The sequence below is a fragment of the Megascapheus bottae genome, chromosome 18 (genome assembly GCF_031878675.1).
Source record: "Megascapheus bottae isolate mThoBot1 chromosome 18, mThoBot2.hap1, whole genome shotgun sequence".
In the NCBI taxonomy this organism is placed as follows: domain Eukaryota; kingdom Metazoa; phylum Chordata; class Mammalia; order Rodentia; family Geomyidae; genus Megascapheus; species Megascapheus bottae.
In genome coordinates this window covers 7,997,971-8,070,059 of record NC_143526.1, presented here as the reverse complement: position 1 = coordinate 8,070,059, position 72,089 = coordinate 7,997,971, and positions in this window count along the sequence as shown.

Genomic DNA, 72,089 nt, shown 5'->3' with positions numbered 1-72,089 from the left:
TCACTCTCAGAATGTTACCAAAAGAGAGAAAGATACCATCAGCTTACCTATTCCCTAACCTGCGATTCCGCTGTACTTCCTTGGCTTTCAAAGCCTGTCCATCTCCCCCCATTTCTGATTAGCTCCCTCTACAAGAAGATGGGAGCAACTAGGCCCACTCCAGAGTCAGCACAACGTATGATGTTCTATAGCTTTGTGCCACTTCCCACAGCATCAAAATGAAGTCACAAGCCAGTTGCTCACACCTGTAATCCTAGCTATTCAGGAAGTTTAGATCTGAAGATCACAGAAGCCAACCCAAGAAGAAAAGTCCATGAGACTCTTTGACTAACCACAAAGGAAAACAATTAGAGTTGTGTCTCTAATTATGTAGCAAAAAGACTAAGGAAGAGTGCCAAGGCCCTGAGATCAAGCTCTAGTATTGGCACACAAAAAATAATCATGTTCATTGCAGCATTATTTTCCATAACTAAAGTATGGAACAAACCCTGATGCCCCTCAGTATATGAATGGATCAAAATGTATTCATACACAATGATATCCTATGCTGCCATCAGAAAGAATGACATAGCCACATTCTTAAGGAAATGGCAAGACTTGGAAAAAAATCATATTAAGTGAAGTAAACAAGACTCAAAGGAACATAGGTTCCATGTTTCCTTCATTTCTAATATAATGTCCAAGATAGTCTTATCAGAAGATCACAATAATGTGCATATGAGCATATAGGATTGATGCTAAGCTGAATGAACTCCAGGATATGGAAACAAGAGGCTTATCTTTGTGAGAAAAAAACACCACTGCTAGATATCATACAGAAGAATACTGGAGAAAGCATTAATAGAGTACCTATTTCTATGTTACTTAACAATTTCTGAATATTTTCTAAATGCGGGTATTGTTCTAGACATACCGAAAAGGAATCTCTGCCTCAGGGAGCTTACAATGGGACAAAAAGAACTAGACAAATAAATAGGCATAAAATGTCAGATGATGATAAGTATTGTAAAGAAAATAAAGAAGGTTAAAGGAAGCAGAGTCGGGGCCGGGAGTTTGGATAAGTGGTAGAGTGCTTGCCAAGCATGCTTTAAAACCCAGGTCCGATTTCTTGGTACCACATACATAGAAAAAAGCTGGAAGCGGTGCTGAGGCTTAAGTGGTAGAGCTCTGGCCTTGAGAAAGTCCAAGGACAGTGCTCAGGCCCTAAGCTCAAAACCAAGACTGGCAAAAAAAAAAAAAAGGAAGCAGAGTCAGGAAGATGGGAAATAGAGATACTATTTTATATGAAAGACTCAAAGATAATCTCTCTACAGAGGTGATATTTGAATAGACAAAAATAGAATTGGGGAGATGTAGGCTCATTTGTGCAAACAAAGCAGTCTAGGAATAAAGAATGGGGTAGGGATGGGGTTTTGATTATGGAGAAAGGGGAGGAGGCATGTGTGGGCTGTTAGACAGAGCTAGTGAAGGATCTACTCAGGATTAGGCCAGTGTCAGAAGGGTCTGACTTCCATTTTGTCATTTAAAAGCATGTGGAGAAGTATTCTATTACTATTTTCATTCTGTCTGTGTTTTTTCTATTCTGCTCTACTCTACTATCTATTTGTCTTTCCTGTATCTTATCTATTCTACTATCTATTTTGTTTATTCTGTATCTGTCAATTCTACTGTCTATTTTCTCTTCTGGGTCTGTCTCCTCTATTGTCTATTTTGTTTATTCTACATTTTCAGAATTTGGGTTTCTACTCAGAGCCTTCACTTTCTAGACAAATGCTTCTACCATTTAAGCCAGGCCCCCAGTCACCTTTGAAGAATTTTGAACTAGGAAACCACATGATTTGGTCAAGGGTTTTGAAGGGTCACAAGGCCAGCTGTTAGAAATAAACTGTTCCATGAAAATCGAGTGAGGCTGCCATAGAGATAATCTGTTCACTAAGCAGTGGTGGAGACTGAATCTTGTTGGGAGCAGTGGAAGTGAAAAAAAAGTGGTCAGACTCATTTTAGGGTAAAACTGGAAGAATTTCTTAATGGACTGGGTACTTGAACTGAAGGAAGAAAACAGGAATCAGCACTGACTCTGTGACTTTTGACCCAAGAAGCTGACATTTTCAGAAGACTGCAACAAACCTAAGTAAAGGATGAGTATGACTAGAATTAAGACTTTCACATGGTTACCAGTGGCTCACCCCTGAAATCCTAGCTAGTCAGGTGTCTGAGATATAGCAAATAAATCATGGTTCAAAGGCCATTTGGCCAGAAAAGTTCACTAGATTCCATCTCCAAAATAACCAGCAAATAAACAGGATTTGAAGCATGGTTGCAGAGCTGTAGCACCAGCCAAGTAAGCACAAATGCTGTTAATAATAATAATAATAATAATGTCATCAGGGAAGAATTTAGAGGTGTACGTTACAGGGCCCAGTCGGGCATTGCCACATCTAGGCATGTGGGCTCACAAACTCGGTTTCCTAACATAGCTCATGCTGGAGACATACATTTGGAAGTTATTGGTCTTATTGCTGGGATGGAAGCCGCAGCCTATGGGATTTTGGTAAATGACTGGATTTATGCAGTAATAGATGGAGTAAAAAACAGAATAATAGAAAGCTGCCCTTGGAGCCTAGATAGCCAAAGCCTGGAAATTTTCTAGACCTATAAGAATGCAAGCTGTACTCAAGGAATCTGGTGAGCATAACACATATGTGACCATAAACTGTAAGGATGAGCAAAGAAGGAAAGTTAGCAAAATCACCAAAGTGTGTTCATAGGATACATCAAAAGGATAGCTCATACTCAGAGAGACATGTGTGAAAGATAAGATGAAAGATGATAAATAAAAGATGATCAATAGATCAATACACAGATAGATAGATAGATAACAGATTTGCAGTGTGTATCTATATTTAATTATTCATAGAGAAGATAATTAAATTCCATTATTTTTTCAGTTGTTTCTTTCTACCCACTTCTTATCTAACTCAAGGCTTTCAGTCCACTCTCTTTTTATGTCCCTTTCCTGATCATCTCAAATTGAAAGTCCTATTTATAAAAATCACTTTTACCAGACCAAACCAACTGGGGGAGGACAATATGTTTTATCAGCTAACTCAGGATCTGTTATCATTTTTAAAAGATAACACTTGATTTCTCACCTGATGCACTGAAGAATGGCAGAAAGGAAGCCTCGAGGGAGGGAATGAGATTTTTATAGCTTAAACACTAAAAATAACAGCTCCATAACACTGCATCTCATTATCAAGCAGCGAACACGCTTGCCTCTCTCCTCAACTGTGATGTTCATGAGACGCCTTTCGGAAGCCCACACATTCATTTGCACTCATCTTCCCTCACCCCTCCCCATCCACCACACATACACATGTGCACACACACACACACACACACACACACACACACACACACACACACACACACACATACATGCACGCACGCATACCCATACGCTACCAGCAGCCACAGCTATGCTGTTAACTCTGGTAAACTTCGGGGGTGGGGGGGTATGTGTCAGGGCTGGAACCTTATCTTGTCACGTTATTTTAATTCACTGCCCTGAAAATGAGTCTGCAGTGGCAGACCATTTTGTTCCGTGTGGGGCAGATTTGGGCAGAGCTGGTGAGGATAATAAATGCAGCCTCACGTCTCTAGCCTGCGAGGTGGATGGAGAATCAGATGCAGGGTAAATGAGAGAAAGAGCAAACCTGTGCACCAAGCACGACCCAGCTCACTCAGGCGCCCTCAGTTCACTGTTTACACCAGCCTCGTCCATAAAATAGATAATGACAATATTTCCACATGTGTTTCTCAGCAGCTCCTCTCCAGGGAAGTCTAAAAGTTCATAGTTGCCTTGTAAATATCTACCAAATCTTTAGCCGACAATGAAAGAGACATGAAATCAGCACTTCACCAGTCCCTCGCCTGCCTTCCCTGTGCCTCAGGTGAGGGGCCATGGCTAAGGCCAGGCAACCCAACGGGCCAGGAAGAGCTGCCAGCCGCTACACACAGCCTGCTCCTGTCCTGCTCTGCTCTCTTGTCCTTAAATCCTCACTGCCCGTCACTCAAGAAAAGCTCTACTTCTAGAATCTTGTCCAGAAGGAAAGGCATCAACAGGGCACAACAAACATCAAGATAAGCTTCTCCCTTCCTCCCACTTCACCGAACCCCTTCTTATGTGCAATCTGGGGAGCCTCTACCCAGGCCTGGAATTAGCAGAACACAGGACTAAGTTATTCCGTTTCAATAATGTTTGATGTGTGAGGATACGTTAAAATAAGTCAGCGTCCCCGGGGCACCTTAGCATTTATGAGTGCCTTCTCAAATACCTTCATGGAAGCTTTGGAGAAGTCCCACGGGTATTATCTGCCCTCTGTAGAATTGAGAAGGGAAGAAACAATGTGACAGGCTTGAAGTCCACCTGAATGAAGTATATTAACTGGTCTGCTCCAGGCACAAAAGAAATTGGGGACTTACACAGACCTGATTGTCACTCATTCAAATGCACGAATTCTTCCAAACCAATTCATGCATCTCTGCAACTCATCTATTGTGCTTATCAAGGCTTCTGTGATTTAGGAGGATGGAGCCTGGAAAGCACTAGGTCCATCTTTGCCAACCATTCTGGGAACATTTGCTCTCTGTGCCTCCTCCATCCTCCTGCACAAGCTTTGATAGCCTCACATTATCATCATCATGGTCTTCGAGGTCCTGAGAGTGATTACATCTAACCTGCATCTAACCAGTTCTCTGCACTTACTGTGTATCAGGCAAAATGACAACCAAGTGCATTCCAGAGACCTCTACATTCACTCTCACTGCACTGTGGTTGCAGTGAGATTTACTAGTATCCACCTTATGTGAAAGCTAAAAATATAAATAAGCAACTAATGCTGAATAGTGAAGCTGAACTGAGAATTTCTCTCTCTGGCCCAACTCTATCTCAGTCACTCTGTCTACTGCCTGTTGCTCAGACCTCCTCCTAACCCCACTCGTTCTAGCTCCCGTTGGCCCTCTGCCCTCCTCCTCTTCTTCATTCTCCTTCTCTGGTCCCACTTTGACTGGGTTCACCTTGTAACTAGACTACTTAGAAGCTTCCAGGGACCTAGTCCCTGGTTCCATTAACATGGTGTGGGCAGATGTAAGCAAATAAAAAATATCAAATGTCCAATTCAACTTGAATATTAATTTTAGTATAGATAAACTCTGAATATTGCATGCTATGCTGACTTACATGGGACATATTTATGAAATTTTATTTTATGCACATCTAAGACTCAAATTTTTTGAGTGCTCTGTATTTTATTTTAGTAACTCTGGGCACTCCTCAGCAAGTTTTGCTGGTTTAATATATTTGATATATCCCAGGCTTATATGCTCCGTTCTTCCAACTCTACTATGGTAGTCTATTACATCAGCAGAGTTCAGAGGACCACACTTCCCCTCCTCATACTTTTGTAGAGCCCCTTCCCCTTGAGTCTGGATTGATCTCTAGTTTTCTTCAGCAAGGAAGCAGGGGAATTAATTCTATGCCTGTTCTCAGTCCATGCCTTAACAAAGCCAGGGACTTTTGCACTTCTGATATCTATGAACTCTCTTATAAGGAATCTCACTACCCTGCTGAATAGGAAAAGGGATAGGTCCTGAAACAATGTGAAGTGACAAGAAACCTAGGTCCAGACCCAACAGCCCAGCCATACCTATAATCGCAGCTCATTCACTCCAGCCACCTTGCATCAAGTATTCAACGTGAATAAGGAAGCTATAGGAGATGTTCCAGCCCCAACAGATACCCAAGTAAAACAGAGATATACTATCCTTCAGGGGCTCAAACCAAATTCTAAACCCTGCAGCTCAGGAGAAATGAGTGAGACTTTCTGATACCAAATCTGGGGAAGTTTGCTAGAAAGCAATAGAAAGCTAACACACATTGGTCTCTAAGAATTATTTCCATAAAGTTTAGGGGTCAGAGTCATAAATATCCAGTTAAATCTGGTTCCAAGTTTGGATTCATCCCAAATTTACCTTGCGATTTCTGACTATACACCGCTTAGCTTATAGTCAGTATGGGCTGCCACAGCCCATGTGTCAATCCCAGCCTCTCAGTTACAGCTAGGAACTAGGATGGTGTAGGGGACAGTGAGCAGTTATCTTGTGCTGCTGTATAACAGAAGCAGCATGGAATCCAGCCCACACCTAAAGAGACAGCAGGCAAGCAAGGCAGAGGGAAGAGGGCCCAGCACCAGCCTGTTCTCAGCTGGGGCTTCTGCCAATCCTATTTGCTTTGTGCTTACATAATCACAAAGTCCACGTACATATCTTTCAAAAGAAAAAAACTCCAGGAACTGAGGGCCATAATATCCATCTGAATTATTATCTGGGTTCAGACACTCCAGGGAGGGTTGCTAAAAGCACAGCATGAAAAATATGCAAGCAGCATTGACAGAAAAAATACAAAAGGTTATGATATCGATTCACAATTTAAAAAAATAATAATGCCATCATTTGCTCATTTGACACCCCCTCCAGAGTGGTTAAATCCTATCCCACCATTACTCATGTTTGATGTCTGATATAATGATTAGGCTTAATTTTAGTGGAAGATTTCTGCATAGGAAATTAAGAAGAGAAAGTCATAATTCTTCAGAATTAGAGTTGATGTCACTGGACTCTTAAAATATGCATATCATCTGAAAATGCATCAAGAGCAGAAAACTTCTGACAGAATTAGCTAATGCTGCTGGAAAGCATACCCCAAGGGAGAGATACTAAATAAAGAGCATTGGCTCACGTCTTTGCTGTAAGCCATGACATAGGTGCCAAAGAAAGGAATGTGATTCAAGGTATAGAAACCCCTTTGTAAGAGCTCAGAAAAATCTCTTCATTGAGACTTAATTGCTTTCTCCAGAGTAGACTTTTCCTGAAGGGACTTACTCGGTGAAGGTTATTTTGTTTGAGTATCTGTTATATGACAAGCACTATGACTCATCTTAGGGATTTCGCATTAAGTAATACACAGCTCTCTTCCTCAAAAGCCTTACTGGTTTGTACAGCAAATCATAGGAAAGCAGACTCTTGAAAGAGTTTAATAGGTTTAGAGTATGACACAGAGAATGATCAGCAAAAAGCAGCAATGAACTGTGGATCCAATCTAACTCAGCCTGAGACCCCAAACTTACTTGATTCCTGTGATACTAATCCAGAAGACAACTTTCTGTATGTGTCTGGGATGGCACTTGAGTTTCATCTGGATGTTGATTGATTTTTTACAGTATTCAGTACAAAGAGGTCAAACAGAACTAGACTGGAATCACAAGTGGTAGATACATTGCTATTCAATGAGCCTCTATTTGCTTGTCTGTAAAATGGAGAACAATAACATTTATTTTTACCAGGTTTTTGTGAAATTAAGTGAGGGAGGAGAATTCAGATCAAGTTCAGACCAAGATTTATGATTCACACCACTGATTAAGTAAGAGCCAGCTAAGCTTCCATCTCAGAGAGGCTCCCACAGAGAGTGACTCTGGACTGACCTTGAGGGAGATGGAAATGCAAGTTATGCCCCAGAGTTTAGTGGGGTTTTTTTTTTGCCAGTCCTGGGCTTGAGCTCAGGGCCTGAGCACTGTCCTAGGACTTTCTCAAGGCTAGAGCTCTACCACTTGAACCTCAGCACCACTTCCGGCTTTTTTTTTTTCCTATGTATGTGGTACCGAGGAATTGAATCCAGGTCTTTGTGCATGCTAGGCAAGCACTCTACCACTAGGCCAAACTCCTGGACCCAGAGTTTAGTTTAATGAGAGCAAGGGAGCTGAATGTCCATACTCCTCTTTCTTAGGCACCAGCTAGGGGCTTCCATGGGGCTCTAAAAGAATCCTAAATTCATAAGCACTTGCAACTCTGTGTAGGCAAAAGAACTCCAACAACCAAAGTACAAACCTCCAAAGCAGAGTTTCAGGCACCCAGCCATTTCAGAAGAAATTCCCCTTGAAGATGAACAGGCTTGGAGAGCTGGAAGAGATCCAAAGGGGAGCTGGATGGGTAGAAATACAGCTGCATGCCTTTTGGCCTGTGGTACTAGGCAGAGTAGTGAGTAGATGGGCTTTTCCTTGAAGTGTGAAACATCTCAGCCTTCCCCACATTGCAGTATAAACAAACTTTCTCTAACTCAGGTTTTGTAGCAATAAAAGAATGAGCTCTGGTTTGTCATTAAGTAACTCCACTGTGCCTGCAGCTTAAGATTCAGGCTGAGGTGGAACTCAGTCTTGGCCACCTAGCAGGCTCTCAATACTTCCTTCTTTGGTGAGAAAGACTGAATTTGAAGCCAGTGCTCTGTAGTATTGTCCACCACGTGGACAGTGGCTTCTAGAAGAGCCTTTTACATCTAGATCATAAGACAGTGGCCAGGTTCACACATTTCCATGGGAGACAATCTCACTTTTAGAAGCTCCGGTCTCTTGGAGGGAGGTAAGCAAAGGCTTCCTTTAACAGCCACCTAGCCCAAGATATCAAAGGAATCCTACATCTTTAGCAGAGAGGGAAGAGGGATCAGCCAACATTTTTGGTTTCAAGCAAGGGGCCAGTGAACATCTATAGAGAATCTGATATGGACCATGATCTCAACACTCAGAAATGTAAAAGGGAAAACACTGTAGTAGCTAGGATAATACATCATCTTAGGATTCATTACAGGAGACTGTCAGGGGAGTTGAAATCTCAAAAGCTTACTGCATAGGAAGAAGACAACATCACTAACAGATAACTTAATTATCTACTAAACAAGTTAAAATTTGGGGGTATTGATGTCAGGGGATCAATCTGAAAAGGGAAGAAAAAGGTAAGACAGATACAATTTTGTGTTTACTTCCCTATAGGATTGAGGCTAGATTAGATCCTTTATCTTGAATGTCTTCTCCCTGATGGCTTGTGCTTATAAGCACACATGATCTCCCAAGACCATCCTCCCTGACCTGTTTCTACTTCCAGATATAGCCATTGTTTCCTGTTTACTAATGCTGAAATGTCTGGAGCCCTCCTCAATGCATCTCAAGTTCTAGTGGTAGAATGTTTGCCTAGCATGCATGAAGACCCGGGTTTGATTCTTCCGTGCCACATACATAGAAAAAAGCCGGAAGTGGTGCTGAGGTGCAAGTGATAGAGCGCTAGCCTTGAGAAAGGCCAAGGACAGTACTCGGTCCTGAGCTCAAGCAAAAAAAAAAAAAATCAGAGTAGTTAGTTCCTGCATGGGCCTTTTCCCTTTACTACTACGGAATATGATTCTTAGCTGAAAATAAAAATGGAAAAACCTCACGGTCTAAGGCAGTTCCAGGTCAAATGGCCTCTCAATTATCTGAGTCGTCACCTGTCACTCTTGACACTTAATGAACTTCCAACAATGTCCTAATCATCACTGATCAGACCAAGTGCCTCTCACCTTTAATAGCACACTGGGCAAACATGTGGAAAGGCTTATCTTGTCTTCTTTCTGGCACCATCTTGAGAAATGACCTATGTCCAAACCCTTCTACAGAGGAGCAGTCTGTGCCTGTCACCTTGTTGGCTCAGTAGTGTTGGCATTTTAATCCTGCTGCGTTTGAAAATTAGGCCTTAATAAAATATTCCAAATAGAAAGACGCCTAAGTTACTTGAGAGCGTCAAGTATACAGTTTTCATCTCTGCTCCTGCCACAATTCATGCTGTCAGAGTGACACTGCTCCCAGGACAAGCCAGAGTCTTTGCCCGACGGAGAGCTCAGAGTCACTAATCAAACTGACATTATAATTGTGTCTGATAGTGAGAATGTGGGAGGATGAATATGGTCATGACATGGCTGGTGTCAAGTAAATGGATTCATTCCCTCAAGAGGTGATGATGATAATTATCAAGAGCCCTGGGAGGAAAAGGGGGACAGTCAAAACATGAGAAGTGGTATCAATGTGTGAAAAGTAATGTAGCCACTACCTGACAAATGTAACTATAACCCCTCTGTACACTACCCGGACAATAAAATAAAATAAGTAAAAAGAAAGTACTCTGGTATCCAGATTTTTGAGTACATAATCCTCCTAGGACAATTCTCTGTCTCTGTCTTTTACTTTCACACATGTGCACACACACACACACACATACACACACACGCACACATATCTATATTATCTTTCATTGATTCAGTTTCATTCATTCTTAGGGAAAGGTCTCAACAATTCCCTACTGGCCTTGAACTTAAGGTGATCTTACCTCAGCCTCCCACATTCTGGAACTACAGATATGTGCCACCATGCCCAAGTATAATGAATTTCTCATAGAAAATATTTAGAATAGTGAAATCTGGAAATGGCTTATATGTCTAATAAATTAGTATGCTCAAGTATTTTTGCAAAGATTGAAAAACAGTATTTGAAGATTGATCATTTATATTTGGAAATGTTTGTTGTGTATAGAAATATGTCTGCTATAATTTTATTCCTCCAAAGGAGATTTCTTACAACATAAACAAATTTTATTAATTTTTTGTGGATGTAAAACATTTAATTTAAAAATGTTGACACCACAATATATAAAATAGCTATTATAAATGCACATAGTGTATTCTATAGCTTCCAGTTTTTACTTTTTTTTTTTTTAAGAAAACTGTAAGTTACACTGTGGTTAAGACTTGTATCTTCACCCTTGGAAAAGCCCACATTCTATCACAGTGATGTATAGTTAGACTTAACAGCCCCAATTGTTAAACACTTGGATCAAGTCATAACCAGTTTTATTGCAAAAGGACCCTGTACACATTTATCAGTTCTAGTACCTTAATAGCTACCCAACAAGTCATTAACATACAGAAACATGCATTATGAGAAGCAAGAAGTATCACCCATCCCTTCTGCATATTAGCAACTTGTCCCTCCTGAGCCCAGTGCACACTGAGATCTGTGAACAGTCTTAACAAAGTAAGCAGCCTTGAGTTGGGTCCAGGACACCAAAAGACAAAGATAACATTATTCAATAGTCAACTAGCAAGTAGCTGTTACCAGATCAGGAACTCTGCATGAAATTTCAGGTTGATAGACCTCAACTTTCTATTTACAGAAATGGGATTGATCTGTCATCTCTCAATGGGCCTTAAAATATGATTTCTGCAGTGGGAGCATAAAGCAGAAACTCACTGTGAAGAAAGGATAAATAAACTTCAAAAGGGAGGTGGTATCCTTCAAGAATTCTCATTGGTTCATGCATTCGCTCATTCTACCAACTATGTCAAATGCTAGAAATATCCCCGACACTCTGCTACCTAGCATCTTCTGGATGAATAACCACCCTATCATACCTCCCCTCAAGGACGTCCCTATCTGATGGTGTTCAAGTAAATACCTTGAAGGGTGAATGGACATGTGACAAATCACAATCCCAGCTGTTAACTACCAGTGCCCTTGGCCTTCCAAGCATAATGGTACAAAACCTCCTTTCAGTGACAGCTCTGTTCTTTCTGGGCCCATTTGAAATTGCTAGTCCCTAGCTGCAATGATGGAGCCATGCCTTCCATAAAACCACACACCCCTTCTGAAGTAATTACCTCCCACAATCCCACTGATCAGACAGGAGGCAGGAGACCCTGGTTATATCTGATTGGGTGGAAATGGGACCTAGAGATGAGTTGAGCCAATCAGGTTGTCTTTTTCTAGGAGTTAGGAATGGAATACATAGGCTGCAAGTAGTTGCCTTTGAGTTTAAACCCTTGAGCTATCCAGCCAGGTCAGAAAAGGCCTTTTTTGGGCAGATCCACTAAATGTTGGAGAAAACAGATCCAAGGAAAAAGAAAAGACTGAAGGAGATACCCAGAGGCTGCAGCATCTGCAAGAGAAACTATTTCTTGATGCCTTTACATCCTGGAAAGTTCCTCCTGTTTCTTCTCTCCTTAAAGAATCCTGTTTTACATATATGTAAACATATACAGGGTCACATGCATACAAAGGTCATATGATTCAACTAAGCCACGACGATTGCAGGGGAGGGTTCCAATGGTGCAGCTCTTTTGAACAACTTACAGTTTAATAAAATGAAAGCAAGTATGATGCAATAGGTGGGAGGGAGCAGGAATCAAGGGAAAAAGACAAAAGGACTACAAATGCAGTCATAATATCCAATGACATATGTGAAAATGGACCCAGGTGACTTGAGGAGATAGGTAGAATTGGAGAGCTGGAGGAGAATGACAAAAGAGGTGACATAGATAATGAAGAATTTTACTCAGAAAAATGGATATGTTGAGTTGAAACCCCATTGTGCAATTACTTAAAGATAATGTTGAAAAAATTAGTCTTTGAAAGAATCTTGTTTGAATGAGTTCCTTTTTCTAAGAAAAGGCCTTCTGAAACCCTTGAAGAATCACACAAATTTACTGATCATATCCTCCGGTTGGATCACTGGCTCATTCTCTACGTCTCATACAAAGCAGACACCCAGTAAATAACAATGGATTAAGTAAAATCATAAATGAGAAGATACTTCACAAGATCTCTGATTTCCTGAGAGACCTGTCTGATAGACAGATTCCCAGCAAATTTTTTTAATTTTTTTTATTGTAATTAGTAAAAGGGTTACATGATATTTGCCAGATAGAAGGTGCATTAATTCACATACATTGATACCCTTTCACATGTCTTGGTACCCGTTTCCCTCCCCCCCCACACCCCCCACCCGTCTTGGTTTTCCCCCCTTCCCTATCAAATTTCAAATATCCAAATACAAATAAATTCAATATATCAGATAACAAAGTGAGATACTATACCAATCCCATTAAAAAATGGGCCAGCAAATTTTTTTTTAAAAAAATGGTCACATGTATCCCTGCACAGCTTGGAATCTCTGCTTCAACTGGTTCAGTAGTCATCGAACACCTGCTTTCTTTGGCAGTGCCACTTCCACTGGATAGTAGAGTTCTCTTCTGCACCCACCTCTAATGAGTGATAGCTTTTTGTGATATGGAAAATGCTCAGTGTTCTCTCGAGCCCCATCAGTAGCCAGAATTATAAGAATAGGAGCATAGCATCAAGCATAGACAGGCTATAGTGAAGATTTAGTTCCTGGTTAGCAGGAACAGACTTCACAAGTAGTTGGAGAAATGAGGTCAAACCCATTTGTTTCCAGATGGTCCTGGATAGCCCACCCCCCAAAAAAATCCTGTAAAGGGTAATGGAAAAATTTTCAGACATCAGATGGTCATTTCTCACTTCTAACCAGCAACTTGATTCCTGAAATGCTGGATAAATCTGCCTTGAAAGCAAAGCCACATAGCTGCCCAATGTATATAAAGTTTATTTCTCTAAATAATAACAACTTTTTTTACTCTGAAATTTATTTTGATTGTCAAAGTGAATCGAGGACTACAGTTACATATGCAATGAGTATGTTTCTTGTTGAACACTGTTACCCCCTCCCTTGTTTTTCTCACTTTTCCCTCCCCTCTAACTGCTCCCTCCCCATGTTGTAAAGTTCCTTCTTAACAGTGTCTTGTGAGTATCCATGATGCATTGGTTCATCTTTTGTCCTTTGTCTCACCAATTTGTTCCTCTTCCCTTCCCTATATCACATAAATAAATATACAAGACATAGGATACCAAAATCAAAAACAGTTACAACAGAGGATAAACCAAAGGGGGGGGGAAGAAGTAACTTCACACTGTACATTATAAATAACAACAACAAAGAAAAACCTCTTGTTTCCATACCTTGGAGTTTATTTCACTTAGCACCATCTTGTATGGTCATATGTACATTGCTATTGAGGTATTGTGATCCTCTGTTTATACTGTCCTAGACATATACTAATTATTACAAATGAGGGAAACCCCAGAGCCTATCTTTCTGTGAGTCTGGCTTACTTAATATGGTATTTTCTGAGTCTTTCCATTTCCTTATTAATAGGGCAATATCATTCTTCCTGGTGGAAGCATAGAATTCCATTGTGTATATATACCACATTTGCTTGATCTGTTCATCTACTGAGGGGCATCTGGGTTGGTTCCATATGTTAGCTATGATAAACAATGCTGCAATATAGATGTTTGTGCAGGTAGCTTTAGTATGGTCTTATTTGTGGTCATTTGGATAAATCACGAGGCTTGGGATTCCTAGAACAACAACTTCTCATTTAGTAATTCATAATTCATAACATCCTCTATCCAAATCAACTAATCTTGCTTCACTGCTGTCCATTACTTGTCTTGCTATTATTTTTAGTTCTTTGTATAATTTCTTAATTTATTGAGCACTGATTGTTTGCCAAGCTCTTTTCTTGAGATAGGGATAATGCAGTAAGCAAAATAGAGTTTTCTAGCTAATAAAAAAAACAGGTGAATCAACAAAATAGGCTAATGTGTGGTAGATATTATCATTGGAAGAAAATTGAAAATGATGGTGATTCAGAATTCCAGTGGTGAAATGAGGTTGCTAAGTTATATAGACTCCTCAAGAAAGACATCACTGAGCTGAGACCTGAGAAAAGTATGGAAATCATCCCAGGGCAAGCACATTCCATGCAGAAGAACCTACATATGCAACAGCTAGGGGCAAGATATGCTTAGTGTGTTCTAGGAAATGAAAGGAGAGTGATGTCTCTAGAGTGGACTGAGTAATGGTCATGAGGTTATAGAGATGTATATAAATGTTTCCCATTGGCTCTTGATGCTAATACTCAAGGATGATATTTTATTCATCCCTTCCCTAGATGTTGGCACTTAAAGTAAACGTCTTTATCAGCATCTTTAGTTCATTGGCCTTGAACAATTTACCATTCTCCCTCAATGATGCTTGTCTGGTCTCTGATTGTATCCATAGCCTTTCTTTACCTTTCTGAATGATTCTCAATTAGCTTTACTGAGTCTATTCCAGCACAACACTAACAGGTGGGGCAGTGTTGATGTACTCAGTGGTAAAGTCCTCTTGACCATGGTTTCTTCCCTAATTCCTTAGGCTGGGTCCTGCCTAATATGAGGCCATTTTAACTAATATAGGATCAAATCAAATGAGAAATAAATAAATGAATGAGGACACCTCAGACCTCACCCAGACCTTGCAAAGGGAAGATAAAAGACTACCCATTTAAAGCTACAGGATATAAGACAGGTCACAAATATCAGTAATGTTACTATACAACCATAGTGAATCATCTAAAATATAAATCATACAATAAACTCTAATACAACAGCTATACCACAATAAAAAAGATATACAGGGATAAATCTAACCACAGAAGTGAAAGATCTCTTCAATGAAAACTATATAATATTAATGAAATAAAAATGACATTTTTTAAAAATGGAAGGACATATGTCCTTCCTTTAGAAGAGTGAAAGAATTGGAAGAATCAATACAATTGGAAGATCCACAGAGATCTATAGATTCAATGCAGTCCTTAACAAAATATAATGAGATTCTTTGTGAAGTGAGAAAAAAGGAATCCTAATAGTTTTTGGAACCACAAAAATCTCCAAATAGCTAAAGCATTCTAGAGCAAAAAAAAAAAAAAGAAGCATAAAGCAATATGCCATCAGACTTCAAAATACATTATAAAGATATGGGAATCACAGCAGCATGCTTTTGACATTAAAAACAGCCACAGAGACAAATGGAACAGAATAGTCAGCCTGGAAGTAAAGCCACACATCTATAGACAATGTGCTAAGAGAATACACTAGAGAAAGGATAGCCTTTAAAACAGTGTTGGAAAAATTAAATATCAACATGCGGAAGAATGAAACTAGACCCATGTATCTTACTAGCATAAAAAATCAGCTCAAAATAGATAACACGCTCATACGTAAGGCCTGAAACTAGGAAGTTTCTAGGAGAAAGCACTTCAAGACATTGGTATGAGAAGGGATATTTGGACTGGACCCCAAAGCAGAGGAAACAAAAGCAAAACTAGAAAAAAAAAAAGGATGATAACATCAAACTAAATTGCATCTATACAGTAATGAGACAATGTCAGAGTGAAGAAACAATCTTCAGAATAGGGGAAAACATGTACAAGGAGTTAGTATCCAAACTTATATAATCAATTCAAGGAACCAAATAGTGCCCCCCTCAAAAAATCCCTCAAGCAGTAACCCAAGTAACAATTTGTAATAAGTCCAAATAGATATCTAAATTGCAAAGATCTATGATCTCAGAAAGAATTCATAATTATCACTTTATCATCGTGGAAATGTTCATCAAAACTATAATGAGGTTCCCTCTCACCCCAGGAAGAATGGATATTTAAAGAAAGCTAACCCATACTGGTGAGAATGGGAGAAAGACCTTTTGCCCCATGTTGGTGAGAAAGAATTAGAAAAATAATGGTATAGAAGTACCACAAAAATTAACATAGAGCCAGCAAGCTCTCTACTGAGGAGTATACATCCAGAGCAAATGAAAATCTGTACACGGAAGAGACAGCACTCCTATGCTTTCTGCAGTTCTATTCACAATCGATGAAAAGTAGAGGAAAACTGTGACTATAAACTGATTTATGGATAAAGAAAATGTCACCCATACACAGAGGAATACTATCCATCCAAAAAATAATGAAACCTGTCATTTATGACGACTAGGTACAAAGAGACATGATGTTACACTTGACAACATCTATACAACAAAAAAAGGAATGTTTGGGCAGATAGGCATCTCTTTCACCCCCACAGAGGCAAGCTCCAATAAACTCGAGTAGCCCAAAGCCATTGTTGATTCTTTGAACGTGTATTCCATCTTTTTTTTCTTTGCACTATGGTTTCCTCTTCATTTGCTAGTTCTTTAGATCCTCCGAGTGAGCCAAGTAAGAGAAAAGAACAGAATTATTATCAATAACAAATTGAAAACATTAAATGAGATGAGTACCAGCTCTATCCAGCTAGAAAGTGCCTGAGATTCATTCAAATCCAGCCATGCCTTTCCTTACACTGCAAAGTCAAACTTCCACTTTGGAGCTGTTTTACTGCTTTAAACACAACCTTTTGTGAAGGGTTGGCAATGTGGCTTAGGGGTGGAGTGCTTGCCTAGCATGCATGAAGCCTTGTGTTTGATTCCTCAGTATCACAAAACTGAAAAGGCAGGAGGGAAGTAGTGCTGTAGCTCAAGTGGCAGAGTGCTAGCCTTGAGTAAAAGAAGGTCAGGGACAGGGCCTAGCCCCTGAGTTCAAGCTCCAGAACTGGAAAAAAAAATCTTTTTTCTTTTTTTTTTTTTAAAGGAGTATGAGGGGTATGGAAGAGAATGAAGAAAAGGGTGATACTGACAGAAAAGCATTGTAATCATAATTTGACGGAGAAAATTATAACCCCTTTTTACAAGAAGAAAGAAAAAAAGGAGGAGGAGGTGGAGGAGGAGGAGGAGGAGGAGAAGGGGGGGGAAAGAATCCTTAATAAAACAAAACAAAACCTAATTTCTGTCCCTCTCATTTTCTACTACTACCTTAACCCTGTTACATTAAAATGAATTCTTGCTAAAACTTGCAAAAGATTCTTCTACAGTGACTACTTGATCAGCAAGAGAAATAGCCCTCAGTATTTCAGCAACCCCAGAGGGCGCCTCCCCCTAAATCTCACAGGGGAAGAGAGATTTGGAAAGGCAGGTTCTTCTTTCCTTTTCGCCCTGAGTATTGTATTTCACACACAGCCCTGTCATCCCCAAGCTGTCTGCTAAGCCTGCTGCCAGAACTAAAGGAGGGACCCCCTAATCTCTGGTGCTTAAAATGGAAATGGAAGTGCATAATCACAGGATTAAGAGCAGCTGAACCTCGGATGCTAAAATAACCTTTACCACAACTTGCCAGATCGTTCCCCCACCCCCTCCCTGTGCCAAAACAATCTTTCCTCTTCATTTAAACCTTTCTGAGTTATAAGAGAAATGTAACTAAAACCATGATTTTTCTCTACTCAAATGAACAGCTTCTGCTCTCTAAGGAAAAAAAAAAAAGGAAGAAAAAAAGAAAGGAACTAAGGAAGAAAGACATGGTAAAGATACTCCAACCCTTAAGGGAGGACTGAGCTCTGGAGCCATCCAGATTCAGACTATTTGGAAATGGACCAAACATGAAGTTTGGGGCTGGTTATGAAGTTATTGTCTCACAGTACCGCCCACCCTTCTGCTAGGCCTGGACTCCCTAGATAAAAATGTCTCCTTAGCCATCTGGCTTCCTGTTAGGATCTTCCAGTAAAGGGTGCCAGAGGGAGGCTGCAGGGTGAGAGGAAGAAGGGATTTGCCACTTGCTGTTCACTTCCTGGTTCATGATGGTCCACTTCTGAACCAGCTTCAAAAAACTTTGGCTGCATCTGTTTCTAAGTTCGTTTTTTTCCCCAAAAATTCCTAATATTAAATCATCTCTATTAAAATAACTGGTGTGGTTCCTATCTCTCTGATGAGACCCTTATATTTGTGTTTTGGAAATAGATTTAGAATGGTCTACTTCAATTTCTTCAAAATGTATTAATTGATTAATTGAGGAGTACATAATATGTGTTTAGTGTTATGCTAAGGATAGGGAAAGAAATATAAATGAGATATCCTTTACTAATTTAGTCTAATAAATTATTGAAATACACAAGTACATACAATGTGATACAATACACTTTACAAGTGAAATACAGGAATTACCACAAATTATTTTTATTCCAAATATATATAAAATAAAGGAGTAATTGCATTTCAAAGGGACCAGAGTGAAAAGAAAAATTTAAATGGAGATTTTGAAGGGTCAAGAGACCTTATAGTAACAAAAATAGTTTTCTGGTGGTTAATTGAAGATAAGGGCTCATAGACTTTCATGCCTGGACTGGCTTTGAACCGTGATCTTCAGATCTCAGCCACCTGAGTAGCTAGGATTACAGGTATGAACCAACAGCTTCTGGCTTCTCCATTCTTGATGATATATATTTTCCATTTATGAATATAGGCTACAAACTCACAAAGTGGCTCTATTAACTGTAGAGACCACATATATTTTCCTATGCTAGTTTGGTAACAAATCCAAATCATATTAGGTACTTCCCTAAGTAAAATTATAGAAATTATCAAGCCCTTGTCTGGATTTTAGTTATAAATAGATGAACAACCACATCTTATTCTCTAGTGCAAATTGTACTTACAGAAAATATTTTGATACTTGTATTAATAATATAGTTCTTGTATAATTTTACATACTTTGGGTTGGGGGGATTTAAAATAATCGTTCGGAGGAGTTCAAGATTTCCCTAAACTGTCAAAAGAATGCATGGATTATGAGAATTGGAGATGCCCCCTTTAAAAGCCTTTTAAATCTAGTATTTCATCTAACCCTCACAATGATGCTACTGAAAATCAATTTTTATGTTCTCCTTTTACTGATGAAAAAACAAAACTGTAACAAAGCTAAAGGATGACCCCAAGCTTCTACCAAGCATCACAGTAGAGATGATAACTGAATCTCAAATACCACATTTCTCTGTTGCTCTTCAGGCCTTTTTGTATTACTGTTTGCTTTGATGGTAGGGGGAAGGCATCTTCATCAGACTCCATTTCTTGGGTAGGGTCTCTGCTAGCAAGTTTAGGGGTCTGGAAAGACAGACCAGCAGGACATTCTAGAATTGACTCAAGGAAGGAGTCCCTCACAATCACCATAAGTCTTCCTGGAGTGGTTTAGCCTGGCCTTGGTGATGCCAATCCTCCAGGAAAGAAGACTGGCTGACAGCAGAGAGCCAAGCTGTATGCAGAGGTCTATGCATCTCCACAGTCAAGTCCAAAACAAAGTTACAGGTTCTATCCACCAGAATTCATAGTCCAGGAGTAACAACCTTTCCTTCTGGCTTTGTTTAGTGCCTTTTGGTGATAATTCAGAGATCCTCCACGGATTACAGGTAGAAACAAAATTGAAGAAAACATTAAGACCATGAGTCAAGGGGGATAAACAGGGATATGCCCTGATTGCTTAGGCAAGCAGCCAGCTCTTCACTGGGACTGAAAACATCAGTAAAACAGGATGGATGGTAGAAACAGTGAGCAAAATGAGACACCACAGGCAAAAGCACAGCTCAGTTTCGACAACAGTGCTTGGGTCAGATTTCCCCAGAGGCAGAGTGGAAGCAAGGACTTCGTTGCTGCTGGACTATTAGAGAGGATATGAAGTGCAGAGATGGAAGTGAGAGGGAGAAGGAAGTAAAGTAAGTGGACCAATAAATAATCCCTGAGAGGGTTAGGAACAGGTTCTGCCAAGGAACATTTGGATATTTATAACCTCTTTCTCAAGCCATACAAAATTATCAATACAGCCAGATGAGCCAGAGCCAGCTTCTCTAAAAGGAGAAGCATATATGCTTCTCTTGTCGATTTTGTAAGCTTTATATAATCTACCTGTTGGCCATTTCCCATACCTGGTAAAGCTACTTCACATGGTCCTGTCTTAGGAACTCAAGAGAATTGTGTTAGACACGAGGATAGGCACATTGGAATCTTTGTGGTTAGACTGACATTCGCTTTCTTTAAAAAAAAAAAAAGTGAATTTTAACATTACTAAAGAAAACCTCGCTTAGTCAAGGACTATCTGCAGGCTATACTTAACTATGAACACAATCTGTTCTTCACTTATATTAGACTTCAACATGACCTGAACTTTAATAAAGAAAATGCACAGGAAAATGACTTAGCTGCATATATTTTTTAGTGTATGCTGAAAATAGAGTTTTTAGAATTAATGTGCTGAATGATAAAAAGGTAAGAGTTTGCCAAGGGTAGGGTGGCTAGAAAGGTATGTTTTTTGGGGGGAGGTTTTTTTTTTTTGTCAATTCTGGGGCTTGAACTCAAGGCCTAGGCACTGTCCTTGAGCTGTCCCTTGTGCCCACAATGACATTTCAGGTTTTTGAATGGTTGATTGGAGATAAGAGTCTCATGAGGACTTTCAACTCTAGCTGGCTTCCAGCCACAGTCCTCAAATCTCAACATGCTGAGTAGCAAGGATTGTAGGCCCCAGCCACCATGCCCAGCTAGAAAGGTTTGTGTTTAGAAAATACAGTGGCCGAAATTATTATTGAAAACCATTATGAGGTGCCATGTGCTCACCCCTGTTATGCTGTCCAGGAGGCTTGAAATATGAGGATTATGGTTTGAAACCAGCCTGGGCAGGAAAGTCCCTGAAACTCTCATTTCCCATTAACCACCAAAAAGCCAGAAGTGTAACTGTGGTTCAAAGGACAGTACTAGCCTTGAGCGCAAAAAGCTCAGGAACAGTGCCTAAGCACCAAGTTCAGTCCCCAGAACTGGCAGAAAGAAAGAGGAAGGAAGGAAGGAAGGAAGGAAGGAAGGAAGGAAGGAAGGAAGGAAGGAAGGAAGGAAGGAAGGAAGGAAGGAAGGAAGGAAGGAAGGGTGGGAAGTGGGGGAGGAAAAGAGGGAGGGCGGAGGGGAGTGGGAGAGAGAGAATCCCAAAACCTAGAAGATAAGTTGTTTAATTATTTGTGCAGGTACTAGTATTGTCCATACTTTGTTGAGTTGGGATAACTGATTCTACCTCCATTTCTGTCTTATGCAGGCTGAATGATCACATTCTCAGCTCTGATCTAAAGTGACAACAGTAATGGTCGTGATGATGGTGGTGCTATCAGATGACGATGCTATTGGTGATGGTGAACAAAATTGATGGTAAATTGTCTTGCATGTCTCTGTAGCCTTAGGATTTGGTAAAGGTAATTATGACAATACTTTGTAAAATATACATTGTGATCCAAGGCTTTGTAAAGTCAAGGCTTCAAAGTTAGAGAAGTTGCTTAATCATTGAATTAGAATTCAACCAGAAAAAAAAAACAGTAGAACACATATATTAAAGTTTCATTGTAGAGAACTTGCTTGTGCAGTTTAGGGCACTGACTAGACAGATTCCAGTTGCATAAATCAGGCCATGGGCTGGCATGCTGTACCCTCAAGCAAAGGCAGCTGAACCCATGCAAAGACAGAATGTCTGTCACAGAGCAGTCATGAGAACCCAGCCAATATTGCATTTAAAGGAATGTTAATAATAAACCACAGTTGCCAATACTGAGGGACCAAGTGTAGGTAGCAAACCCATTTAGAAATCTAGTCGCTGAGATCTCCCTAGCACTATTTCTCAATGGAGAAAAAAATTACCATCTACTCTTGGATCTCACTGATAACGTATACAAATTTGTCAGCTCACAAGAGACTGAGTATGAGTGAGTGAAAGCAGTGTGGTTCATACCACAGTTCTTTACAGAAGGAGGAGGAGGAGGAAGAGGAGGAGGAGGAGGAGAAGGAGGAGGAGGAGTGTCACTTGAACGATGTTTCGAAATGTTTCACCATCATGATCACCAGCGTGCCATCCACTCTGACAACTTCTTAGAGTTCTGAAGAAGGCTCAGTTTCTTTTCCTTGTTCTTGGAGATGTGAGCAGAAGAGCTGTGAGTCTCAGAATCTTCTGAATTTATGCACCTTCCTAATAATGATGTTTAAACTAAAGTCACTTTGTGCAGAGTTCTTAGTCACATCCCTCATGAAGAAGAACTCGTGGAACCGCATATAAACCAAGGAATTTCAAAGGCACCTATCAGGTAAATAATCTGTAAAATAGTTTTCTTCTTTGTGTGTAGTAATTATGCTTCCATCTTTTTTCCAAGCTCTTCCTTAAAAGTATATTCTTTGTACCAAAATACAATTGTGCATCCATCCCTGCGGATTGAGAGAAAGTCAAGGATTGGTTTGTAGAGATTGTTGGGCTTAGAAGTAGCGGGGATCCTATGACCCAGCAATTCCACTCCTTGGCATTTACCCAATCATCTAGAAACAGGACATACTAAATCCACTAGCACAACGATGTTCATTGCAGCACTATTTACCATAACAAAGATATGGAACCAACCCAGATGCCCCTCAGTTGATGACTGGATCAACAAGATGTGGTATTTGTACACAATGGAATTCTATGCTGCTGTCAGAAAGAACGACATCGCCCCACTTGTAAGGAAATGAAAAGACTTAGAAAAAATCATATTCATTGACTTAAGCCAGACTCAGAGGAACATAGGCTCAATGGTTTCCCTCATTTGTCATAATCAGTAGAAACCTTGGGCTCTCATAGCAGAGATTTGCAATAGAGCAAAACCTAGATACATAAGGCCATATAGTATGATGCTAAATGAAAGGACCTCCAGGATATAGAAACGAAAGCCATATAATGAGTGATTGTTGTCCTTAATGTACTATGTTATCTCTCATCTCTTTTGCTGTCCCTTGGTTATCTCATATTGTTACAGTATTTCACCTGGTTATCTGATATATTGTATATATGCGTATTTGGTTATTTGAAGTAGGATAGGGAAGGGGGGAAAACAAGATGAGAGGTTGGGGTTGGACGAGGGAAATGGGGACCAAGGCATGAGAAAAGGTATCAATGTATGTAACATAATACACCTTCTATCTGGTGAATATAATTTAACCCTTCCATTAATTACAATAAAAAATATATGAAAAAAGTAGTGGGGATCATATGTGACTAAACACTTGTAAACACAATCAAAGTAAGAAACAGTCCTTTACAAGTTCTCAAGGAAATGATAAAATAAAAAATGAGGAAAACGTTTTTCTCCTCAGTTATGGTAAAATTTTCCCTTTTAATAATGAAATTCAACTCATACTAAAAATAAAAAATAAAAAGTGTGATACATGTATTTTAGGCAGGAGTTTAGAGGATAGTAGAGAAGCACAATGGTGGATATACATTATAATTATTCTTACTCTTAAGATGACATTTGTAAGATAATTGAATAATAAGACTAAGTAGAAATGAAATAAAACTACTTTCTCACAGGAAAAAAAGAAGAGTATCAGTATTGCCACAATGGAATTTCATTCACCTTCCCAATTTTTACTGGGTCAACTCACACCAGGATTTTATTTTGTTTTGCTTTGTCTTATGGCTGGTCCTGGGGCTTGAGCTTTGTTGCTCAAGGCTACCACTTGAGCCGTAGTTCCTGCATGGTAGTTAATTGGAGATGAAAGTCTCATGGACCTTCCTGCTAGAGCTGGCTTCCAATAGCAATCCTCAAATCTCAGCCTCTTGTGAAGCTTGGATTTCAGGTGGGAGCCACTTACATCTGACTTTACACCAGGTGTTCTATAACTATCAATTCTTGGCCTTACATGTAGATGATATCATGGGATTCTCTTATCTGCCTCACCCTATGTTCTTTAGTTTCATTCCATTTCCTCTTCACCTTTTTCCTGTATGCCATTCTTCCAATCAAAGAAAAATTTGTCTGAAGTATTCAATTGGCAGCAATCTTCGAATGCCTGCTATATGCCAAGGACATAGATACCAAGTTTGGATCACAATAAAAATGCAACTATGGGATTCTCAAACCATCAGACAATAAGTCTTGTGGTTCAAGGAACTTAAGACAGAGAGGGATCTTTTGAAAAGGTCTTTATATACATGAGATGTATATGCAAGGACTCTAGAATTCCAGAGGAAGAAAGGCTTAAGCTAGGGAGTAGAAAACTTGAATAACTCCATGAAAGTGAGGAGGTATTTTACAGGCACACCTGATACTTAATACATATTTAAACTACATACCTTGGCTGCTGAAGATGAAATATAATCCTTACTTAGAGATAGGAAAGAGGTGCAACATCAACATCACATCGTGACATACAATCCCTAGTGTCTACTCAGGGAGGAAGCAGTTCATTGAGGATGTCAGGAGAAATATCCAAGTCCAGCAAACAGCAAGAAGAAATAGGGCACGAACGATCAGGGGCCACTGTGATGCAAGACCCAACACCTTGAGGAGCCTGTGTTCTCCTGAAAATAGGAAGCAAATGTTCTATTTCAGTGTTTCAGAAAGAATTAAACCGTTTTTTTTTTGTCATGGTGCTTAACTATCATGCAGTGTTTTTCTCAGCCATCATTGGATTGGATCTGTCCACTGTGTTCTTCTGTGTGAGTGAGAATACTCATGTCATTGAGTGAAGAACAGCCCACAGATGGAAGTATTCAAGGGCACAGATCCCCTGTCCTAGGCTTCTGCATCCTCTAAACGCCAAGCCCAGAAATGGAAGTGACATAGCACTCCATGCATAGTTTCTCTTTGTGAAGTTTGGTGCGTGGCCAACATAAAGATAATTAAAACACATTTGACAAATTACTTAATCTTGGACCTTTTCAAAGGTCAAAAATAATTGGGAAATTGCATTTGGTTAAAATAGACTTGAAACAGTGTGTCACACACAAAAAAATCTTTCCCTGAAAAATTTTTTTGCTATATTAGTTTGGCAAGAAGTAGTACACACATACACACACACACACACACACACACACACACACACACACACACACACTACCACAGAGTTGGTAGTTTAAGAAACCAAAAATTTATTTTCTCTCTTTTCTGGAAGCTAGAATTCCAAGATGAAGGTGTTGGTAGGTTGGTTTCTCTTCTTCTTATGTTTTCACATGGTTTTTCCTCTCCTAGGACACTAAGACTAACAGATTAAAATCCATCTTTATGATATTATTTAATCTTAATTACCTCTGTAAAGCTACATATGGTCTCTAAATATAGCCTGTGTTTCATCATATGAGTTCTAGGAGGACACAAGTCCACTCTCTAGTGCATTGTGAAAGAATGGGAGAAGCCATTGTTTTAGAAGGATTTTGAGAATGGTGCCAGAAATAATGTTTGTCTGTTGGCGCGACTTTCTTGAAAAATTGTGCATAAAACATATTCCATTGCCTATATAGGATTGTCTCTATCAAAAGAGTTAGATATGGGGAAGAAAATATTTAAGTTATCCCATTGAACTTTGACTTGCCCTTCAGGACAGCTGAGCATTTTTCAAGATAATTATAAACCTCTAATAATAACCAACTCAGCAAAATATACTCTAAACAGTATTGGTACCTTGGGATGTGTGACTTTTGACTCCATAATCATGAATAATACCCAAAACATGCATGCCAGATTACTATATACTCTAAGGAAGAACAGTGTATTTGCTACAAGTATAGTTTCAGAATACATTCCTTCTTGCTTCCTTTTGAGCAGAATGTAAGCAGTAGAAGTGTGGCTCAAATAAGAAGGATGTTGGCCTTGAGTGAAAAATCCAAAGGACAACACCCAAACCTTGAGTTCCATCCCGAGTACTGGCATGCAAAGTTCAAAGCTAGCCCAAGCAGGGAAGTCAATAAGACTCTTATCTCCAATTAACCACCACAAAGGGCAGCAGTGGAGCTGTAACTCAAGTAGTACTTTGCCTTGAGCAAAGAGACAGCACCCAGGTCCTGAGTTCAAGCCTCAGTACCAGCACAAAATAATAATAACTAACAAGCACAAAAAAACAAAGGCAAGACTCAGTGGTAAAATGCCTTCCTTTCAAGCTTAAGGGTTTAAATGTCAATACCTAAAAGAAATTAAAATATCACACAATCCATGTTATCATTGAAGACAAGAGGATCAGGAGAAGGAGCATTCCATGATAAGAAATTGTAACAAAGTTCTAAGCAGAGGAAACCTATTGAATCACTTTGGAAGACAAACAGGATAAGGATGCTGCCTTGGGAGAGGAACCTCATCTGTCCACCATTCACTGCCAGAGATCTTAAAGTGAGCCCATTAATTGTCAGAACATATAGCCAGCAGGAATAAAAGAGAAAATTCCCCAGAACTAATGTAAGTGCCAAGCACCTTCTTGTGGATGTGAGGAAACCATGTGTGGTCATATCTCTGGATGCTCAAGAAGGGCTCTGCAGAACAGCACCCAGCCAGGACATGGAGTAGAAGTTAAATCCAGTCCCTGCTCACTCATCAAGTCAGGCTCTGCCATAGAACTACAGGGGACTGCACTCACCCAGAGCAGGGTACTGTCCATATGCCATGTCACTCTGCATGAGAACAACCCTAATGCCAAGGAAAAAAGAAGTGTCCTAAGCTGGTAAAAGAGTGACTCAGAGAGACTCTTCAAGAATAACATGGATCACTACTGAGGTTGACAGACATGTTTTACACTGATCCCTCTTCAAAGAGGACTTGATCCCGCTTCAAAGGAGACTTGTCAGATGCAAGGACTGCAGTTGGCACAGAATCTTTAGCTGTCATCTGCTACAGGACTAAGCTCCGCTAAAGATAGAGTCTCACTCAAGACCCTGTCCTTCCTAAAACAAACTATATCTGGAGACTGAAAGAAAAAAAAGGCATAAAATCCATTCTTTGGTGCCTAATATGATACATACATACATGGCTTATCTTATTGCAGAGTACTGATCTAACCGCTGAGGCTTTGTGAGGCCTGCTTTTCAGTCCATCTTCTCCATCAGCCTAATTTTGCAAGTCTCCTTTATTTCCTAGGAATCCATCTTGACAAACATCTTTCCCTCACATTCAGTCTCTGTCTCTGAAGAATTCAACTTGCCCCAAATGACTTTCAATCTGTACAAAAACAATAAGGTTGACTCCAGTTTTATACCAACAGAACAGCCAAATGTGAAGGATAAATATTAAATCACTTAAGAACTAGTAGAGTTACCTCATTGTGAGTACTTTGAGGGGAAAGGGGAAGATTACTTGGTTATACTCAAGGAAATCAAATAAAAATAAAATCTCAAGAAAATATAAGCCATGAAAAAAGTAGACTTAAGCCATTAATGCATGAAAACGAAAGCCAGAACAATTAGGCAACTGACCATGAACTAAGACAACCAATAAATAATTAATTAAATAACTGCCCCAGTGAAAATTTTAAGAAAGAGCCTCAGGACAAAGTTGTCAAAAGGTATAAGGAAATTCTTTATCAAATAGAGAAAAAGTTGTATTTTCAGTAAGAAAATCTAAAACCAGGCAAGACAAAATTTCTGCCAAAAGAAAGAATGCCTAAAGACATGAAACATTAAAATGTCGTGATTTTAAGAAGTTGAAGCAAATTCAGAGAGGTCTGGGTGTTAAATGATGGCATCTTCATTCTAGGCATGTCTTATACTGATGCCTACACTCAGTAAAAGCCAAGAAATTTATGTGATCTGAAATGAAACCATAGTATAGATTACTGTCTACACAGTAGACTACTATCTTCATTCAGAAGAGCCATCTTTTTATATTAGACAAATAATTTAGAATCATTATATTATTCTGTTGATGCTTGATTTTTTAATTAAAGCTACAGGTAAAGCAAAGAAAGCTGATGCATACTCATAAAAACACAAGGAAAGTGAATAACCCTTGGTAATGTTTATTGATGTAGTTGAAAGATCATGAGAACTGGAAGAAAGGAAAAGTGAAATTTTAAGATTTTTAATTTCATCTTATATCTCTTATAAAAGCAAGTAAAATTTGTCTAAATCTAATGGAGCACATGCTTTTTAAAATTATGAATATGCCCATCAAAGAACCCAAACAAATAAACTAATAATTTAACCATGGAAATAGGTAGTCGAGAAGGAATAGCTTTTTATTTATTACTCACAACAGGGAAGCAATGACTAACATTAAAATTAACAATTGAAGCCTGGAGCAGGTGACTCACTCATGGAATTGTAACCACCCAGGAGGTTAATAAGCCGAGGATCATAATTCGAAGCCATCCCAGGCAGAAAAATCCCAGGACACTCTTATCCCCAACTAACCAGCAAAAAGCCAGAACTAGAGATGTGACTCAAATAGTACAGCTCCAGTCATGAACAAAACAGTTATGCAAGAGGGCGAGGCCCTGAATTAAAGTCTCCTTATTGGCTTGAATAACTAAATAAGTAAATGACACTTGAAGAAATAAATCATTCACATACTAATTATGAGTCTGGAGATAATCAATGGGAGAAGCAAAAGCAGAAAGGACTTACCTTCAAAGAGAGCTCAAGGGAAGACAACATTGACAAGTTGAGACACTGACAGTTGATTCTCAAAACATGCCTTCCTGCACTATTTCAATTTGACTTATCATAACTATCTCACCTACTGTCTACTCTCCTTTGACCCTTAGATAAGCCTGCAATTATCATTGACCCTAACATGTTTCCACCCTGGGACCCAAGAGACGAGTGTCCAGCTTTTTATCACCCAAATCCTTAGGCTTCAGCTTCTGTTTACTAGGATATGGCAAACAGGAAACTCTGACCCTCCTGTCTTGCCTACAAGTGTCTTAGTTGACTCCCATGGATTCAGAAAGACAAGTACAATCATACATGCACAGAATACTTTGTAGTTATTGGTTGCCCTAACCCTGTTACTAGTCTTGTGACCTTAAGTTGGCCATATCACCTCCTGAGATCTCAGTTGCCTCATAGGTAAAATGGACCGGTATAAGGATCAAACTTATATAAATCAATGACCACTTGGACACACAAAACATTCAAAATGCATCCCTTGGGCAGAAACAATGAAAACATAATTACAGGTCAGGGTAGGATTGGTGGGAAAGCCATAAGAAAACAAAAAAAGAATTTAATACTTAGATACCTGGACATTTCTCTGTGTCACCTGGAGAATGTAACAGTAAATTTTGCCTGGCGTGAATACTCTTGAGTTACATAGTCTAAGACAGGCCACTTCAGTAATACACATTTTGGATTCGTCATCTATAAAATGATAGGAATGAAACAGAGGTTCTGTGGAATCCTTGAGCAAGGTTAGAATTGTGGACGGCTGCTTGGCCTAGTTCAGCATCTTAGTAGCTTCCAGATTCAGAGCCCAGCAGAGTATCCCTAGCCTTCCAAAAAGGGAGAGACACACAACTTTCTCCACTCTCCCCATGTCCAGGACCCTACTGAATTGAGCCTGGAAACACAAAGTGATACTTCTGGCACTTGTGATGCTTCTAGCTAGGCCTTTCCCCAGTCACTCACCCCACATCCTGGGTTTTCTTCTTCCCTGCTTCCTTGAACTCCATTTCTCCTTTTCTGGCCCCTTGGCCCAGAACTGAAGTGCCACTTCCTCTCCCCATACTCCACTGCCTCAGGCCAGCCCCACAGGTGACCCTGCAAGGAAAGTAATGTCCTTGATAAGCATGAGAATGAAATTGGAATTCTTTTTTAAACAATGAGATTTGTAGGAGGAAAAACATCCAAAGAACCATGCACATATTTATTACATAATGGACACTATCATTAAAAGCCAAAAATCAGTCATCACTGGAAAAATGGAAATATTATGTGGAATTATTGCCAGACAATAAGGACCAGGAGATGGAGTCTGGCACACCGTCGGGGATTCATTTGGCCTAAAGAGATCATTGCCCTGGCAAATGAGAATTAGATTCTAATTATCCCATTGGCAGATTTCACAAAATTTTTAAAATATACTCTCTGCAACTGTCACAATGTCAAAACAATTATTTGCCTGCTTGAGCAGGTGTCAAGTGTTGCAAAAAATGTATGTTCTGGTACAATTAAACAGGAAACTTTTTGAAATTGGAGATGTAATCTAGGGCCCTAATTATAGCATATACAGACAAGTACAGTCACAAGGAAAAGAGAAGAGAATGCTCATTTCCCCTTTTCTCCCTTATGTCCAGAAGCACTGAATTCTAAGCACCCACAGGTGTTCAGGTAGCATTTGCCACCTGAATATCAGGAGAGATGCTAAGCAAGTCTGCCCCCCTATCCTTGCCTCTGAGCCAGCATTGGCCCAAGGATTGGACCCTCAAGATATATTTGTTTACTCTGCAAAGTCTATAGGCTTCACAGGTATTATCCTCTTCAATCTTCAACAACAGCCCTGCTGCCAGAATTATCTTGGACTCACTTGACAGAGCACAAATAGACTAATGAGTGACATTCAGACTTCCTGATTCTAAGAATCTGTCTTTATTCATAGTGGCTTTTAGATAGCTGCCCTGCTTCTAGTACTGCAGGAAAGTCCTGTAGAGATACCTGGGTGCTCTCCTGCCTGTTGCTGTTTTGTGGACTCTTGAGATCACAGACAGAGAGTGAATCAGGCAAGCTACTGTTAGGGTATCCCTTCCCACTACCACACCTGCCCACAGCTATACACAGATCACAGACACTGAATTCATGTTGGCTTGACTTGGGGTGGTGACATCAAGAAGAACTCACCAAATTCAAGGAGTACTCACAGAGGTCCTGCAGACAAGGCGTCACGTGCAGTGTGGGATGTCATGTGTAAAATGAGTATTTTCCCCTCAAGAAACTCATGCCTAGCTCAGGGCAGGTGGCTTAAACTGTGGCTCCAGGGCAACACAGAATGGTATAGGTGAGCAAAAGAAAAGCTAAAAACCAGCAGCCAAGCCCTGAATTTTAGCCCTAGTTTCAGCTCAAGAAAGAAAAAGGGAAGAGGGAAGAAGGGAAGAAGGGAAAGAAGGAAGGAAGGAAGGAAGGAAGGAAGGAAGGAAGGAAGGAAGGAAGGAAGGAAGGAAGGAAGGAAGGAAGGAGACATCATAGCTTTTCTGTGGGCCAGTTCAATGTCACATCCTTGCTCGTCCTTTCCCATTTCTCTCCTACCCCTCTGCCTCCCTTCAAGTTTCCCCTCAGACACTATCTCAATAAGCCCCATATTCCTCCTTCACACTTGGCTACTGGATCTGGGACAGTTACCTGCTCTAGAGGCTCCATTTCCTCACCTATAAAACCCTGGTCATAAATCATAAGTAGATGTAAAAACCAGGTGAGATGATGTCGCTCAAGATCCTTGAAAAATATCTCAGCCCAATAAATCATGGCAGAGAATTATTCCTCTTTTTACATTTTGAGAGACTTTCTGTTCTCCAGGATGTAGAGCAGAGACCTTTCGTAGCCAACAGTGACTAAAGGAGGTTGTAAGGAGTTGCATCATTCAAACCACGCCAACTGGGGGTCTGGTCAGGATTGCTGCCCCTCGACTGCATTCATACCCAATTAACACAGTGGAGGGAACAGGAGTTGGAAAAGGAGCTTGGAGGTGGGGGGTGGAGACAAATACAGAACAAAGGGGTCCTGTTGGAGGAGCTTCAATTCATTACATTTGTAGGTTGGCTTCTCTGCTCACCTTTTAAGCAGATAGGCAAATAGATGGATGAGTGGATAAAAACAGCTTTCTCTGAAATACTGCTTCCGGACTCTGCCATTTCATCTCCATGGGATTTCACCTCTCTCTACCCTGTCTTTCGGGTGGTTTTCCACAATCACTGCAGGGTGAGCCGAAGCGGATGAGGGCATCTGGCTTGGACTACAGCTCTTCAAAGCTAGAGGTCAGGTGTGCTTCTAAGACTTAATTAAGCTGGAAATGAAATCCCACCCTGGAGTGGCCCTCGCCTTTATTATCACATTTCTTACTGCTTGTCAAGCCACAGTGCCTTCCATGTCTTGAAAAGGAAGATACTGCATGATTCCCGGGCAGGGTGCAGTTAATCTATTGCACGTGGTATTTCAGATGCCTTCCTGCATTTTAGGATGGAAAGAAAGAGAACATTCTCCTGGTGGGGGGGGGAGCTTTCTGAGGGGGTGAGGGAGGGATTAAAAAGCATTGCCTGAAAATGAACAAAGGAAAACACATGTCAAAATAACACATTGTTTCCAATACATTCTCTTTCCAGAAACTATGTCCGCTTTAAAAAGGTACTGGATTTTTTTAAAAAAATCTTTACCATGTTAACGTGATAGAGATAATTCATGTGAATTATCACTTTCCAGCCAAGTACAGCTTTGGAAATGTAAATTGGGGAGAGGAAAGAGAGAGAGAGAGAGAGAGAGAGAGAGAGAGAGAGAGAGAGAGAGAGAGAGAGAGAGAGAGAGAGAGAGAGAGAGAGAGAGAGAGAGAGGTGTCTGATCTTACTGCAGTGCTGCTTTATGGTATAAATAAACCATATTTTTACTTACATATATATGTGCTAACCTAACTTCACATGACACCTTCATTCATTCACTGAGTTCAATAGGAGATTTCACCCTTTCAAGCAATATGGAAGCAGGAAAAGAAAAAAAAAACAGGACTTAAAAGAATTGCTATGCTCAGTAATACTACTGATTATCACACTGCATTCGTGTTTTCTGGGTCTAATAATGAATTCTATAGTCTCTCAGATTAATCAAATGAGATGGGGGATTTATATACTGCTGTGTGTTGAGAAGAGAGCTTACCAACCTCCCAAAGTAATATCGTTTGACATTCCAAGCTATTAGGCTGTGACTGCAAAGGGTATTCATTTTTCAGCCTGCTTTGTGTTCAGCGGGTGGCAGTCCCCTTCATGTCCCCTCAGTATGGTGAAGCTTGGTGGCTACAGGGCACTGACCTTTCTCACTCTGGAGATGTGATTGCATTCATACTGATCGCATGGAAACACTTAGCAAATCTCACACTGTTCTCTCCAACCAGTACCAGTGATGCTTGGCGTTTTATGACTGTCATGTGGCATTAGTTGGCTGAAAACTCACTACGATGGGCACAGTGCACTGAATTAATAACTCCTGAGGTAGTAATTTCATCAGTTTTCACAAATTTCATAAGTGCTACTTTGGCCAATGGTAAAAAAAATAAAAGTCACAAAAATGATAGACAGCTGGAGATGAAAAACCTTTGAAACTTTCTAGTCCAGCCTTTTGGATTTACAAGGAAAGGGAACAGAAGGCTGAAGAGGGGAAGGAGGTAATAGTCTCTAAGATCACAGAGGGAGGGTGGAGTGGTGCATATCAGCAGCCTCAGATATTAAGTGGAGTCTCATGTGTGGGGCAACAATGGATAATAGGAAGCTTGTAAGAGAGATACACTGTGATTGGAGCAGGGCTGGGGGGAGAGGGAACACATGGGGGCAAAACCTTGCCAGCTCCTCAGCTATCTCAACAGTGAAATGTCCTGGGGGAACCCTGAGTCTCCCCAAAGCACAGATTATTAAGCACCTTCCAAAGACTAGCTGGATCCGTCTCTCATATATCCAAATGGCTTGATATAAACACATCATGTCTGCTAAACAGATGCAAATAATTCACTGAGTTGAATCTCACAGATCCCTCATTTGCAAATGGCAGACAACAAGCCTCTGGCACGGAACATTCACTGGAGGAGAGTGGACAGTTAGACATCCTGTCCAAGCAGTAGTTTCCGCCCTAGTCCCTCGTTGAATTCAGTGGTTCAGGCAGCACTGGCCACAGCTCTAGTTCCAGGAGTGGCCCAGGATTAGCCTAGGCTAGTCAAATATGACTACTGACCTGAAAATACATCAATAGGGTAGTAAGAATGTGACAGTGTACTAGGTAGCTGTGTACATACACATACTTGGTCACATATTATTTCTGTGTGATCCTGTGAAGGTATTTCTAGGCAATTTTAACATGTATTTGATTTGATTAGTGCCTATTGTTATACACACACACACACACACACACACACACACACACACACACACACACACCATTGCTCTCTCCAATCCTCTACAAAACTAGAGCCTTGTCAGGCACTGGTGGCTACTAATTCTAGCTACCCAGGAGGCTAAGATCTGAGGATCACAGTTCAAAGCTAGCCTGGGCACCAAAGTCCATGAGACTCTTTATATATATATATATATATATATATATATATATTTTATTGTAATTAATAAAAGGGTTACATGATATTTGCCAGATAGAAGGTGCATTAATTCACATACATTGATACCCTTTCACATGTCTTGCATGAGACTCTTATCTTCAACTAACTACCAGGAAACCAGAAGTGGCACTGTGGCTCAATGTGGTAGAGCAGTAACCTTGAGCTGAAGAGTTCAGAGACAGTGCCCAGGCCCAGAATTCAAATCCCACAACCAACCAAAAACAAAACAACAACAAAAACAAATAAACAAACAAACAAAAACCTGTGGAAAACCTGGATGGAATCAAAGGCTAAGGGTTTCTCTGCACTCATGATGGGACAGTAGTTTCCAGTTGCTTCACACTTTTCATTGTGGCCTTTCTTGGTTCTTAGGTCTTCAAATGCAGAAAAGAACAATAGAATTGGTTTGCTTGAACTTCAAAGTCTTAACAATTTGACCTCATTCTTTTTTTTTAAAAAAAACGTGTATTTGTGGCTTGAATTCAGAAACTTCTACTATATGCTTTCTGATCTTGCTTGTTGGAGTGGCATGCAACCATGCCTCTAGCTCTAATTCTCTATAACAAATCCACATAGATAGATGATAGGTAGATAGACAGGCAGACAGATAACCTTTGGATTCTACTTCCCTGAAGAACCTAATACAAAAATAAATAAATACCAAATAGTGACCTTGGCTTAAGATGGCCAAACAAGGTTTACTAATTTAAAAGGTGGAAGTCAGTGTAGGAAAATGCATGTAACGCAGAGAAATAAACAGCTCACAAAAAATTCTTAACAATAGACCCATGGCTGCAGATGATAAATTGAGAGAATAAGGTCACATCAGACTTTCAAGATATTCATCTCTTGCCCATTAATATGGTGTGAACTGCTCTGCAGTGAGCTACTTGGAGCAAGTATTGGGACTTTTTTTTTTATTAGGGTCAATTGCATAACATCACTTTTGGAACTGAATAATGTGTAATAAAACCAAAGAGTATGACCCAGTACAAAATACAAGGACAGAAAAAATAGCCTTATTTATTTTCTCAGACTTCCCATACTAACATACCTTGGTCTACCACAGTTCTAAACCAAAGAATGTCAACTAAAATTGAATCTCCATTATCCAAGGGTCCTTATAAGTCAGACCAAGATGTCATTGAACTACTATTGTGTTATTCTTGTGGTACAATTACAATGCATGGCTATTGTGATTGGTTCAACAGTGGTCATGTGACCTAAATGGTCCAATCAAAGGAAAGCTGTTTGACAGCTTTCAGTTAAAGATGTTCTTCTAGAGTTTGTGAACACCCCGCAGGCAGTTGTATGTCCTTCTGGCAGCTTTCCTGGAGCCATAGCAGAGTCCATTTAGGATAAAGCTGATACTGGGGAAGGAAGAAGAGCAAAACAGAAGCAAACCCCTTCTTGGCAACTTGAAGCTGCTTGGTTCAGTTCTCACCTAAAGTGATAACTTTAAACGTATATACAATATACCAGATAACAAGGTAAGATACTGTAACAATATGAGAATAACCAAGGGACAACAAAAGAACAACAATCACACATTATATGACTCTTATTTCCATATCCTGGAGGTCCTTTCATTTAGCCTCATCCTTATGGTATAATGTATCTAGGTTTTGAGCTACTGTAATCCTCTGCTAGGAGAGTCCAAGGTTTGTACTAATTATTACAAATGAGGGAAACCATTGAGCCGATGTTCCTTTGGGTCTGGCTTACTTCACTTAATATGATTTTTCCAGGTCTTTCCATTTCCTTACAAATGGGGTGATATCGTTCTTTCTGATGGCAGCAGAAAATTCCACATCTTGTTGATCCAATCATCTACTGAAAGACATCTGGGTTCCATATCTTTGCTATGGTAAATAGTGTTGCAATGAACATCATTGTGTTAGTGGATTTAGTATGACCTTGTTTCTGGAAGATTGGGTAAATGCCAGTAGCAGAATTGCTGGGTCACAGGGGATGAGCCAATACAAACTCTTATGGATATCAGAGCATATGGTAGTTTCCTAAGTTAACCCATGCTGGAGACATTCAATTTCATGAAGAAATTTCACTTTAAGCACTCTGCAGTTTTAGCAGAGTGCTAAATCCAAGCCTCAAGTCAACGATTTAGAATAACAAACATACAACGGAACTGTGTGGTGACAGACTGTGTGTCGTCTGCATTGGCAATAGAATCCCTGCACCCAGGTAGTGAGTTTTCACCAGGTATTGACAGCAGCAATCTAGAAAAGGGTGTCTGTCTTGTATCTTTTCAATGCTTAGAAAGGCCCAAGAGTCAGGTGCTGGTGGCTCACTCCTATAATCCTAGCTACTCAGGCTGAGATCTGAGGATCATCATGCAAAACCAGCCCAGGTTGAAAAGTCCCCATGAAATTCTTGCTTCCAATTAACCACCAAAACAAAAACAAAAACGTAAGAGGCACTGTGGTTCAAAATGGTAGTGTGCTAGTCACAAAAGAGCTCAGGGGCAATTCCCAAGCCCTGAGTTCAAGGCCCACAACTGGGGGAAAAAAAAGGCCCAAGAGTAAAACTATACATTTAACCAGAAGATGAGTTAACTACCTATAGGTACTTGTTACCTTTACATTTGATAACATAGATTATTTTAATGTTTCCAGTTTGGACTGGAACTTAGAAAAACTAACAGGAACTTTAAATGAATAAATCATATTTAAAATGTTTTCATTTTATGTTAGGTGAATTCAGATGTGGAGAGACAAAGAAGATGGAGAGGAAGGAACAAAGAGAGAAGAAAAGGAAGAAGCAGAAGATCACTGAATAAGAGTAAGCTGGACTGAAGCCACTTGTAGTTCAATCACTGCCACCCCTGCTAAGCTGCACTAACCTTCATTCTGCTGAATGGCTACATTTTCCCCTCCTTGCCAATATTATTATTTTTTAAAGCTTATACAGAATTCTGAAAACAAGCACTAGATCATTTTTCCTGAAGCAGTTACAACAAATTACCCTGAACTAGGTGGTTTAAAATTACATGTTCTCTCACATGTCAGAAGTTTAAATTGAGCCTCAATAAGACCATGCTCTTTCCAAAGGCTCCACAGGAAAATCTGCCTTTGCCTCTTCTTCCTTCTGGTGGCTATCTCTACTCTTTAGCTGGTAGCATCATCATTTCAGTCTCTCCTTCCATCTACACTTGGTCTTCCATCTGGTCAATATATCCCTCCCCTATCTCTGTCAGCCCTGAAACCCAGTATGGTCCACAGTTCTATCTTCAGAGACCCTGTTTCCAAATAAGGCCATATTTCTAGTGATATGAGGAAAAGACCCACAATTTAAGTTGGTGGAGGCACATATCAAATTTTGCATTTATTTTTCTAATCTTCTGAGGAAATTACCACGGAAACCCACACTTGCCATAGAAAAAGGAAGAAATCAGAAGCCAGGCTGCCCCTCTTCCTCCTCAATGTCTTAACATTCCTAAGCCATCCACTACTAATGTCCCATAGAGCCCCTTTGCTATGATCTGCTTTCTACCAGAAGGTTCTATTTCATCCTCTTCCTTCCTCCAACCACAGCCATCCTAGCAAAGGGTCACTTGCTCCCCACGGTCCAGACTCCTCTTCTGGCCTATCACTGACCCTGATTTCCTCATAACCAGGCCACACCCCTTCATCTCTATTAACCACATCCCCAAAGGCTCTGTAGGACCCTCTCCAATGGCTGGCTGACAAGCCTCATGTGACCCCACAGATTTATTTAAGCCACACAGCTACCAAGAGGCTTTCTGTGATTTCTCCACTTCCCGTGACTGCTGTTCTCCATCTCCATGCAGGCCAGGGAAGTAAAGAGATCACAGTCATACGACAATGCCCCCCTTCCACCTCTGGCAGTGGTATCATATGAAGTCACTTCTTTTCCTTTTGTGCCAGTATTCAGGGCCTCATGCTCTCGCTTGGCTTTTTAGTGCAAAGTGGTTGCCCTACCACTTGAGCCACATCTCTACCACCTGGAGTCACTTCTTGAGGTGTTCGCTTCACTCCACTTTTCTGCATTCACCAATGTTCACTTTCACATTGGGCACGGCACCTACTGGTTGAGCACTGTCCATCTTAAGGACAGATTCTTCTGGGATTGTTTGAAGACAAGGGAATTATCTTTCCACTAATATTCTTACCAATATGCTGGGGATTGTTTGCTGGTTCACCGCCAGCTAAGTCTAAACATTGGAAAGGAGTATTTTCCATTTTTACTGCTATGAAGCAGTGAGAAGTACAGATCAAATGAGTTACTGCTCAAAGCTAAACAGAGCCAATTTTCAAAGCTCTATCTCAACAAATCAGCCAGGCATGATAGTGTGTGTATGTGATCCCAGCTATAATTGAGGTATAAGTTAAGAGAATTGTGGTCTGAGTCTCACCCCAGGCAAAAATGCAAGACCCTAAAAGTAAAATGATGGACTGAGTTGGGCTCAAATGATTAAGTACCTGCCTAGCTCTGAGTTAAAACGCCAGTATTGCCAAATAATAATAATAGCATTATTATTAATTTTATAGTAATTTGATAATAATAACTATCTGTTTATGCTAATCATTAAAAATGTAACAGAAGTTGGGTGCTGGTGGCTCACATCTGTAATCTAGTCTTAGCTACTCAGGAGCCTGAGATCTGACGATTTCAATATAAAATCAGCTTGGGCAAGTAAATCCATGAGAATCTTATCTCCAGTTAATCACCAAAAAGCTATAAGTGGGACTGTGGGATCAAGAGCTAAAGCACTACCCTTGAGCAAAAGAAAATGCTCTGGAAGCCTGGCAGCAACCAGTGGCTCACACTTGTAAATCTTAACTATTCAGGAGGCTGAGATCTGAGATCTAGTTCAAAATCCTGGGCAGAAAAGTTCTCATGAGACTCTAATTAACCACTCACAAACAGAAAATGGAGCCATGGCTTAAAGTGGTAGAGTGCTGACCTTGAGCAAAAGAGCTGAGAGACAGAATCTGAATCTAGCCCTGAGTTCAAATCCCATTACTGGCACATACATTGTAAGCCTGTCTTGTCTCTGCATAGGTGTTTTCTCGATGTTACCCACAGAGTTCGGGAGATTTAATGGGCAGCACAGACTCAAATATAACCAAGAGAATTGCATGCTGATGGAAGCCATCAGATCTTTCTCTGAATGCATTTACCTTTTATTCAGTCTGTGTGCAATTCGCAAAAGCTTGTATTTATCTCAACTCTTCAGTAATCCAACAACCCAAGCTTAAAAAAAAAAAATAAGTTCAGGTTTGATAAGATACATTGCTAACTTGAGTTGGAAAAAAAATACTCCATGTTTAATGATGAACAGCCTTTTTTAATATGCATTCTTTTCTTTCATATGTAATTTTGTCCTTTGCTTCCCCACCTTTCCCCAAAGTGGCACTCTAGAGGTTGCTAAGCAATTGTCCCTGACAAGGTCTCAGTATCTGTCAATAAAATGGAGCAATCTCCCATTCCCTTTTAGTACTTTGGAGGGTGTCAATCAAAACACATCAGTAAATGCCAAGAGAGAAGGCAGCAAGGCCCTGACAGGCATGGAATAAAAAGATGACTATTTTTAAACTAATAAATCCTTTTCTTAAAGTAAGGCAAGTTGAAAAAGAAAGAGACAAGTTTCACTACATTTTGTTCCTGGGAGGTAAAAGTGCTTCTTCAGGTCCAGCTGCCATGTTGATTTGAGCAGGACGTCTTGCTTGGTCACACGAGTATTCAAGAGTGTCTTATTGCAATTTGTAAATCAAAGAGAAAACTCTCTGACAAATAATTTTTTTGAAATAACATTTTCCCAAAGGTTCTGGGATTTAGAAGACTCTCAAAGTCTTGGGCATTGTGTTTAATTGAAACAAGAACCTTCAGAGAATGGAGAATTGATATGTGAGACCATGTTTGTATGCATAAATATTATCCAAATGAATGCACACATGACTACACAGTAGCTACCATCATGCACACTACATTGAGCTAGACAAAGGCAAAAGCATTAAGATTAAAATAAAGATATAGTGCTTGCCTAGCATGCACAAAGACCTGGGTTCGATTCCTCGGTACCACATACATAGAAAACAGCCAAAAATGGTGCTGTGGCTCAAGTGGTAGAGTTATAGCCTTGAGAAAGCACAAGAACAGTGCTCAGGCCCTGATCTCAAGGCCCAGGACTGGCAAAAAAAAAAACTATAAAATAACAATATAGCCAGGTACCTATAGCTCACACCTGTAATCCTACCTACTTGGGAAACAGAGATCTGAGAATCATAATTAGAAGCCACAGACAGGAAAATCCGTGAGGCTCTTATTGCTCATCAACTACCAAAAAGGCAGAAGTGGAGCTGTGGCTCAAGTAGCTGAATATCGTCCTTAAACCAAAAACAAAGCTGAAGAACGGTGCCCAAGCCCCTAGTTCAAGCCCCAAACCAACATGAGAAAAATAAATGAATGAATGAATGAATAAAAGGACAACGGTCTTTCTATAAAATGCCCTGTGAGTATAGCTCATGGATAGAGTATATGTTTAAGTAGACAAAAGGCCCAGGATTTAATCTCAACGTTGGAGAAATAAAACAGAAGATATAAGTCTATATGTTAGACCCACACATGCAAGGGAGGAGCTTCTAAGAAAGCCACAAAGGGAAACTTCAAATTGCCATGCCCCAAACTGGCCTGTTCTTCTCAGAGCCTACCGTTCTGCTGCATTAGAATGTATCAAGCTGCTCTGCAGGCCTCACCTGAGTATTTTTCAGAATAGACTCATTAACCTTTGCTCAAACATATGCATATGTTCCTAGCAGGTGGCAGCATTCTCCAATCCCTGGTAATATCAAGATAATTCTAGTGCAAACACAGAAATGTCAGTGTTGCTAAACTTTTTAATTACACAGCCATATTACCTTCATGTCATAGGAAATGGCATGGTGAAAAATTCTACTGCTCTGAAAGCAAATGGGTGAAAGGAAGATGACAGGGTGGGTTTGACACAGCAGTCCAGAAGAATACAGTGAGAGGCTAACTTTGATTCGGTGAAACCCCAAGAATGGAAATAGTAAGGAACAGTTAAGTCCATGATAAATTTTAGACCACTGTCCAACAGAGTGGCCAGGAAGCCATACTAAGCACCAAATTTACACTAAGCCAGAAAACATGAAGCCAGCCATTCAATGGTGAGCAAGAAGCACAACCCTGGCCTTTCCCATGTTTCCCCAAGAGAGTAAACAAGAAACCTGATGCCATACATAGGTTCTGAGTGAGAAACAATGTATTGTATTCTTGATTTCTTTTTCCTTATTTCTGTTAGTTTTAAATTTTCATACCAATCGAGCAAGCCAAGGAACCCCAAATCCATCTCTAAGCTCTGGCTCCATCCCTACTATCCAGCCTCCAAATGCAAGCAGGATTTCAAGCAGGATTCAAGTCTTTCTGCAGCACAGGCGTAGAATAGAGTGTATGAGGGGGCTCCACTTAGGAGCCCCAAGACCGCCTGGTTTCATCTGCAGCATAAAATGCATAGATGGTGGTTCAGGAAACTGTATTCATGTCATCCCTGTTATTCACACATGACTAGTGTACTGCAGGAAAAAAGATGAGCAATTTGAAGCCTTTGATATAAACTTGGGGTCTACTTTACTCCAGACCTCTGGTGAGGCCAGACAATAATACCAGTGCAATGGAACTGTTATGTGCAATAAAAAATGTAATATAATATTTGCTGTCTAATATGTGTTTAATAAATTCAAGTCTACAAATCTACTGCCTTTTGTGAGTATGAGGCAGGTGATTTATTCATCATTGTGTCACCATTGGCGAAGAATTTAATATATTGAAAGTGCTCTCTATTTTTTCTTTGAAAAAGCCTTTTTCATATTCTCTCCCATCATACTCAGCCCATCCCCCAAACCATTTCTGCCTTCAACATGACAGATAAAAACCCAGAAAATGTAGTGGAGTGTTGCTAAGTAGCTAAGTGATTTTTGGAAGGGAGTAATAAAAGGAATCCATAGATAACTTTGTCCTTGACATTCAGAGGTGGTGATGGTAATGATACTATATCACAGGCATGAAAATATCCAATCTCCTGGGTTACTTATACTTTCTAGATTACTCAAAAATAAAGACTTCCCTCTCCATGATAACAACCTTTCTCTGAAATGCTCACTCACTCTATATCATAATTTGTGGTTTTCAAGAAACTATTCTATTACCCAGTTATTTCCCAGAATTCTATACTTATGTCTATGCATAAATGGGAGGGGTGTTGAGATTGTATAAGGTTGAGAGGACTAAAGAAAATATCAAGAATATCATGCTATTTGCATATTACTTTGTGTCCTGTTATCCAGAATGTCAAAGTACCTGCTTCATAGCCTTTTGTGTGACAACTGTACAATTAGACTAAGATAGCTGTCATTAAAAGATTTGGTGCAGGACCAGGAGCTTGGCCTAGTGGTAGAGTGCTTGCCTACCATGCACAAAGACCTGGGTTCAATTCTTCAGTACCATATACATAGAAAAAGCCAAGAATGGTGCTGTGGCTCAATTGTCCTTGAGAAAACTCAAGGACAGGTCCCTTGAGTTCAAGCCCCAGGACTGGCAAAAAAAATTAAAAATGATTTAGGGCATTCCAAAATGACAAGTAGAGACTCTTCGATGTTGAATATGAGAAGATGAAGTCAGGGTTAAAAGTCACACAAGATTACGTAAGATTTCCTGTAACTTGTCCCTATCTTCACAACTCTATATAAGTGTGGGAATGGAGAAAGTTCTTTGAAAACTTTTGCAAGTTACTCATTTTGCTCTTAACCTATGAGCATGAAAGTAGAGTGTCCACTATATTTTAAAACTGAATCAGACTTCTGGAAATCTTATGAAAGCACAAAGGAGTGGCAATGAAATTCCACGTTTAAGAGTAAGCTAGGGTATAATCTGTAGACTACAAAATGTATGCAAGGGCTTCAAAATAGTATGTGATAAGGGAGGCATTGCACCAGAACCATGGGAAGAGATTTAGGGCTAAGTAAAAGGGAAGTTAAAAAAAAAAATCTCAGCCAGCCCCTGTGGATCATGCCTGTAATCCTGTCAACCCAGGAGGCTGAGATCTGAGGATCACAGTTCAAAGCCAGCCCACGCACGAAATTCCCTCAGACTCTTATCTCCAATTAACCACCAGAAAACCGGAAGTGGTTATGTAGCTCAAAGGATAGGGCCCTAGCCTTGAGCCGAAGAGCTCAAGGACAATGCCCAAGCCCAGAGTTCTAGTCCCACAACCAACGAAACAACAACAACAAAAATTCTCCACTTCTAAAGATGAGCACCGCTCTTGGGGTAGATGGTTACTGTAGGAATTGGAGAACAGGCTGGGATAGGGAAAAGCTTGCCAGGATCCAATTTGACTTGGAAAGGCAGATGGAAGGAGGTTAGACTATAAACATAATAATGTAATTTTAAATCCACAAAACAGTTAAAGTTTTTAGGAAGCAGCAAAGCCCTGGAGTTGTGATGACTGGAAGGGGAGAGGGTGTATCCTGAACACCCTCCCTCAAGATGACTTCCAGTGAGGAAGGACCCATAAGAAGGAAAGCACTTCCTTAATCCTAGTGGCTTCAGCACAGAGAAAGAAGTTTGAGGAAAGAGGCATACGTTGCTCTGGATGGAATGCGTTCCTTGAAGAATTTAGTGATGTGGAATTAATAATAAGGGGCTTTCCTAGGTGATCTGCCATGAAGATTCCCCTCGTGAATGCATCCTCTACCTCTGCCACGTAAAGGCACAGCATTGCATTTCTATGAAGCACAAAGCACACAAGGGCTGCCTGGAAAGAGAGAGTAGCATTTTCCAGACAACCAGACACACGGGCACCGAAGTGGTAGAGTTTTCTGCCTCCTGCATTGTGGGAAAACAAAATTATTCTCATAAATTATCCAGTCTTAGATAATCTGTAACCATGGTATGAAGCACTGCAAATGCATGTTAATGTAATTCTAGTTCATGTCTGAGAACGTCGAGATGACTACAAAGTAGACCACGGCAAATCATAATTACGAATGAAGCCATTACAACCCAAGTTTAAACCTTTGTAAATTACAAAATGACAAACAAACAAAAAGTAAACAAAAAAAATGAACCACAAAGTGAAGACTGTTCTAAAAGGAAAAAGATAAAACATGAAATATAACATAATTCAAGCTCAGTGTATGTCACATCAAAAATTCAAATGTCTTTAACTTATGTAGTGAAAAAGGATTTCATACTGATTCATAAAATGAATTTAATTCTGTACTAAAATAAAAGAGATAGAACTTTAAAAAAAATCTTGGGAAAAAAAGGAAAGCAGATCAGTTAAAGCCTGCAATGTAAAGATTTTTTTTCTTTGGGCCACTCTCAGGGCTTGAACTCCAGGCCTGAGCACTGTCCTTGAGCTTTACTCAAGGCTAGCACTTTACCACTTGAGCCACAGCACCACTTCTAGTTTTTTCTGTGTATGTGGTAACCAGAAATTAACTCATGGCTTCGTACTTGCTAGACAAGCATTCTACCACTAGGCTACACTCCAGGCCCTGCAAAAAAAAAAAAAGTGATTTTTAAAACTCACAATACTAGCCAGGCTGACTGGTGGCTCATACTTATAATCCTAAATACTCAGGAGGCTGAGATTTGAGAATCAAGGTTTGGTTCAAGTGGTAGAGTGTGAGCCTTAAGCAAAAAAGCCAAGCAAGAGCACGATGGCCCCTATTCAAGGCTCAGTACTGGCAAAAAAAAAAAAAAAAAGAAAGAAAGAAAGCAAATAAAGAAATGGAGAATAAAACTATCAGTAACATAAGAAGTAAACTAAAGCTCCAAAGACAAAGAAGGCTATTTGATGGCATTAAATTCACTAACCAGGTTGAACATTTTGGAGGCCAAGAATGGTAATATGCATTGTAATCCCCAATTAAGGAGGCTAAATCAGGAGAATCTCAAGTTTGAGGCTGATCTGGGGCTGTGTGACTCAAAAGACAAAAAGAACTGATATTTGAATTATTAAACATCTATGAACCAAGTACTTCGGCAGAAATATCCATAAGGCAGAAATCTCACAAGTTCTGAGTACAATGATGCCTTAGCGGAAGGAGACAGCCTTTCTCTCCACTTTGACATCAATCAAGCAGACAGGAAGGGGGGAAAATATCAACCACAGATAAAAAACAAAACAAAACAACAACAACAACAAAAACTTCAGAAGTGCATTGACATGGTCCTGACTGAGAGATCACGGCCCTGAGGTTAAAAAAAAAAAGCCTATCACTCCATTGAGGGGGAACAGTTATGAAAATTGGCCATATTTTCTCTCACAAATAAAACCTCAACAACAACAAAATAAGTAAAAATAGAACACCCTGCTCTACATAGCAAGGCTCTGTCTCAAAAAACTGAAAGAAAAGGCAGTACTTTTCCAAAGCACAATGGACTGGAGCTAGTAAATACTCACAAAAGGAGAGGAAGGAAAGGCAGGGTGCAGTGGCTCACCTGCAATCTTAGCTGTAATCTTAGCTACTCAGGAGGCTGAGATCTGAGGATCAAGGTTCAAAGCCAGAGCAGGTACAAGAAGGACCTGAGACTCTTATCTCCAATTAACTTCTAGAAAATGGGAAATGGGGCTTGGCTCAAGGGTAATGCAGTAGCCTTGAGCTGAAGAGCTCAAGGACAACGCCCAGGCCGAGTTTAAGACCCATGACCCACAAAAAAAAAAGGAGAGAAAAGATTGCTTCTATGGAAATGTTAAAAAAAACCTTTTTCTCCAGAAGGTGACCCGAGCCCCTCATCCTAGCCACTTGGAAGGCAGAGATTGGGATGTTTCTGTTTGAAGCTCATGAGAGAACAGGATCCTACTGACCCCATCTCAACCAGTAGCTGGCACGGTGGGGCACATGCATTATCTCAGCTTTTGGGAAGGTGAGATGGGGAAGACTGATGTTCCTGTCTTACACTGACCAAAAAAAAAATGTTTATGATACCCCACCCCACCCTCACCCCTCATCTCAACAGAAAAAGCTGGGCTTTGTGATTCACATCTCTCAGTCTAGCTATGGTGGGAAGCATAAAGAAGAACATTGGAATAGAAAAGCAAGGCCCTCTTTCAAAACCAGAGCAATTCATTGCTGCAGGACTGGCTCAAGCAGCAGAGTGCCTCCTTAGCAAACAGGAAGCTCTGAGTTCAAATCCAGTTACTGCAAAAGTAAAAGTCAAATCTTGTAAGCAATGTTTAGCACAGAGAGGAGCTCAAATGCAATTCTTAGAAAAGAAAATCTGTAAGTCATCAGACTTGCAAAATAAACTCCAGTAGCTTTAAGCATAAGTAACCTTAACCACTCAACTCACCAAATATAAAATAAGACAATTAAGCACACAGAGAGTTCTGAAACTGTGGTAAAAAATAAATCAATGAAAATAGATTCATGAGTAACAGAAACTCATGAATCAACATTTAACCAATAAAAGTTGAATATTGGTTTAAAAAGTCAATAAAATAAAAAAAAATAGCATTGAAAGACAATAATAGTTATCTAAAAAAATAAAAACTCACATGAAGAAATGCTCAACATCTCTGGTCATAAAAGAAATGCAAATCAAAACAACTCTAAGATTCCACCTCACTCCAGTTAGAATGGCCAGGATCAGGAAAACAAATAACAACAGATGCTGGAGAGGATGTGGCCAGGAGGGATCACTACTACACTGTTGGTGGGAGTGCAAACTCGTTCAACCACTATGGAAAGCAGTGTGGCAGTGCCTCAAAAGGCTAAACATAGAACTCCCCTATGACCCAGCAATTCCACTACTTGGCATTTACGCAACCATCCAGAAACAAGGACATACTAAATCCACTAGCACAACAATGTTCACTGCAGCATTATTCACCATAGCAAAGATATGGAACCAACCTAGATGTCCCTCAGTTGATGAGTGGATCAACAAGTTGTGGTATTTGTACACAATGGAATTCTATGCTGCTGTCAGAAAGAATGACATCGCCCCATTTGTTAGGAAATGGAAAGACTTAGAAAAAATCATATTAAGTGAAGTAAGCCAGACTCAAAGGAACTTAGGCTCACTGGTTTCCCTCATTCGTCATAATCAGTAGAAACCTTGGGCTCTACTAGCAGAGACCTGCAATAGAGCAAAATCTTGATACATAAGGCCATATAATGTGAAGCTAATTGAAAGGACCTCCAGGATAGTGAAACAAAAGCCATATAATGAATGATTGTTGTCCTTAATGTACTATGTTGTCTCTCATCTCCTTTGCTATCCCTTGGTTATCTCATATTGGTATAGTATCTCACTTTGTTATCTGATATATTGAATTTATTTGTATTTGGATATTTGAAATTTGATAGGGAAGGGAGGGAAACCAAGACGGGTGGGGGGTGTGGGGGGGGAGGGAAATGGGTACCAAGATATGTGAAAGGGTATCAATGAATGTGAATTAATGCACCTTCTATCTGGCAAATATCATGTAACCCTTTTACTAATTACAATAAAAAAAAAGAAAAAAAATAAAAATAAATAAAAACTCAGAAAGCTTTTTTTTAAAGTGTAAAAAAAATAATTAAAGAGTTATAAGACCTGGGTGATGACGGCTCACATTTGTAATTGCAGTTGAAAGCCAATCTACACAAGAAAGTCCGAGAGACTCTGTTCTCCAATTAACCAGGAGAGAACTGGAAGTAAAGCTGTGTCTCAAAGTAGCAGAGTGCTAGCTTTGAACAAAACACTCAGGGACAGTTTCCAGGTCCTGAGTTCAAAACCCAGAACATCTCCCCCCCCCCAAAAAAAAACCAGAATAGAGTAAAAAATCTAGCTGAAGCCCATTAGCTCCTACAGGGAAGTTCAGACACAGCCAAATCCAAGAACCACTCCACTGCACAACCAGTCCCAGAAAGGGCCCAGAAATGGCATCAAGAAACCTAGACCACAAAGATATCTGAGTGGGGTGAAGCCCAAGTTCCCCAGGAACATGCGTTCTGCTAAGAAGCACAAGAAGGGCTTTAAGAAGATGGCCCTAGACCATCAAGACCCTGGTGAAGCCCCAAGTATTAAGCAACAAATGCAAGCTCCCCGAGCAGGCCACCCGCGAGCTCCAGTGACTCGCTACACTGCCCACCTGAAGCTTGGGAAGCACATTCTTACCTACATTGCTAAGGGTCTGAGGCTCACCCAGCCCAAAGCCAGGGTCCAGGCCCTGGCTAAGGCCAAGGATTAGGCACCAGCCAAGGCCCAGGCTCCAGGTCCTAAAGATACCCAGGCTCCAGTACCTAAGGAACCCAGGCTTCAACATCTGAAGGGCCCTGTGAAGGCCCCACAATGCAGACCTCTGTCTGCCAGTGTGAGGATGAGAGGACTGCGGTGGCTCATTGGCCGCCATCTTCAGGGGTGCCCCTGGCCTGTGCCATTTCTATCAAGAAACCTGAGGCAGGATCTGGTAGCCTGTGTGGGGGGGGGGGGGGGCGGTGGGGAAATCTAGGTAAAGTAGATAATTTTCTAGGCAAATGTAATTTATTAAAACATATACAAAACTAGTATACTGATTTCCACAGGGGAAATAGAAAATTTGCCAGAGCTACCTTGTGACAAATCACCAGGATAATAATCACCAGGGGGCAAGCGTATACCCATAAGGTTAATAATAAATCCTTGGACATAACAAATGCCTATCACAGGTGATGAACTCAGAAGATTACAGCTTATTTTAACAACTGTGGTGGTGAAAGGAAAGAGAGAGAGAGAGAGAGAGACAGAGACAGAGACAGAGAGAGAGAGAACCAGTAGCTCATATCTAGCTCACCTCTATAATGCTAACTACTCAGTAGGCTGAGATCTGAAGGTGACACTTCAAAGCCAACCTGGACAGGAAAAATGCTTCAGACAGAAGTAGAGGTGCAGACAAGTGGTAGAATACAAGCTTTGAGTGGAAAAGCCAAGTGAAAGCATGAAACCTTGAGTTCAAACCCCAATGAATATATGGTATATGGATATGTATGTGTATATATATGTGTGTGTGTGTGTGTACACACACACATATATATACACATACACACACATATATACATATATATGTATATATATACATATACATACATATATATGTATATATACATACATAGTCTCCATGTACTGAGATGAAACGGTTGCTCCAATATATTGTTAAGATAAAGAATAGAGTCAGGCATCAGTGGCTCACTCCTATAATCCCACCTACTCAGAAGGCTGAGATCTGAGGATCATAGTTCAAAGTCAGCTGGGAACAAAAGTCCCAGACTCCAATTAATTACCAGTAAACAGTAATTGACCCTGCAGCTCAAAATGGTAGAGCACTAAACTTGACCTGAAAGCTCAGAGACAGTGCCCAGGCCGAGGTCAAGCCCCACAATTAACAAAAGAGGAAAAAAATATAGAGTGTGCACATATACATGTACAAAAGGCTAAATGTAGTGTAACAGCTGGCACCTGCATAGTGATATTCTGGAAAAAGCTGACAGGAATTAAGGACAATATGCTTTGGGAAAGCGACAGAGAATAGTGAATGGAGAAGAGAGACTACTTACCTTCTTGATTATTTTAACACAAAGACTAAAATAAAAGTAAAATGTAGAGCATAAAACATTTAAATATGTAAATAAGGATGAGCTGCATCCTTCAATCCCCAGATCCCTTAGTAACTCACTCCAATAAATTAATACCCTCTATTATTGTATAAATCTACGTTTGCTCTACAGCAACACATCCCAGACCAACATTTGTTCTAAAAGAAAGAACAATTTTTCCCACTGAATTACTAAATTAAATAACACCTCAGAGGGATTTTTTAAAATTTATTATAAACTTTCACACATTGGTATCATTTGCTCAAAGGTTCGTTTCTTTTCAAAACCCATTGGAAGTTGAGAGATGATGTTTTTTACCTTGATGCACTTTCACTGAGAGCTTTTTTTTTAAGTGTTTGTCACTAACAAACTGGTTTTATGTTCTAACACTTCAGTTTGACTCATTTTCCTAAAAGTATAAAATTCTCTGCAGATGGAATATTTTATGATCATTTTCCTAAAAGTATAAAATTCTCTGCAGATGGAATATTTTATGATCTTCTTCAGGCTACCTGCTAAGTAAACATAGTGGAAATAATGGAAATTGCTAGATTCAAATACAGGAAAATGGGGCTTGAATATCTGAGTTCTTAACCTTATCTTCAAGAGCCAATCAAAAGTCATTAGATATTGTTGCCAGGATGCACAGTGATAGGTCAAAACACAAGAACCTTCATAAATGGAATTATACCCTCTTTTCTTCAAAGAAATACAGACGAGTAATATTAGTCACAGATTAAAAACTGTATTCAAATTTGTTTCAAATTTGCTATAATTTGTCTGCAATTTGTCTGCTCCTTTCTACTTTTCTATTAGCATCAATTAGTTGTATGGGGTGTGGGAGTTCATCTTGAAAATGACCATAAATGCCTACAGTAAAGTTTCATCATCCTCTCCCCAGCTTCCCAAATTAATCTCAACAAGATTCTTTGCTGAGTTACATACATTATATACCTGGGTGAAATGTCACTGTTAACAATTAACATATAGTTTTTTAAAATGTGAATGACAAGATGGAAAAGCAGGCCCTGTCTTGGGTTTAAGTGCTAATATGGGGAGAGGATAAATGGACAAGTTTAAAGAAGGTAAATATGATTTTTAAAATGTATGTACCGGTGTGAAAAGGGAGCAACAAAACCTATTTGACTTCATCTTAAAGTAAAACTTCACAACCTAGGCACTACTGACATATCAACTCTTGTATTTTATTTTATTTTATTTTAACGTATGAATTTTTTTCTGCTGCACAGAGTTGACCTTTTAACTCCCTTACTTCTAACACAGACACAATAACCCCCTGTTCCTATGTCAAAATAAATGATGCCTCTCCTAATTTAAAACCACTGTCTTGGAGAATGGCAGCAGTGACCTGATGGGAAGTTTGTGGCATAGTCCTAGAACTTTAATGTGAGTATTCCATGAAAGTATCCATGGCATTCATTCACTTAAGGAAGTGGAATCATGGCCTGGAGTGAGGGTTCAAAGTGCTCGGTAAGACTCCCCCCACTGGAGCCACAGGACACCTTCTGTTTATGTGGTACAAAGCAATCAAGCCCAAGACTTCATGTATGGTAGGGAAGCACTCTACTCCTAAACCACATTCCCAGCCCGAGCCATCTAATTTTTGACAAAGGCACTGAAGATTATTAAATATAATGAAACAATGCAGCAAGTATGCAGGAAGCAAGATCAATAGAAAATAATAAATCTACTTTAGATACTTGTAATGAAGAATACCATTTTAATGAAATGAATGTGTTCCCTTTTACAATTAGAATAAAAAGGGAAAATGCTTAATAAATTTGACAAAATACTGTAAAACTTATACTCTGAAAATTAGAAAGCATTTTTGAAGAAGTTGAAAATGATATAAATAAATGGAAAGACACGCCATGTAAACAGATGTAACCCCTATTTAAGAACTTCTTTGCAGAAATTAGCAAGTGGATCCTAAAAGTCAAGGGATTTGAAATAACTCTTTATCTTCACGATGATCAACAATCCCATCAGAGTTTTCTACAAACTATAGTAATCAAAATAATAAGATCCTTTCATAAAGAGAAAAATCATGGTTCAGTACTTAAGTTTATGGTCAGCTGATTATTGACAAGCCCAATACGCTAAATGTTGACAAAGACATAAAGTAACAGGCTCTCTTGCCTACTGCTGGTAAGACTGTAATTTGGTGCAATTATTTTGGAAAACTCTTTAGAATTATCCATTCTGTCTTCCATTAATTCTGCTCTAAGATTTATACTAAAGAATCTCTAGTAAGAGCTTGGTTCTGCAAATATAGGAAAATAGTGCTCATAGTTCAGAGTTAAAAATAAACACAGCTGGAGACATTTCAAATGTCCATTAACAGTGAACAAAGAGCCAAATGATTTATTTAAAAGCAAATATACTTAGTATAGTTCCACTTACATGATGTTCTAATGCAAATAATACCAAAAAACATATTGCTTAGGGAAATGCTTCTGCATTGTAAAACCATAAAGAAAAGTAAGGAAATGGTACCCACAAAAATCTAGAAAAGTATTTTTACTAAGAAAAAAAAGAAATGTGATCAGGATAAACATAAGTAATCTCAAAAGTTCTAAACCTGATGATTTCTTATACTGTGCAATGAATATTTTTCTTTGATTCTGTAATTCTTTTCCTTAACAGTATATGTATGCATAGTTCTGAGAATTGCACTAAAATTCTTTTCACTTTCAAGAACTGGATGCCAGTATGTTGGAATGTGTCTATTCGTGTGTCTATCCATAAAGCAGATTTAAGGAAAAGATCTTCAGAGATAAGCAAAAAGGAAGAAGCAAGGTAAAAGAGGGAGGGATGGAGGGAGGGATTGAGGGAGGGAGGGAGGGATTGAGGGAGGAAGGGAGGGAAAAATAAAACCCACATGTAACATTGAGTAGATAGTGTATCAGAAATAGAAAATAAAGAGAGCAAAATCTTCACAAATAAAAACACTCAAGGAGAGAAGTGAAAGGAAAAATAAAACCAAAGCAAAAGGGGGAGGGATAGAATTATAGCTGTCAGTTCTGAAAAAAGAGAATAGTATGCAAGAATGGAAAATACATGTCCCTTGAATTAAAGTTGAGATCAAATCTTAGCAGTGCCATTTACTTGTGTATGAATCCTGAGCAAGTAAAAACCTTCTCTGAGCCTACGTCTTCATCTCTAATACCAACATAAATATCTACTTTCGCATGTTTTTAAAGGATTGCACAAGACATTAACTTCTCATAATAGCCTTGTAACTGACTCATAGAAAGCTCTTGATACCTCTCCTTTTATCCATCCCTCCTACTTAATTTTCTTTAATAGAAACTACAGCTCTCATTATTGTACCATCTAGGCAGTATATAGAGTATGTAGAATACATGAAAGAGCTTGGTGAAACTCTTTGAACAATTAACATAGATTTTAAAGGAATTAATGACAGGAATATAAAACAAAAAATGAGAGAAGTGTGTGAAAGGGTGCATTGGGTTGAAATACTCAGTGTACACTTGTGAAAATGGAACACTGTTGAAATTGACTTGGGAAGGGAAAGTGATAGGGTGGAATGGGTTGATCAAGGTACATTTTATGCATACATGGACATGTCAAAATGAAGCCCCTGGATGCTAATATAAAATAATGTGGTTAAAAAATACAACAACCCTCAAAAAACCCCTTAAATATATAAATTTTAAGTACCTACTTTTGATTTTCTATGCGAAAGGAAAATAAGCCCATGTTAAACAGGTAGAATTATGCAAGAGATTCCCTCCACACTTATTTCAATCAACTTTCTCAGCTAGAATGTTTTTGTCTTGTTTTGTTTTTTAGCTCACAGCAGAGTCTATGCCACTGTACTAAATTTGGAAATCGGCAAAAACCAATAAAACAAAGAAACAAAGAAAGAAAAATAACAAAAATCTGTAGGTGTGATCCTATATATTTGCTTAAAGATGGGAACAAAATTCTCAAATAATTGAGCAAAGATGGCACCTTTGTACCAGCTCCAAACAAAGCATTTATCATACAATGGGATATGCAAAGGAAGTAGGGGGGGATTGGTAAGACATTTAGACACACTGCTCTGTGAAATGGACCACTGACGGCATTATATCTATTACTCTCTTCTTTCCTGTCCATAGTACCTCAGAGTAACAAATAACCCTGAAATGTTATCATGATAGAGGAGGTTCTAAGGCTAGCCTATCACAAAGGAAGCATACCTCAGATTTCAATTTGTCTCCATGCTTTGCATTAGAGGATACAAGATGTTCTAAAGCATATTTTCTCCATGGCCTCAGTGAGGTGTTTCCTAAGGCTGTTTCTCATAATATTTCCCAACACAGGCACAAGAATCACTCTACTGTCCAAAACTGAGAGGTGGTCATTACTATTCATTCTGGATTTCAAGGCTCACTTGGGTCTAAAGGAAAATATTTGCATTTTAAAGGAAAGAATTAACTGCACATCCTTTATGAATTATATTCCGCATATTGTTTTTCTCAGCTATGATTTTAATACATTTTGGACAGCAACAAATTACAGAAAGTTCCCTGGGCAAGTGCTTGCACACAGACATCTCCGCTGCCACGTGGCCCTGCATGGGCATTCAACTTGGTAACATGAGCCTCTTGGAAATCCTAGCAAGCACTTGTGCCTGAGGGTCAAACTTCCAGTCTTCTAAACCCAAGCAGTAATGACTAACTTTCTTATTAATGTCATTTTATATAGATATGCCCATAATCCTTCCCAATCTCAGGACACACTTGCTACTGAACGTAACTCATTGAAAATGGTTGTAAATTACTCTTCTGTATGAATCATGGAATTTAAATCATGGATCCTGTAGATGCAAATGTACAGGACTGGATGCATATATGCACAGAAAAACTGACTGAAGTATGGTATACACAGGGGTGGATTCTAATGGTGTAACTGCTTTCCACAGTAAACTAGAATTTTAACAAAATAGAATACCAAGAAATGGACACATTTTGTCTGAAGAAATATAGCTTAAGGAGGCAGAGAGCATACAGAAGGAGAGGGAAGGGTAGACAAATAGTTATAATAGTTAATGCACATGTGTGAAAATAGAACAGGTAATTTCAAGGGATGAGTCGGGCTGGCATAGATGGAGGAAAACAAGAGAAGGAGTGGCAATGATCAAGATACATTATTTTCACCAACTAACATGTTAAATTGCAACCCCCTTGTATAACTACTTTAAAATAATAATTTGTTTTAAAAAAACACTATTTTACTCAGCTTATTCATAGTGTCAAGCTGTAAAATCTCATTAGATATCTGCCAATTACATAATGAAAAGCAAATCATAATTAGATTAAATAATTCTAACCATGCTGCATTACTGTCGAATGATTTGAAAGAAACTTTTTAAATATATTATACTGTAGTATCATTTAATTTACAGATCCAACCTTAATGAACATTATATGCCATAACTAGAGATGTTTTTCCCCAGAAAATATTTATTCTAGTGTTATCTCTTGGTCAAAAGAAAAATACCATGTTAGTCACTTCTTATATAGTTCATCTCTTTTTAAATTAATCCTTATTTATAGAAATATTTCCCCCAGTCTGTTGTGTGTTAATTTACTTTTTTATTATCAGAATAATATGTAGAGGGTTACAGTTACATTTGTCAGGTAGTAGGTACATTACTTCTCACACATTGATACCCCTTCTCATGCTTTTGGTCCCCATTTCCTTCCCCCACCCTTCCCAATCATCTTGTTTTCCCCACTCCCATTTCCAATTTCAAATAAAAAATAAACATATACAGTATACCAGGTAACAAAGTCAGATACTGAAACAATATATTAACCAAAGGGCAACAAAAGAGAAGAGAAATAACAGTACATTAAGAACAGCAAACACACAAGATAAAGCTCTCGTTTCCATATCCTAGTGGATTTAGTATGTCCTTGTTACTGGACATTTGAGTAAATGCAAGTAGTGGAATTGCTGGGTCATAGGGAAGTTCTATGTTTAGTCTTTTGAGGAATCGCCATACTGCTTTCCATAGTGGTTGAAGGAGTTTACACTCCCACAAACAGTGTGCTATTGATCCCTCTTGGCCACATCCCCACCAGCATCTGTTGTTACTAGATTTCTGGATCCTGGCCATTCTAACTGGAGTGCGGTGGAATCTCAAAGTTGTTTTGATTTGCATTTCTTTTATGGCCAGAGATGTTGAGAATTTCTTCATGTGTCTATAAGCCATTCTTATTTCCTCTTCAGAGAAGTCTCACTTTAAGTCTTAACCCATTAAAAAATAGGATGATTGTTTCTTTGAGGATTTGTTTTGGAGAGATTCAATTGTTCTAGCTTAGGGTGTATTTTAGATATGAGTCCTTTGTCTGTTAGTAAAGATCTTCTCCCACTCAGTGAGCTTTCTGTTTAACTTGCTAGCTATATCCTTGCCATACAAAAGCTCTGCAGTTTAATGCAGTCCCATTTGTCCAAACTTTCTTTAATTGTTGTGTTCCTGGGTCTTTATTAAGAAAGCTTTGACCTGGGCCAAGGAGACTTAGTGTGTCTCCTATTCCTTCTTGTAAAGGTTTTAGGGTATCTGCTTTTACCTCAAGGTCTTTGATCCATTTAGAATTAATTCTGCCGCAAGGTGACATAGAAGGACCCAACTTCAGGTTTTTTTGCAGGTGCTTAACCAATTCTTCCAGCACCACTTGTTGAAGAGGCTGTCTTTCTTCCATCCTATTTTTTTGGCTCTCTTATCAAAGATTAGGTGGCCATTAGTCTGTGGGTTGATTTCTGGGTCTTCAGTTCTACTCCAGTAGTCCTCAGGCCTGTTCTTGTGCCAGTATCAAGCTATTTTGGTTATTACAGCCCTGTAATAGAGTCTGAAGTTTGGTATTGATGTTCTTCCAGCACTGTTCTTTTTGCTAAGGATTGTTTTGGCTAAGGATTGTTGTTTTATTATTCCATATGGATTTGGGGATTGCTTCCTCTATTTGTGTTAATTTTCTTCCCCTACCATATAATCTCCAGTTAAGGATTTTATTGATTCCCTTTCATTGCTGACTATCAGGTCAAACTAAGTAAACTCTGTTCAGAGAAGTATAAAATGCTGGAGTAACTATGTATCTGGGTTTTCAAATAATGGATGAGCTTGACAATGGAGTCTCCAATGGATGTATTTCGCATTTAGCACAGTAAGGAGCAGGGCATTGTAGATTTTCAATGAAAATGTCTAGAATATATTTTTATAGCAACAATTTAAACAATTACATTAGTGATTTTTTAATAAAGGAATATGAGAATATGGAAAGGATATTGAAAAGGGTTATATTGATCAAAACACTCTATTCATAAACTGCTTTTTGAATAGCAACTCATTTGTATACATACATAAAGGGAATAAAAAATAAATTTTCAAAGGAATAGGAACTCTATGGAGAACAGAGAGAGAGAGACACGAATTTTTTGTTGTTGTTTTTGCTGGTCCTGGGGCTTGAACTCAGGGCCTGGGCACTGTTCCTGAGCCTCTCTGGGCTCAAAGCTAGCACTCTGCCACTTGTGCTACAGTCCCTGATCCCATAGACAAGAACTTTGTAGCAGTAATTTATGAGAGCAGAATGTTCTGGTTATTAATGTGTCATTCTCTCATCTGTGTATTAAAGAAAAGACATATAAGCCACACCTTCCCATTGTTGAGTCTACTTGCTAATAACCTTCAGTTTACCAGTCTATACAAGTATTATCTTAGGAACCAAATATTACTTTTTATACTCTACTCCAAACACTAGTGAGTTTCATAACTGTCATTAGTCTAGACCCACTAACATGTTGAGTTTCTACATCCAGAAAGATGAAACCTGGGATTTTCCACTGTCATTCAGACCCACAAACAATCTGAGAAGTAATCTAGTCCTTCTCCAACCGTTTAGTGTCAACATTCTCTGTATGAAAACACTTCCACTTTGATACACTTGATAACATACTCTTTTTTTCTCAAAGAGACTAAGGAAGAAATGAATGAAAAGCCATTTCCAACTTTTACTGAACATGAAAATAAATATTTTCCAATTCTTGATTTATAATTCTCTTTTGTTTTACCTATGCTTTTTTTGAAAAAAAAATGTCTTCTGGATCTAATACATCAATACTACAAAGAAATAATTAACCAGGTGTTGGTGGCTCACACCTGTAATCCTAACTACTCAGGAGGCTGACATCTGAGGATCACAATTCAAAGCCAGCCCAGGCAGGAAAGTTCATGAGACTCTTATCTCCAATTAATCATCAGAAACCTGGAAGTGGTGCTGTCACTCATAGTGGTAGAATGCTATCCTTGAGCTGAAGAGCTCAGAGACAGTGCCCAGAGCAGAATTCAAGCCCCACAAACAAAAAAGGAAATAATTAATGGAGAGAAAATACATTTAAATGCTAGAGAGACATGGTTTAAAAAAAACAGATGTGTCATTAGTATTCACTTGCCATAAGAAGTTTGTCAAATTTCTAATTTCTCTTATCCTCAGTGTCCTCATCTGTGAAAACAAATACTTACATCACAAGGTTATTATGAGCATTCAGTGAGACAATGTATTTAGGTACCCAGCACTTAATGGATATTCAGAAGAATTCATTTTCTTTTCCTCAGTATCATCTTTCCCAGCTAATGGTTTTGTCATTCAGGAATGTTAGGAGGGTGTGTTGTGTCTTACTGAAAGGAATCATTCCAAATTATTCAGCCACTTTCCTTTTCTGAAATTACCACTTATAGTTTATTTTCCTATGTCTAATATTGATATTCGCAGCTGTAACTCCAAATGCATACGTTTTCTTTTTATAGGCAATGAAACCTTGTTTCCTTTTTATTACATACATAGTCTCTGTTTAGATACTTGATACATGGCCTACTACAATACTAACCTAACTTTCTTTTATAACTACCTTAACAAAGTTGTCAATATTGATTATAAGATAGATAGATAGATAGATAGATAGATAGATAGATAGATAGATAAGCCAAAACTGAAAGGAAGGATTTTATTTATTAAAATATTTCCCACTGGTTAGTTTCACCTGAAATCTCTTCCAGAATTTTTGTGGGTTTTTTCTTTTTTTGTAGGTATTTTTCATTTGTTTGGTTTGTTTGGGTTTTTTTTTTTGCCAGTTGTGGGGCTTGAACTTGGGGCCTGAGCATTGTCCTTGGACTTTTCTCAAGGCTAGAGCTCTACCCTTGAGCCATAGCACCACTTCCAGCTTTTTTCTATGTATGTGGTACCCAGGAATCAAACCCAGGTGTTCGCACATGCTAGGCAAATAGTCTACCACTAAGGCCCTGTTTTTTTTATTATTATATTTTTTCTCCTATAATGGGGTTTGAATTTGGAGTCTTGTGTTTGCTAAGCAGGCATTCCACCCTCTGTACCATAACCCACACTTATTTTGATGTGTGGAGTCAGGGTCTCACTGTGTAACTCAAACTGAACTCACGATCCTCTTAGCCTTAGCCTCTGGTACAGGGATTACAGGCATATGTCACATGCCCACCCATAGTGCTGGATAGTTTTTACTAAGTTTTAGAATCCAATTCCAGATTTTAGCCTATGGTCAATATCCTTGAAAAAAAAAGTCATAGAGGATGAAATGCATAACAATGCAGACAAGCAGATATGCACTGTGGTCAACACGGTCCAAATCGAAAGAAATTATGCACAAAGAAATACAACTCTAAACAAATACAACTTCCAGAACTACAACTCTAGATACAGAACCCCGTTTCTTCCACTAACTGTGGATTTCATCAATCCTTACTGATAGCTCTGAGTAAAACTACTCAAGATTTATGAGAAAAATTGCTATGATTTTATTAGGTGATAAAAATGCTGGCTGGCCAAAGGATTCTTTAATGAAAAGGTTGAAGAACCCAGCTCCAAGTTTTTATATCCCAGTGATTTGACAAAGTCCACCTTGCTCCTATATCCAAAAGAGTTAAAAATGTAATAAGAAACATTAACCATAAATCATACATTATCTTAAAAGAAGAAACATAAGCTCAAGATTATCTATCACTTAACGTTCAAATCAAAATGTCTTGAATTCCATTGTATCTGACAATCAAAGGCCATCCTCCCATCTACAAGCACTATCTGATTAACATGGCTGTAGTTGCCATTGCTTACTTCCTGGCTCTTGAATTCCACAAGTTTGGTCCTTTGGCAGTAGAATTCCACCACACAAGTGAGGCATCCTGAAGTGGTCAGAAAGACACACCCTCTCAACAGTTCTGTCGCAACCAAACCCCCATGCTAAACACAGCTTTTAGAAATGTATATATTATATGGTGCCTGGGGGCATTGATTATGGCTTCTGGAGGGGCTGAGATGAGGGGAAATCATAGCACTACCCTAAGAGCATACAAAGTACTTCCCCTCAGAGATACCTTCTTCTTTCTCAGGATGTTTGCACTGAATATACTTTGGTCCAGTTCACAACATGGGACATTCAAAATGGTGGTCTTCTCAAGCATGTGTAGAATCCAGTGTCCATGTTTGTCATAAGCCATCTATTTTCTTTTTTTTTTTTTTTTGCCAGTCCTGGGATTGAGCTCAGGGCCTGAGCACTGTCCTTGGACTTTCTCAAGGCTAGAGCTCTACCACTTGAGCCTCAGCACCACTTCCGGCTTTTTTCTATGTATGTGGTACTGAGGAATCGAACCCGGGTCTTCATGCATGCTAGGCAAGCACTTTAACCACTAGGCCAAACTCCGGCCAAGCCATCTATTTTCTATGTACAACTTTCTCCCTCACAAAACCTACCATGTCTGATGTGCATTACACAAAACAGGAAACTTAACTTTAAAAAGGTTTAGTACCACTCCAGGTCTCTCAGCAAGTCAATGACAAAACAAGGGTTCTAAGTTCACAATTCATGACAAAACCTAAGCATTTAGTTTCTTTTCAGAGACCAGCCACTCAATCAGTCAGTTCAAGATTAATGACTCAATCAAAGGGCTGGAAAGGTAAAAGATGTCCAAATGATAATAAGAAAGAGGCTTCATTGGCCTTCTTCTCTTTCCTTGTACAGAAATAACAGATTCCTAGTATTTTCTCTGAGACACATAGCTACCCCCTGTGAAAAGTTGTCAGGTTACTTCAGCAGACCCCATCTGGGAAAACCTATACTCTAACAATTCTAACAAAGGTTAACAAACACAGAAGGTACGCACTTTAAAGCATAGACAGATGCTGAGCATGGTCCCAGCTCTGGAGACTTCAACAAGAAGGATCATGATTCAAGGTCAGCAAAGAAATAGTAGGACAGAGAGTGAACTCATTCAACAGTGATACCCACTAGACACTGTGCTGAAAATGAACTATGCAACTTGTAGGGAGAGGCAATTGGAAAGGAAAAACTGGGAGAAAATGAATGAGTGAAGAGGCAACACTGTTCAAAAAGAAATGTATTAGCCGGGCGAGGTAGCTCACACCTGTAATCCTAGCTACTCCAGAGGCTGAGATCTGAGGATCACAGTACAAAGCCAGCCTGGGCACTAAAGACTGTAAGACTCATATCACCAATTAATCACTAGAAAAGGGAAGCGGGGTTCTGGCTCCAGAGATAGGGTGATAGCCTTGAGCTGAAGAGCTCAGGGAGCGTGCCCAGGCCAGAGTTCAAGGCCCATGACCAGCAAAAAAAAAAAAAAAAGAGAGAGAGAGAAAGAAATGTATTCATCATCTGATCTAAATAACTGTCTGTAAACCCTCTGTATATCCACTATCGAACACAGGTCTTCGTGCATGTTGGACAACTACTCCACCATTAGGCCAAACTCCTGGCATCTGATGCTATTTTTTGTTTTCTCCCCCCCAGGTTTCTTTCATAGCCTGTTTATAGTTTTGTTAAAGAGAAATTGATGATCTCTATTGGTTTGTTTGTGTATATGTGTGTCTTGTGTCTCTGTGTCTGTGTGTTGGTGTGTCTGTATGTCTGTGTCTCTGTGTCTCTATCTGTGTGCCAGTACTAGGGCTTGAACTCAGGGCCTGGATGCTTTCCACTTTTGCTCATCTGCTGTTCTACCACTTGAACCACAGTGCTATTTTGGGCTTTTTGGTAGTTAATTGGAGATTAAGAGTCTCACTGACTTTCCTGCACAGACTGTCTTCAAACCACAATTTTCAGATCTCAATCTCCAGAGTAGCTTAGGACTACAGGTGTGAACCACCTGTACCTGGTTCTGTTGTCTTTTTATTTAACTACTGAATATCAAATCTACCGCTAGAACATGTCCTACGATGGGTTCTACTTCAATACTTCTGTTAAATTTTTTTTTCTAAAACCTCACTGTAGTGTCATTTGTGGTACTATAATATGTTTACCTTTTATTAACCAAATCTTGATCTTTGACACTTTTACCTTATATTTATATAATTTTTGTCAAACATTGCCTCATGCCAACATGAAGTGTCTTCAGTATTCAACATGAAACTTCTTCCAGGCACTTACTAAAGCATGATGGTAGCCATTAAACACTGTCTGAAACTACAATTAACAGTGTCTACTGTTATAGGTACAGCAGAGAAACAAGAGTATAAACAGAAACTTTAACCTTATATAATAGATATAATGGAGAAAAGTAAATAAGAAATTCTGTTCTAGCTACAGCTAGAGAATGATGTGGAATTTGACAGGGCACACAAGAGATAGCTGTAAAACACAGCCCTTAAAATTGGATCTAACAAGAAACCCCGTGTTAAAATGCCCAAACCTGAGTGATTAGGCAATGAAGTAAAATGTAGCCTCTCAAAGGCAAGTTAGTCAACACTGCCAACATCTGTATTTTTTCCATTCTTCTGGCCTGCAGCCATGTTATTCTGCTGGAACCCACATGCAAATTAACAAAGACCTACTTCAACCAGGTGAAATGAATCATTCCCATGGTAGAGTTATCAGACCGTGACAGATTCCTGTCCTTGGATCTGAAAACTTAACCTAAGTTTGAGGTAACTCACTCATCTCCTTATACTCAGGACTATCTTCATTTAATAACTCAAACTGTCATGTCCCAGGAAACCTATCAGTCCCAAGAAAATAAGAGTCAGCTCATTAGCTTTATCAAGCCACTTTGGATAAATCATGTCTCCTTTATAATATTCAATTTCTTCAAATGTTAAAAGGGTTTAAAAAAAACCCTGCCAGGTTGGCAGGGCATGCATATCATCGTAACTACCGAGGAAGGTGAGATCTAAAGATTGAGATTCAAAGGCAGTCGAGGCAGAAAAATCTGAGAAACTTTTATCTCCAATTAACCAGCAAAAAAAGAAAGAGAGAAAAAACAAGCCAGAAGTAAAGCTGTGGCTCAAGTGGCAGAGTGCTAGCCTTGAGTTAAAAAAAAAGGCGGGGGGGACCCAAATAAATTTGCAAGGGCCTGAATTTTAGTCCCAATACTGGCATAAAACCAAACAAAACACTTGTAATTTGTAGATTTGCTATCAGAACCATGGAAATAGTCCTCTCAAACACACCTTTTAGTATCTACCTTTATGTCATCCGGAGGCACCTATACCACCTTCCAGCCCTCTTGGGGGCCTTGTGATATACTCACCAGGAAACAGTCAAAACCCACAAGGTCAAAGGAAGGTTGCTGCTTACTCTCACTCTTCCAGAAGCTGAAGAAGCTGCCTAGAATTAGAGGAGCTCCAGTAAGACCCATGTCCTAAGCAGAAGCCCTCCCCACACCCTGCCATTTCAAGAATATGTCCCATGTGGCCTACCTTTGCAACTCCCTTCTCTTACTGTTTGAGATCATCACCACTCCTTTCCCATACCCACACTCAGTCCTGGAAAGAGAGGCAGGGATAAAGAGGAGGGTGGAATCTAGATGCTCCAATTTCCCCAAGTTTTGAAAACATTGCCTTTTCCAAAGCTCTTAGGTTTATTTCCTTTCCCGACTACAAATTAGCCCTCAAAATTAAAAAAAAAGAAAGAAAATGCGGTTTTCCAAACCGGTCCATTAATTAATAAAGAAGACATTAAGCTTCCAAACTCAGCCCAATACTGGGCAAGGAATGGTAACCAAATTTTTGCAGCCTGGCATTTAATTAAAAGTTGCTACAATGAGCCTATGTGCCTCTTTCTTGGCTTCATAACAGCTAGGCTCCTTGCTCACTCTCCCCCCTCCTTCAGTATAGCCTTGCCTTCCCCACTTTCCATGACTGTTTCCAGACACCCTATCTGCGCTAGCTGCCCCTCTCTCACACCTAGAGACAATAACGCTAAGTTCTTCCAAGTAAGCTGGGCAGAAGAAAAATTCCCTTCTTTGAGAAAGGGATGTGCTTTGACAATCCCTTGTTCCAGGTCTTGAGAGACTGGCATAATTAGCTCCAAGAGGCTGTAGGCAGATGGCAACCTCAGTTCCTCAGGTCCTCAGTGGGAAGGGACTCTGCAGAGATGTTCTCCATGACAATTTGTTCAAGATGTTGCCAGCATATAAAACCAAGAGCTAGAAACCAGCAAAGAAGCCTGTGGAGTTCTCCTCAGTGGGAAATGACAGCTTATTTTCTTGCTTTGGCCCCAGAGGGTCCAGCCTGCCATTCCTCTGGCCAGCTCCTAGGCAGAGACAGGAACGTGATCAATGGTCACAAATCTTAAGATGGATGGGCCCAAGGCCCAGAAGAGAAACTGATGAAGAGTGTGCTTTGGCTGACTCTGTTTCTCCTGGGACAATGTCCTTCCATTTTTATCTGAGAGAGTCATACAGCAAGGTGGATGCTAATGTGTGCCTCTAGACAGATGCTTCAGGTTGCTGCTAAAGAGAATAATGGAAGATTAAAAGCATGGACCTCAACACAATGATCCCCCCCACTGTGGAAGGGCTTCCCTTGAGGTCCTATCTCATCCTTCCTTTCCAGAATGCTTATCTGTATCCATAGCAGTGGGAACAACATGCCAGCTGCTCTGACAAACAGGTCTGAACCTCAAGGGTCTAACCTAATTAAAAGCGATATCTTGCTTAAGACAAAAACCTCGTATGGCAGTCAGCTGCTCATCCAGGAAGTTCTAGGCCGCTCCATCTCAACACCCAACCTTGGAGTGCTTTGCTGAAGAGAAAGACAGGGCACAGAAGATTTCACAGAGGCCTTACAACCAGATTTCACAGTGCCCTCCAGATGTGAAAATACAAGAAAGCTGCTAGCCTCCATAGGAGCAAGGGAGGAAGGAAGCGTGGGCTTTGAGGTTGCAGTGCAGTAAATCTTTATGACTAGTGCTCTTTGTAAGACAATGAACAAATGGGGAATAATGACATATGCCTACAACCCCTGTGATTTGAGAAATCAAGATTATAGTTTGCAACCATTCCTGGCCCCCCCCAAAAATGTAACAAGCAACAAGCAAGGTATGGTAGGTCATATATGTGTGTTATGGAGGTATAAGGAGGAAGATCAGTGGTCAGAGACTAACCCCAGGAAAATGCACAAGACCCTATCACAAAAAAAAACATGTGACTGGGGGCCTGACTGAAGTGGTAGACTACCTACTCAGGAACATCAAGGCCCTGACTTCAGTCTTCAATATACACAATGAATTAAGAAACGTTTAATTTATCCTTTATTAATAGGGAATTTCTAGTATTAGGAATCTGAGCTCACTTATCTTAACATGTCATTTTTTAGATGCAAGTTAGAGTGTGAAGCCCACAGAACAGAGAATGGTGGGTATCTAACGGACCACGCCATGCTTTGCAAACTTCAGAATTTGCCAAAAATCAGCCAGACCCTTTTCACCTCCCCCACCCACCCACACTAGCCTCCGTCTCAATGAGTGCCACTGTGACTGAAAAGAGTCACATGAAAGGCTGGACTTGGGCGTGGGGACAGCCCAGTTGGGGGCAGGAAGACCCTAAAGGTAGAGCTGTGGCCATTGTGAGGAAGGGGCTGAGGGATAACACCCAACTGACAAGAGATAGCTGTCTCTACAGCCATGTCAAAGCTTTCTTCAAGAGATCTCCTGGCTCACAGCCCTCCCTGGCCCCTGCTCAAGCCTACAGGGAGGTGAGATCTCTCTCACTGTTATTATACGTAACTTGCAAACTGAATGAAGTCATCTCTTTGTGTCTTTATAGTCTCTCCATGACAATTGCAACAGGGAAGTAACACATTCTTGACCACTGGGGCTCAGAGAGACAATGCAAAATTTCTGAAGGTCACGAAGCTGAGAAATGGCAGAGGTAAAATATGAAGAGAAAATGGAAGGACAGAACCTTTCATTTTAGACTCTGTGCTACATCCAACACATTTCCATGTACTAGGTTTCCCTGCTGTTTATTTTGCTGCATTTTGTTTGGTTTCCTGGAGTTCTATGTTATATCTCCTTAAGTCTGCCTTTGTTCCACCACACAGGAGTGTAATTTGAGATGAGTTTTTCCCCTGACAGGTTGAAATGAAAGCTCCCAAAATCATATTTTTAAGTGCCTTGATTCGATAGGAGACAGGCTCAAGCAGAAGTTCATATTGTTACAGTGATTATAATGACTATAATTAATACTAGACAACATAATGATAAGAACGTGTTGTATTTAAAATGCCTAATTAGAGCCATTTTTATCATTATTTTCTTCCTCAGCTTAATGCTCCTGATTGTCATTATTAATAATGATCATAACCACGGGAAGACAATGATGACAAACAGTCTGGTGCCAGGTTGGTGTTGGGTAGAGTACTCTTCCAACAGACTCTTTCCAGTCAGAATGACCTTGTCGGTTGTGAATAATGATCTAATAGCAAATGGCAAGTTACACTGCTCTATAGAAAGAAGAGAAAAAAACACCTCAGGCTACCAACACTTCACTGGGGAAGCCCCTCCCCCAGCACACTGATATGCAAATATATACAGCCTCAACCTCTAGCATACCCTCCCAACAAGCACTGGGAATTATCCATTGATCAAAGTCCTTGAGTCCAGATGCCAGTGGCTCATACCTGCAGTTCTAGTTACTCAAGAGGCAGAGATGTGAGGATCACAGTTCAAAACCAGCCTAGGTAACAAAAATCTGTGAGAATTTTATTTCCAACTAATCATCAATAAGACTAAAGTGGAGCCGAAGTGCTAGTGGTAGAGTGCTAACCTTAAGTAAAAATCTCAGATCAAGTCCTGAGTTACAGCAACAGCACAGTTGACAGAAATAAAAGAAAGAGAGAGAGAGAGAGAGAGAGAGAGAGAGAGAGAGAGAGAGACAGAGAGAGAGAGACAGAGAGAGACAGAGAGAGACAGAGAGAGAGACAGAGAGAGAGAAACAGAGAGAGAGAGACAGAGAACAGAGAGAGAGACAGAGAGAGAGAAACAGAGAGAGAGAGACAGAGACAGAGACAGAGACACAGAGAGAGAGAGACAGAGGGGGGAGGGAGAGAGAGGGGGAGGGAAAGGGAGAGGGAGAGAGGAGAGAGGGGGGAAAGAAACTACACATATTGAAAAGATGATCATTTCCTGGAATGTTTGAAACCTACAATCTCATATATTTCATAATCACATCAAGAGTACTATGTCTTTCCATCAAATAAAAAGCAGTAGTCTGAGACTTAATTTAGCAGGTTTCCTAAGAACAAGTCCTTCCTAATTTATTTGCTGCATAAACAAGGTAACAACAGTAACATACCTGTCAATATTGTGATAGTAACATAGTACATATAATAGTAACATATTACATGCATGACATAATATAGCAATGTATTAAATATTGTATCAAATTCTGATGTTAGGAATGTTTGATATGCAAAACATTGCAGGAGTCTTTGCTCAGGTGATTCTCAAAACTGTATTAACAATATTATTATGTTAATAATTTGTACCCACTTTATTTTTCAAATGAAATTCAACTAGGTATTTTCTCTAAGGTTATGCAATCAGAAAATAGTTAATCCATAACTTTTTGCTATCTATTGCAACATTTGACCATGTGCCTCCATAATAGCTACTGGAGAAAATGGTTGTTAAACATACTAACTTGGAAATGTATGCTGAACCATGTGCCCTGAACTTTAATTCTGGGCTCTACTTGATCATCACGAATAATACCTCTATTTCTTCCCATCCCAGTAGGAAGAGAGAAGTATAATAGGTGCTCACCCAATTTTTCTCATTGGCCTGAACTCAGAGTTGGCCGCAGGAAGCAGAATGCTAAAGGAGAAAACAATGGACAGAACCATTTGCTCTAAAAGTATGTACTATACCAGGCACCATTGGCACATGACTATAACTCCAGCTACTCAGGAGGTTGACATCTGAGGATCATACTTCAAAGCCAATCCTGGGCAGAAAATTTCCTGAGAGTCTATCTTCAATTAAATAGAAAAAAGACAGGTTAGAGGTACAGCTCAAGGAGTAAAACACCATCCATAACCAAGTAAGCCAAACAAGTACGAGGCCCTGTGTTCAAGCCTGAGTAAGCAAATAATAATAATAATAATAATAATAATAATAATTTAAGTAAAAAACACAAGGCTTCAGGCCTGCTAGTAAAAACATTTGATTAACATTTGATCATTTGGCAATCCAAAATGAGGCTATATTGTCTATTTAGCTCAATAGAGACATTGCAAACAGTTAAGAACCTGGACTGGCACCTAACCAATTATAGAAATACAGGTGTAGCTGGGCATCAGTGGCTCACACCTGTAATCCTATCTACTCAGGAGGCTGAGATCTGAGGATCACGGTTCAAAGCCAGCCTAGGCATGAAAGCCCCTGAAACTCTTATCTCCAAATAACCACCAGAAAATGAGAAGTAGCGCTGTGGCTGAAGTGATAGAATGCTAGCCTTGAGCTGAAGAGGTCAAGGACAGTGCCCAGGCCCAGAGTTCAAGGTGAAGAAGAAGAAAGAAGAAGAGGAAGAAGAAGAAGAAGAAGAAGAAGAAGAAGAAGAAGAAGAAGAAGAAGAAGAAGAAGAAGAAGAAGAAGAAGAAGAGAGGAAGAAGACGAGGAGGAGGAGGAGGAGGAGGAGGAGGAAGAGGAGGAGGAAGAGGAGGAGGAGGGAGGAGGAGATTGGACACCAAAATTGCTGGTCCTCACTGCCCTTCTTCTCCCAGAAGGAGAGCAAACAGACAGAGCATTGTTCCAATTATCTTCCCAAAGAACACAATTCTGTATTCACTCTCTAATGTTGAGCAACCAACTTGCCACAGATTCTAGTGGCTTCGGGTGGCATCCATTTCTTCTCTCCTTATAACGGTGATCAGGAGTCCAGATATGGTTCAGCTACGTTCTCTGACCAAATCTCATAGACTGAACTTACGAAGTTACCCTAGGGCTGAGTGCTGGTGGCTCACATCTATAATCCTAGCTACTCAGGAGGCTGAGATCTGAGGATCTCAGTTGAAAGCCAGCCCGAGCATGAAAGACCATGAGACTCATCTCCAATTAACCGCCAGAAAACTAGAAGAGGTGCTACGGCTCAAGTAGTAGAGCACTAACCTTGAGCTGAAGAGCTCAGGGACAGCGCCCAGGCCCCACCTTGGCTGTGTTGTTGCCTAGGAGTTCATTGAGGGAAGAGTCTGCTTCTTTGTGTTGATGGATTGTTTGTGGGTAATTGGCAGTTATTTCCTTGTACTATAGGGCTCCTGGAAGTTCACATTTCCAAAGTAAGAGTGAGACTTACCTTCTGCTAGCATCTCTGACTCGAAAGAAAGGCTACGCACTCACTGGAAGAAGTCACCCAACTAGCCCTGCCTCACCTATCAACTAATTTAAAGTCAGTGGATGAGGGACCTGAACTATGTCTACAAAATCCCTTTACCTTTTTCATACACTGTAATTAGTCATGAGAAGCAAACCACCCTGAGAAGAAATGGATGACATGAGGCTCAACACCCAGGGAACGACTTCTGTTATCTCAAAATGAGATAATTCCAGCTTAAGCCTGGGTTAGGATAACCTAACCTTGCCTCTTTCTGGGGAACTCAAATTCCAAGTAAAGGTATTTTTCAAGTTATTTAGTCTGTCATTCAGATTCTAACTCTCCCCCCCCCACCATAACCATCAATAGACAAAAGTGTTTATTCTAAGTCCTTGTTTTCTTCCTCTTTTCCTTTTTATTAAAAGATGCTCCCATTATTTTCCAGTGCTGATTCAGGTCATCTACTGTGCTTCCTTCCCCTCCCTCCTATTGTTTCTGCACACAGTAACAATAATGGCAATGAGGATACTGTTGATGACAATGTCAGACAGTTCTGACAGGAAGGAATCGCTCCCCCACCCCCTTCAAAGACTTGCACAATTGCACAGCTGTCAGGGGAATGATGGGAAAACAAACCAAATTAAGTTTGATGTCAAGTGGTGGCACCTCCTATTTGTGACCTCCATCTATTTCTTTGTCTTGGGGTCCGGGGATCTTTGTGGGCATCCACCAGCCCTGCTTAGTTTCTCTCCCCTCCCTATTGCAGGTGAATGGAATTTCCGCCACAGGATTTTGAGATTCCAGTCAGATTCTCAATTCCATCTGGCTAGTCATTCTAATTATTATGCAAATGTCAGCTTTACCTAAAGGCAAGAGCTTTCTGGTCTTAATATTTAAATTTCATCTCGTTTCCATTGATCTCTAAACAACAGCCCATCTTTGAACTTTCCTTGGAGAATATTTCAGGGATGAAATATCCTCTGAGATTGTTTGGTTCCCTTCAGAAGATCTGGTTGATTTGCAAAGGGATGGATATAAGTAGCAGGAAAAACAATTGTCCCTCGTCTGCTTCTAGGACAGAAGCTTAGATTGATTTTGGCTGAAGTCTGAAAGACAGTACCCCATTGCAAAGGAAGAAATCAAAACTGGCAGACAGGACAATGTCGACCGCCTAGGCAAGGCCTCTATTTAGAGGAGGATTCAACTGCCAAAGCAAATAATAGACTGGGCTGGCAGCAGAGAGCTCAACCCTGGGAGATTGGATCAGCAGGTATGGAGGTTTGGAAGCTAGCTTGGAAACCACCAGTCGAGTATGGACGCTGCTCTCTCAGGTCACTGAACACCTAGAATACAGAGTATGTTTCCACATCAGGATCCAGTGAAGATCATGAGGCTATGAAATGTGCATACCAGATAAGACAACTCAGGGTACAATTATCCACACAAGATGGTGTATCCAGGGGAAATAATGCACTCTTGTTAGGCACACCGTGAAGGTATGTGAGCTGCCAGTAGTAGTGGCACAGGGGAAGGGGCTCCATAAGGAGACACACTGAACCTTCAGGAACCATATGGGAGGAAGACACTGATTCACAACTACAAATAACCCCACACTGACAATTACCTTCATCTACAGATAACTAAAAGCCAAAGTAAAGTTCTCTCTTTAGTACATCTAACCCTCATCATAAAGCATTTCCTTATCCAAACCTTATAAGAAAAGTAGACTCAAAGAACTTGATTCACTCAAAGATAACCTACAAATATCAACACAAACTAAGACAAAAGATCGTATGAAACAAAAGGAAGATAACAATAGGAAAAAACAATAATAGTAACGCTGATCAGAAAAAAAAGCTTAATCATTGACAATGAGCATAAAACTTTTCTTTTTGCCAGTCCTGGCTTTGAGCTCAGGGCCTGAGCATTGGCTTTGGGCTTTCTCAAGGCTAGAACTCTGCTACTTGAGCCACAGCACCACTTTCAGCTTTTTCTACATATGTGACACTGAGGAATAGACCCTGGTCTTCATTCATGCTAGACAAGCACTCTACCACTAGGCCAAACTCCCAGCACCATAGGAAAACATTATTAGCAACACCAATCATTAAAACTTTAAAAAAAATCTCCAAGCCAGGCGAAATGGCTCATGCCTATGGTCCTAGCTACTCAGAAGGCTGAGATCTGAGGATTGTGGTTCAAAGCCAGCCTGGGCACTGAAGTCATGAGACTCTTATCTCCAATTAACCACTAGAAAACTGGAAGTGGCACTGTGGCTCCAGGTGCAAGGCAGTA